Source organism: Podarcis vaucheri, assembly GCF_965113315.1.
Source record: "Podarcis vaucheri genome assembly, chromosome: 13".
NCBI lineage: Eukaryota > Metazoa > Chordata > Lepidosauria > Squamata > Lacertidae > Podarcis > Podarcis vaucheri.
In genome coordinates, this window is record NC_138751.1 from 52,493,068 (window position 1) to 52,565,156 (window position 72,089).

The following is a 72,089-nucleotide window of genomic DNA, read 5'->3' on the forward strand; positions in this document are numbered from 1 at the left end:
ACAGGGAGGGGGGAGGGAGGGAGGGAGAGAGAGAGAGAGAGAAGGCATAAGTATTGTAACTTCTGTGTGCACTGGATGCATTTGGAGTACGCAGGGTGGAATGTGGCGTGTCCCTCTACACTGAAATAATGATTCCATGATTTATTTATTTTTAACATATACTTTCTTCCTCAGGTGGAACTATGCAATTAAATTATGAAAACAATTCTCATCTAATTCAATCCCTTCCAGCTTATCCCACAGCTGACAAATTTACTGTTCTTTTTCATTGTTGTTAAAGATAATGGAAAATTTCAATTAAGTAATACCACAGCATTCCATTTAGGTTCTCTGGATTACGGTAAAGATTGTCACTGGCATAACATTGAAACCTCTCACACACACACATGAAACAGTACAGTCCAAAAGTGTCTACACCACCAGAATAAACTGGGGGTAAACTGGATTTTTGTAGGCTACCCTGAGGGTAAAAAAAGAAAGATGGACAAGCATGTTTTGCTCCAGTCAGGGGTGGGTTGTGATGATGGTCTTGCATAACTACAAACCTTTCAATTTTTTCCGATGCAACACCCTTAGGGAAGAAGTTATTCATGATGGTCAAGTGAAAGAAATTCCTCTCCCAAGGTCAAAACTAAATTTGAAAATAATTACACCAGAACCCAAGGGACTGAGAAGGCTGTATGAGTTTTGTGCATTCAAAGTCAGAGGAGGCTGCTTAGCAGAAGAGGCTGTGAAGTGAAGAACTCTAGGAGAGCAAACATGAGCTTCCTGCGCAATATATAGATTGGAATACTTATTTCTATATTCCTAGGGTGGAGGTCCATTAAAGAGATTCTCCCTTATTCAGGGACTGTCCCTTTCAAGGTAACACCGCCTATCAGGCAAAAAGTACTTCGCTCCAGATTTTGGTGAGTTTCGTTCAAGCCCTAGGTTTGTTCATTTGCATTTCTTAGTGCAGACAGTATTGATCTGATGTGTGGAGATCTTTCCTATTCTGATTAATACAGGAGGATTCTAGAAGCTACTAGAAGCTTCTAAGTGTGAGAGAGGCAAACAGAAGCTTCATGATTGTTTTGGTTATGCCTTCTGGGAAGCTGGTTTGAACTGGTTCTCTTATATCTCTTTTAATTAAGGTCATGCTGACTAGAAATATAGGCCAGAAGGAGCCTGGTTTCACTTTCTCTTTCTATCTCTTTTGCTTCTGGTGTGGTGTTTTGTACATAGTATGCTTAGTGTTAAGGTTTATTCTTATTGTGAGTTAAATTTATAAGTTTTTGTAAGTGATGCAACTGGATTTCTTATGGACTGTGCCAATCCTGAATGTATTTTGATTTGTGGCCATTATGCTCATTTTTGCCTTCAGCACAAGTAAAGCTCTGCTGAATGAAGAACAATTGCATCTAGTCTATTTCTGGAATCTCTGGAACATGTTTCAAGGTTTTCCTCCACACGTACGACAAGGTTCTTGTTCACAAATTACAGTGCAGGGTTAGAAAGGAGCACTGTGTCACAGACCCATGGAAAATGGTTGCATCTGATCTCTGACCCCATGGCTTGGGATGGAGAACATAAAGTGTGAGGACCAAACATGGCGACTCAGGCCTCTCTGAGCCAGTGTAGTGTAGTGGTTAAGAGCAGTAGTCTCGTAATCTGGGGAACCAGGTTCGCGTCTCCGCTCCTCCACATGCAGCTGCTGGGTGACCTTGGGCCAGTCACACTTCTCTGAAGTCTCTCAGCCCCACTCACCTCACAGAGTGTTTGTTGTGAGGGAGGAAGGGAAAGGAGAATGTTAGGCGCTTTGAGACTCCTTCGGGTAGTGATAAAGCGGGATATCAAATCCAAACTCCTCCTCCTCCTCTTTCTCTTCCTCTTCTTCTTCTTCTTCTTCTTCTTCTTCTCGTCTCTTGGAATTCATCCCAGGCGAACACCCATCTCCAGCCACGACGTCTTTCCACAGGCCACCCCCTTATCAGCGACGCTTCACACACTCCCTGTTTCTGCCTGGCTGGAATGCAACCATGAAGTCTGATAATGATTCTTCTTTGCTTTGATGAAGGACAGAGTGGGGTACATACACTGCCCTGCATCCCACCTCTGACTCCACCTCAGTTTAGTCATTTTTCCAGCGTACCTTGACCAGGGCAGCAGCTGCACCAATAGAGCTTTCCATGAGCATATCTGAGAGGTCACGTCAATGTATTATTTCACGGTGGTGGCATATCTGCTGTTGCATCATCCTAGTGAGGCTTCTTGCATGGACAGGCAGCGCCCCCCCAAAAAAACCCAGGCGACTCCCTACTGGAATAATGACTCATGACAACGTGTTCTGGGATTAAAATTGGCCACAACTTTATTAAAGATTCAGATGTAGGCAAACTTTGGCTTAGGCATTGGGCGTTTATCCCTCCCAGTCCCCCGCCGGGGATCTGGGGAACATCCAAAATGTGTAGGGATTGGGCCGACTCTGGAAAACGTATGTTTAAGCAGAGAGCCTGCCCCCCCATTTTGCCGCAACTCAGGGGAGACCACTGACAACCTCTCGGAGTATGGCCAATGACTCCCCTCAAAACAACCCCTTTAATGGGGAACCCTGGGACGACCACCGCAGGGGGGGCGTGGGTCACTGTTTCACACACACACACACACCCCCATAAAGGCCAGAAACTGCCAAAATTGTGACGTTTTGCTACAGGGAAGGCAAAACCTGCCAATGCAGGAAAATTCCTTCCCAGTCCTTCAACAGCAACCATCAATGACTGTAGCAGCGCCCGCATACCTGTAAAGAAGAGGTTAACCTGCAAAAGGAAGGCATAAACTGAGGGAGGGCAGGGTGGGACCTGACTGAGGACTCCCAGGTAAGTTCCATGCTCTATTGTGTGTGCAAGGCGGTCCTAACCCTACCTGGCCAACTCCCCTGGCAGCACGTCCCCATTTGGGATTGGTTGACTGTCTGAGGTTAGGCAGAAACCTCCAAGTATCCAGCGTGGGAGGGGGCAAAGCCAGGTTGTATTTTAGGGAACCACGTAGGATCGGGGAGCTGTGCATTTGATGTGGGGAGTGGTCATTGCCATATCCTATAGCTCTTCAGTCTAAGACTGCAACCCTAATGTCATGGTTTCGCTTTGACATTAATGATTTACATGCATTACAGGATTATTGATTCATGTTTATGTTAATTTTGGAACTGCTCTAAGGATATATGGGATGTAAAAAATTATGTAATTAACTAACAAAATCCACAGGGCTTGCTTTGCATTATTTTTCACAGGGTTTTATTATTATTATTATTCTGCACATACCCTGGAATGCAACTCACAAATATACCGTCATTTTCACGGTTCCTTGTTCTTTCTTTCTTTCCTTCAGTCATTCTTCCCAAGCAAAATTGCTTGGCTTAAAATGAGAAGTCTGCCTGGGCAATGTTACCAGCTGGGCCATTCACCGCAAGTATTATTAGATCCTTGGCTTTAAAAGGCTATTGCTTAACGTGGCGAAGTTTCACTTCTCCCTTCTTTTCAGCCCAGCTCCTCTGTCCATATATCAGAAAATAGGAAATTCAAGGGAGATTTCAGTTTTGTGGAAGGAAATTCAAAGTTCCAACTAATGGCTGATCACCATAGCAACAAGAGGAGGAGAGGGAGAGAGAGAGAGACCTTGCTTTCAATCAAGGCTCCTTGAACAATTTGAGGGAGACTTTATCAGCTGAGGCCGGAATAAAAGATCATCAAAACTGCTTATTTTTGGAGGAGTGTATGTGGATGTTTTCAAGCAAGTTCTTGCTTCCATTACTAAGTTCAATTCAAACCATGGCAGCTCGTGCGATTAAAATGTTCTTCAGCATTTCCTAATGTGGGACATAGAGAAACCCTCCACTTTTGCCAATCTGTCGGTGGTAATCTGTCGGCCACACACCCACTGTGGGTAAGGATGAAGCCAGCAGAGCCTGGGGCCAGAGGCAAAAGAGGCAAGGCCATACTGTGGGATGTGAAACTGCAGTCAAGTACAACATTCCTACAATGGACATGTTAGGGGATGTTTTGTACCACTCAGGAGAAGACTTCCTGTTTCCTCCTGAGCTGGGATAGACTTCCACTACATGTGACTCAGTGAAGATGTGGTCTGTTGTACTAACTTAGAGGGACACACGGCCTCCATGTTCTGATCAGTGTGTGCTCTCCATTTTGTATGCTGTGTGTTTGGAGAAGTGACTGCTTAGTCACAGTCATTACTCACTAGTTGAGAGTGGATGTTTCTAACCTTTTTCCTGTTGGAGGAAGCACCACCACAGCTACTAATTATTCCAACCTCTTCCTTCCTCATCCCCTCAAAGATGTTTTCATTGCATCTTTTATCATTCCACTTTCCTTCATCCACACCCGCAGATCATAAGCACCACCTGACTTATCCATCATTTGCCTCCCATCCATGGCTGCTCACCTCCTTCTTTCCATCTTCAGGTTGATCTGCATCTATGCAGCATATTGGGCAAAAGATTCCTGCATTTCAGATCCTTCTTGGGGTCCAACTCTACAATTCTATGACTCTAATGTCACCTAAATGTTGAGCATCACAGCTACATCAGCTAGACTCCTCCTTGGTGTGGAAGCACAAGCAGTTAGAACCCACCTCCCTTGCAACCCACCACCCAACAGCCAAGGTTCATAAACCCTCCTGAAGTTGTCCAGATCTAACTCACTGTGCACCATTGGAGCACTCCTGGCCCAGCTGTTTCACAGCAAACTGATGCTATGCACTTCTGCACGCTCTTCCGTATCACTTGTCCTGCCCCCTCCCCCCAGCTCCCCCCGCTGGCCTCCAACCAAAGTTAGATTAAAAGGCAGCATACAAATGGGTGCTATTGTGCAGCAGTGGAGCAAGCTGATCGGGTGCCTGAGGCAGCGCACGTGCCCTGCGCCCAGGGTGGGGGGAGCCGGGACAGGACGCTCGGCAGGGCCTCCAAGGAGTCTGCCTGCCTCCTCCCTCTCAGCTACCCTACAGCTGAGGGGGAGGCGGCGGGAGGACCATTTGGGCAGCACAGAGCCTGCGGGCTCCCAAGCCACCGTGTCACTTCCAGGAGAGACGCGTGTCTCGGGCATCCTGCACGCCCCACAGTGAGGAGGAGGAGGAGTTAGCAAGCAGAAAGGCAAGCACTTTTGAAGTCAGTGTTCACCTTGACAGCAGAATCACTTTCCTCTTGCAGTTCCCCTTGAGCTCCTCCTTGCCAGCCATCTGCAAAAATTCAGGGCCTTTCCATTGTTGGTTCATATGTTCCAACTCTTAGCCCAGTGAAGAAGAAGAAGAGGAGGAGGAGGAGGAGGAGGAGGAGGAGGAGGAGGAGGAGGAGTTTGGACTTGATACCCCGCTTTATCACTACCCTAAGGAGTCTCAAAGCTGCTAACAATCTCCTTTCCCTTCCTCCCCCACAACAAACCCTCTGTGAGGTGAGTGGGGCTGAGAGACTTCAGAGAAGTGTGACTAGCCTAAGGTCACCCAGTAGCTGCATGTGGAGGAGCAGGGAAGCCAACCCGGTTCCCCAGATTACAAGTCCACCGCTCTTAACCACTACACCACACTGGCTCAGTGAGTGCCGCTCAGCATTTTGTCACCCCCCCCTCAGTGGTAACACCCGGGGCGAACTGAACCCACCGCACCCCCCCTTCCTCCGCCCCTGCTATTGTGCTTGTACTTCTTCCTGCTGGTTGCAGAGAGAGTACCAAAGTGGAATTTACTTTGAAATAATGTGTTCAGAATATGAGTATAAGCTGCAGGTTTACAAAACATCTGCCAGAATGTTGTTCCAGAGTGAGTGGCACCAGGCGTCTTGGCTTTATTAAAAGGCAGTCCTTTTACCCAGAGAAATGTTTGCTGTCGCTGGGTGGGTAAAAATTGCTGTCGCTACGAGCATCTGGAACTTGTTCAATTGAATTTTTATCCCGACTGGGGCTTTTTGCAAGCTGCAGGCTCATGTTTTTATCTATTTCTGATTAAATATTGTCCACATAAATGCCATGCACATTTTTCATATTTAATTGTTATGGCTGAGAAAATTTAATCTGTACAGAAATCCAGCATCATGCCAGCATTTGCCATCAAGGAGAAATCTGAGCTGATTGTTGTTCTGTACTTACATACAATGGAGGAAGTGGTATTCCTGTCTTCTGAGTTGTTTGAAGATGAGGATATTATTATTTTTATTATTAATAACATGCCGTACTTCATCTGAAGATCACTTACCTAAAATTACAAAAAAAAACCACAAAGCCTAAATCATAACAACAACAAACGTCAACAACCCCTCTTCCCACCAACACATTCAAAAAGTTGTACATAGTTAAATCAGCCCAAGGCTTGGCTAGAGAGGAAGGTTTTTGCCTGGTGCCTAAAGGTATGTAGTCAGTGCCAGTTTAATGTATAACCTAAACAAGCTATAGCTTAGAGCCCCACTCTCTTGGGGGCCACAAAAAAAATTAAAGGTAAAAAAGATGTACATTTCCAAAATATAAGATAAAAAACAAATAAAATAAAACCTAAGTACAGCAACAGTGTTTTGTGTTGTGTAGACTTCTATGATGTAAATAATGGGCCCAGCCTGCTAGCCTGCTCCCTAAAATATCACTGGTTTGCTCATTTCTACTTCTTAATTGTATTTTAGTGCAACATTTACTTTGATAAAATACATATTTTGTTGTTCTAAAGCAAAAGGCTTTAGATACCTATTAGGTCCTTAAATTACCATATAGCACATATTCAGCACAAAAAACAGCGACAATTTGTTGTTGACAAAGGACAGCTAGACATATAAAGGGCCCCGTTACCTTCAGGAGCTGAGGGCCTCATCCAACCTAAATCCGGTCCTGTATGTAGTGAATGTGCCAGGCAAGCCTTCCTGGAGAAAGCATTCCACAAGCAGGGGGCCACCGCAGAAAAGGCCAGTTCTCGTGTAGCCACCCTCCATGCCTTTTGTGGGCACATGGAGAAGGGCCTCAGGTGATGATTGCAGGGTGTGGGTTACTTCATCCAATGAGAGGCGGTATTGCAGTCCTGAGCTGTTGAAGGCTTTATAGGTCAAAACCAGGACTTTGAATTGGGCCCGGCAGTCAATGCACTCAGGTTAGGATCAGTGTAATATGTTCAAGCCATCTTGCTCCGCTGAGTAACCTGGTTGCTGGATTCTGCACAGCTGAAGCTTCCAAACTGTCTTCAGAGGCAGCCCCACAACTGAGGACTTGTAGTCTTCCTGGCTGCATCTGTTTAGCTGCTGTTAGGTCAGTTGGTTCATTGGTTTGATCCACCAGGGCTCAGCTGACTTTCTCTTATTGAATGGCTTCTGCTTTTGACTTGATATGCAACCCTGAGCAGCTATCACCTCTCTATGTGTGCTTCTCTCTTCAGCCTTTGTTTTCACTGTCTATAAAGGCTGGGAGAATCTCTTGTTGGTATTCTAACTTTTACATCAGGCATCCGCAAATGTGACCCTCCAGATGTTTTGGAACTACAATTCCGATCATCCCTGACCACTGGTCCTGTTAGCTAGGGATGGTGGGAGTTGTAGTCCCAAACATCTGGAGGGCTGAGTTTGGGGGTGCCTGTTTTAGATCCTAGTTTGTATTCTAACTTTTAGATCCTAGGAATATGAGTCACACAAGCATTGTCAAAGCACTACCAGGAATGTTTGGCTCTAAAGCTGAGCTCTTCAGAAATCATTAGTGGCTGACATTACAATGGGTATTAATTAAAGGTTGTTGGTTATTCCAGAGAAAAGGACAACATTTCATCCATCGCAGAACAAGGCATCTCAAACATCCATCCTTCAGGCTTTCCTCTTGAATATTTTTTCACAGTGTGATGGGTTTGTCCAGCCATGAAGGATTCCTGGAAAAACAGTGCATGGCTATACAATAATGGCGAAGAACAATGAGTTCTGTCTGTGATTCCCTAATCATTATATGGTATGGCTCCTTTATGTCAAAACCAGCGGACTTCTTTCTTTTTAAACCATGGAATCTATTTTATGGTGTTTTTCTTTTTAAATGGGTTCTGAAACAGTCATATCAATCCTCAGAAATCTTAAGTCTGACATCCTGTTGCATTTATCAAAACACTGGCAATATTCAGTTGTATCCTTGCTGCACAGCAAGCTTGCCGAAGCCTACTAAAAAGTTGCTAGGACTCGCATGCTGCTTAGAAAGGAATGCCATTGTCCGCACAACAAAAAACATACGAGAAGAAAAATAGAATGCCTTTCCCTTTCATTCACAGAAGAAGAAGAAATACCAAGGAAATAATTGCTTCAATTTTTCTTTTTCAAATATAAAGGCAAAAGCAGCTGAATAAAGAGCTGGACTAAATGCTCTATTCCCAGTAGTGGCCAGATTTTCAAAACATGGAGATCGGGGAATATTTCTGCACCATAAGGGAGGCTGATGTGTGTGCTGAAAAATCTGCACTGGGTGTATCAGCTATTCTGTGCCCCACACAGTGGGGAGATTCCTGAGTAGCAGCATCTCTACATGAACAGTGGTATCATTGTGATGGTGAGAGCAAGGGTATACTGAGATCCCTGATGCAGTTTGTGCTAGAAGTAATCCGAACACATGAGTTCTTGAAAGTGCAGAAATATTAACTCAGCTATGCCACATAGTTAAACCACAGAGCCTAGGACTTGCCGATCAGAAGGTCGGCGGTTCGAATCCCCACAACGGGGTGAGCTCCCATTGCTCGGTCCCTGCTCCTGTCAACCTAGCAGTTCAAAAGGATGTCAAAGTGCAAGTAGATAAATAGGTACCGCTTTGGCGGGAAGGTAAATGGTGTTTCTGTGTGCTGCTCTGGTTCGCCAGAAGCGGCTTAGTCATGCTGGCCACATGACCTGGAAGCTGTACACCGGTTCCCTCGGCCAATAAAGCGACTTCTAGTGAGAAAACCATAAGACATAAAGCAAAGAAAATTTTGGAAATGTAGGCTAAAATGTGCCTTTCCAGTGAGTCCCAAAATGTCCCCTATTAGAAGCATAGAGATAGACCACATGTTTAGTAAGGCATAAAATGGTTTACTTACAGAACTCTCCAAAGGTCAGATTCATGTGCTTTTCCATACAGCAGTCTGAAAAGGTACGCAGGCAATTAAATTGTTGCTTGGTTACAAAAAGTAAAAGTCTCTACACAACTGGGAAAGGAAGGAAGGAAGGAAGGAAGGAAGGAAGGAAGGAAGGAAGGAAGGAAGGAAGGAAGGAAGGCTTGGAGACCCACTTCCTCTCAAGATGAGAAGTGATGACATAAGCTATGCCTGGCAGGACAGTCTACTCTATGGCTTAACCCCTTCGTGCTCTAATTAGAGTCAAACATGCTATGGTTTTATGAGGCTGGAACTCTTAAGTTGCAAGGCGCAGAGGAGGGCGTTTCAGTTTTTCTCAACCCCTGCAGAACAATATTTTTTTCCCTCTCAAAATCTTTGTTATGTTTATTTTTAAAAAAGAAATATACTACCTAAATTGTTTTATTTATTTCTTATTCATTAATGCATTTAAATCCCATCTTTCCTCCAAGGAGAGCAAATGGGTGGGGGTGACTTTTCCCTTTTTATCTTCATAAAACACTACTGAGAGACAGTGACTGGCTTTCACAGAGTGAGCCTCATCTCTCAGGTCCTAATATTTCATTTCCCCTTAGCTCAGTAATGACAGAAAAATTCCCACGTCATTTTCAAATGTGTATGAAGGCCCTCTGATATGTTCCTTACCATGTTTCACAAAATGCCTAAGAATGCGTAAGAACTACACAGCATTTCACCAGGCGCTGTGGATAATTGAGGGAAGGAAAAATATTGAATAAAAATATAAATAGATTTTTAAAAACATTTGTTCAGCTTCCACATGAAGAAGCTAATTCTGAAGTGAACAACAAAGCAGCCACAGTAGCAATGTCAAGTTATTCTTGTACAGTAATTCAGTGTTTTAGTAACAACTTCCAAGTGAAGAATACGACGTCAACTACATTTTATAATTGGGGAAATGACAAATTGGAAAAGATGAGAAACCAAAATCGACACCCTTGCCCATCCCTAAGTGGAAGACCACTAGTTGAAAAGATACACATTTTGTTACGGATGTTTGTATTCAAAATAAATAAATGATAGCGTTAGAAATAATGGATGATTATGGAAGCAATCTCACTAATTCACTCTGCATTTTATGTCAAATTGGGTGAAGCATGATAAGATTAGTACAAAGATGTAATCTTCACACAAAGAATGAGGACGGAACCACTTGATTGAGAGTGAACTCTGAATGGCATTAGGCATGAGAAAGGCTCACCAGAAATCTATTTATATGGAAAACACTTAGTGTTTAGTTGAGATTCTTGCATTGAAAAAAGCAAAGGCACTAGGAAAACAAGGCTGGGCCAGGGAAGGGAAGCAAAAAAGGAGAGGTGAACCTGGCCAGGACCTCCATAGATGGAGAAAGCTTTCACATATCTAATAATAATAATAATAATAATAATAATAATAATAATAATAATAATTTTATTTATACCCCACCCTTCCAGGTTCAGAAAACTGGGCTCAGGGCGGCTAACAACAAATTTAAAACAGTTAATTGATGCAACAAAAAAAGCATAAAATACAGTATAAAACATGAAAAACAATAAATTCAGAATTCAAAAATCAATTTAGGGGGGAAATCCATCCAATAAACATTAGATGATCACCAGGGCTACCTGGCTAAATTAGTCCTATTTGGGCCAGCAAGGAGACCATGGGAGAATTAGCTGTGGGATCCCAGAGCGGGTAATCTTCATAAAAAGGGGAGGGGGAGGGAAGGAAGGGAAATAAAAGATCAGGCTAAGTTCAAATTGAAAGCCAGGTGGAATAGCTCTGTCTTACAAGCCCTGCGGAAGGAAGTTAAATCCTGCAGGGTCCTGGTCTCATGGGCTGAAGCCACCAGCTAAATATAATAATAATAGCAACGACAACAACACCTTTATTGTCAATGTACAACCTGTGTACAATGAAATTAACCGAACCTCCCTCCCACACAAACACTCAGTCTCATTGCACTCTGTGTGCTTGTCGCACAACACACCAACCCCAAAAGTCAGTTGCACTATATTATTTTCTGTTCAGCAGCCTAACAACCCACAGATAGAAACTGTTTTTAGCCTATTGGTATGACTGATTATACTTCTATATCTCCTGCCTGAGGGTAAAAGATTAAAGAGGTGCTGGCCGGGGTGTGAATCATCCCTGATAATTTTTCTTGCTCTCCTAAGGCATTGATCCCTTGTGATGTCATCTAGTGGGTTTGGGACAGCCCATGATATCATGTGCTGTGTTCACCACCCTCTGTAAAGACTTTCTGTCCGTGGCTGTCAAGCAAATGTACCACACTGTGATACAATATGAGAGGACACTTTCTATTGTGGACTGGTAGAAGGAGGTCATCAATTGTTGTTTAACATTGTTCCTTCGCAAGACCCTGAGGAAATGGAGTCTCTGTTGGACCTTCCTAACAACCTGAGTTAGATTGTTTTTCCAAGTGAGGTCTTCACTAAGGTGAACTCCCAGGAATTTAAAGGAAGAAACTCTCTCCACACAACGCCCCCCCTCCCTATATACAACAGGGCTAGTTCCTCTCTCTTCCTCTGAAAGTCCAACACCATCTCCTTTGTCTTGCTAATATTTAGGTGCAAGTTATTCTCTAAGCACCATGTAGATACTTTTTGAACCTCTCCCCTGTACGCTGATTCATCTCCACCAGTAATTAGACCCAATATGGTAGTATCATCTGCAAACTTAATAATTACAGTAGGTGGATCAGATATTTGGCTGCAGGGCTCCAGCACACTTTGGATACCCTGAATTCCTTCAGTTTTTTCTTCAACAGTAGATCCTGCTGGTTTTTAGTTACAAAAATCAATACCCATAGACTAGCACATGGTTTTCAACCACAAGCAAGGAGAGGCAAACAGGAAGTCGTTCTATAGTCTGATGGGTATGAACAATCTTATGAATAAATAAAAATGGTTCACACAACCAAGTAACAATCCTAATGCTGGCTGTTAAAAAACAAATACATCATAAATGATCCCTCCCAAATTTATCTCTAGTAAGGTTGCCGCTAACTACTCTGCAGTGCTGTGGCATTTTTGCACAGTTAACAAATGATCCATAAGAATGCAATCTACATCTGGGCTGCTACCAGGAAATGGATCACAGTTAAGGGTCCCCCCACCACAAGCATAAAAATAGAAAACAATACATTTTTCTAAATTCTTCCTGTTGGAATGCTCATTACTTTATGCTCTGTAAAAATTACATCTTCCTCAGTTGCGGGAGATAAAGGCAAAAAAAAAACCCCATAATATTACCAAGTAGCCATGCAAAAAGTAGTTGTCATAGTCTGAAGGCTACACTAGTAAAACATACAAAATGCCATTCTTATTCATTGAGATTAATAAATGATGTGTTTTTAAAGGTCAGGCTTTCACTGTGGGGAAGCAAAGTGTGAGGTGAATATCAATAGTCTATGTGCAATAAGGGAAGCCCCTTACACTTATTGGTTGAGCTGCTCTGATGTCACAGAAGAGTGAAGAAGGTAAAAAGATCTCTGGCTGCCATTAATCATATAGGGAGGCCGTATAGACGAGGGTAGTGCTGTGGTCTAAACCACAGAGCCTAGGGCTTGCTGATCAGAAGGTTGGCAGTTCAAATCCCTGCGACAGGGTGAGCTCCCGTTGCTCAGTCCCTGCTCCTGCCAACCTAGCAGTTCGAAAGCACGTCAAAGTGTAAGTAGATAAATAGGTACCGCTCCAGCGGGAAGGTAAACGGCGTTCCCATGCGCTGCTCTGGTTCGCCAGAAGTGGCTTAGTCATGCTGGCCACATGACCCAAAAGCTGTATGTCAGCTCCCTCGGCCAGTAAAGTGAGATGAGCGCCACAACCCCAGAGTCGTCCGCTACTGGACCTGAAAGTCAGGGGTCCCTTTACCTTTAAGTATAGGCAGGAAAGAGGGTGGGAAAGAAGGGAAATGGGAAAATGCCTATGTATTAATAAAGGTTTTTTAAAAAGTAAAAAATGGCTAACAGGCCCTCCAAGTGTCCCTATTTTCCAGGGACAGTCCCAGATTTACAGAAACCATCCCGGTTTCTGATTTGATCCCAGAATGTCCTGCTTTTCCTTAAGATATCCCTGTTTTCAGCAGAGAAATGTTGGAGGGTGTGGAGTTTTATGTGCCCCCCAAGCCAAGGAGATAAGTAACTTTAGAAGATATCTAAAGGAAACCTTTTATAGGGAAGGGTTTTTTTAATGTTTTGTTATGTTTTTATATATGTTGGAAGATGCCTAGAGTTGCCAGGGCAGCCCAGTCAGATGGGCAGTGTATAAATATTATTGGGTCTATTACTCACAGTTGGTCTACTCTGAGTAGAACTTAGCTGGACACAACCGGAAATTTCTATTTCAAAGCTAATAGTCAACACAAACCTACATTATACAAGTGTGTGTGTGTGTGTGTGTTTTCAAAGGTATCCCTGGGAAAAGAGTCATTATTTCACTTAACAGTTCCAAATTAGCCCAATAGTTTTTTCCACCAATCCAAGAAGCTGGTCATGATCCCTGCTGAAAACGAAGCGACTGCATAAAAGGGCATTTAAATATTACGGAGTAGCAGACCACGGGCAAAATGCAAATTCAAACGAGGAGGTTTGTTTTATGCATAAGGTGTCTCAACTGGGCCAGGTGGCCCCACCCTGACAGATGCTTGAAGAAGTCATAAGGGCATAAACACAATTCCCTGGCAAACTGCTACTTCTGCAACCGTAGAATTATTTTCATTCGTCAGACTCTGTAGGCTGCTCTCCGCAGCCCGAGATAAAAAGTTTTGCTTCAGAAGCAGGAATGTTTAAAAAGACTGGTGCCATGGGGAGGGGGGTGAAATCAGGGAACTCCGCTTCTCCCATAACAGGTTGCAAGGGACTTTCAAAGCTGAGTGGTAGCTCCGTCCAAGAAAATCAAAGCAGACCAAAAGGGAACAGTGGCGTGCAAGTCCATGGATATGCTTGATAGTTTCCATGGCTGGAGCATCGCTCTGAGTGACAGATAATTCATCTTTTACCAGCTGCCATTGCCTAGAGACCAGCCTCGCAGTTGTTTTCGGCTAAATGTACATAAACTGAAGCGTTTTCAGGCAGGAAACCAGATGTGACAGGGACAACCCCAGACTGTGACAGGGACACCTGGGTTAATGATGACTGATGCCATAAACGCTTTTCATAAAGTCCACACTGGCCATGCTGGGTATTTTTCCTGTCATTTATGGAGTGTTGCCAAAGACTTCAGCTATAGGGGGCCTTAAGGTCAAGGAGAAAGGAATGGAGGTGTTAAATAGCAAATTAGACTGGGCTGGGAGGGGAGAGACAGAGAGAATATTACTGAAAGTTAGGTTACGTACATAGCACAAGGGAAATCCTTTCCATTTGTGGTCTGTTTATGGGCAGTCCTGAAACGTGGGTGATGCCATCATTCACCACCACTGGCCCCTAAGCACGCAGTGAGGTGTGTGGTGCAAGGGCAAAGTTTATTCCTGGACCATATAAGAATAAAAGAAAATTATTATAAATTAGTTTGGAGCTGGTATTTAACACCAGTCAGATTAAATCAAATAAACAAGGAATATTCGGTGTTATGTTGGAGGATGTCAGGGAACTGACATCAGAGGAAAGGGAGTTGGTAGGGCTCCCAGAGACTGGGAGAGAGTCAGCAGCCAAAGCAGGGACCAGCAGGGGGAGCGAGGGGTCTCTGGAGGAGGATCTCAGTAATGCTGAGAGAGACGCAGCAGCCAAGGCAGGAAACAGCAGGGGAGAGAAAGGGGTGAGAGACACGTCCAGCGAAAATAGCGGGGAGGTGTCAGAAGCAACTGTAGGGAGACCCATACTTCGCCGGAAGCTGCCACGTCGTGAGTCCAGGAGACGCGTTTCCGTTAAGGAGCTTCTTTGCTGGAAGCGCTTCCGCAGACAGCCACTGTCAGACTCTACTAGTGACTAGAGCAGACATGTCTGAGGAGCTCTGTCACACACAGAGGTTTGTGGGGCCGCACAAACTCTGAAGGGGCACAATTTTAAGCACAAGCAGCTAATCATCCCCTGACAGCAGTCTGACAGTCTTTGTACGCTGCCTGTGCAGGAGAAAGCATCATGAGCAACCCAGCCGGAACCGGAGAGGCAGGGGTTGGAGCTGGTCCAAGCTTGGAAGAAAGGTATCAAGCTCTGGAGGTCCAACTTGCGCTGCAGACGGCGAGGCTCGAGGAGAGAAGGGCTCAGGATGCAGACAAAAAGGGGAGAACCACTCAGTTCCCCAGAAAGGTACCAGGATTGGTGCAGAAGTTTGGGGGGGACCCCAAGGATTACCATGCCTTTAGGACAGAGATGCAATATGCCCTTAATGTGCAGTTTGATGAGTTCCCTGATGAGGAATCGCGAGTTGCTTTCGTAATTGGGCATCTTGAGAAGGGGGCGCGAGACTGGGTTCGACCCCTGATGGCAACGCACAACGATATCCTAAAGGACACTATGAAGTTCTTTCGTGCAATGGATATCATGTTTTCCAGCGATATTGAGGAAGGGGTGGTGCACAGACAGCTAATGGCTTGCAAGCAGGGAAGCAGATCTGTCCGTGAGTACTGGACTGAATTTACCATGCTGATTCACAGATTGGGGTGGGATTTATCGGCGGCACCCATTCAGATGCTATTTGAAGAAGGTCTTTCTTCGGCTGTGAAAGACGAGCTGTCCCGGAGCCCCAGGGCGGTGTCTATGGATCAGCTGACCAAATCTGTGCTGACCATTGGAGCGCGCCAGGAGGCAAGAGCCTTGGAGAGGCGGGAAGGGAGAGGGGAACGTTGGAAGGAGTTCCGCATTCCTTTTTTTTTTTATAAAATTTTTTATTGGTTTTACAAAGTTTTTAAATAACAAACAAACACTTAAAAAGACAAACATACACGTATAGTTTCATACCATATTTTCATAAACTTCTTTTCTTGGACTTCCCCTCCCCCCCCTTTCTGCATCCCAATGTCCATTATTTTTAGCAACTCCCAATTGTTACTTCCAACCTCTGTCATCTTAGTCTTCTCTATATTCTGACCTTATACACTGTATTCCTTTGTCTCTAAAAACCACAACACTTTAGCATTCATTGAGTTTATAATAGTCCTTAAGGTAACTTTTAAATTTTCTCCAATCTTCTTCCACCGTCTCCTTTCGTTGGTCACGGATTCTGCCTGTCATCTCAGCCGATGTCATATAGTCCATCACTTTCATCTGCCATTCTTCCAAAGTGGGTAGATCTTGTGTCTTCCAATACTTCGCGATAAGTATTCTTGCTGCTGTTGTGGCATACATAAAAAAAGTTCTATCCCCTTTAGACACCAATTGGCCGACAATGCCCAAGAGAAAGGCCTCTGGCTTTTTAGGAAAAGTACATTTAAGTACCTTTTTCATTTCATTATAGATCATTTCCCAGAAAGCCTTAATCTTCGGGCACGTCCACCAGAGGTGATAAAAGGTACCTTCAGTCTCTCTACATTTCCAACATTTATTATCGGGCAAATGGTAGATTTTTGCCAGTTTGACTGGGGTCATGTACCACCTATAAACCATTTTCATAATATTTTCCTTTAATGAGGAGTTCCGCATTCCAGACATTCCTGAGCCAGCTTTCCCGCCGGCAGAGCCGATGGAAATCGGAACAGCCCGCGCGCGCGCAGTTTCAAAGCCCAGTGAGGGGGCTAAGAAGGAGGGAAAGGGAGCCCGGAAATGCTATCTCTGCCAACAGCCAGGCCACTTTGCCAGAGTCTGCCCCCAGAGGAAGGAATGGCAAGGGATGGTGGGAGCTGTTGAGGGGGGAGAGCAGGGAGAAACGGAGCAGGTAAAAGCCAACGCCTGGTTGCCACCGTCAGGGCACTGCAGCCAGGCCAAAGAGCAGTGAAAGTGCCCGTGCCAGAAGCTCCTCGACCTGCTCTAGTGATTGAAGTGTCGCTAGAGCTGCAAAATGGACACCCCCTAAAAATAAAGGCGCTGTTGGACTCAGGCAGCTCCTGCAATTTTATGAGCAAGGAGTTTGCTGCTGAACACCAGATACAGACGATCCCTTTAAGCAACCCACTGCAGGTGACCACGATCGATGGCAGGGAACTGTTGGGAGGAGGAGTCAGCTTGCAGACCGTCCCAATGATAATGAGGGTGGCAAGGCACACAGAACTGATAGCGTTTAATGTGGCCACCTTGGGAGGCGCTCCCATTATTTTGGGAATGAGCTGGCTAGCCCTACATGATCCGCTGGTGGGCTGGCATCAAAGAGTGGTTTCCTTCGGTTCAGCACATTGCTTAGAACACTGCAGGGGGGAAAAGGGGTCAGCAGGGGCCCAAGCCACCCTGGCAGGGACTGAAGTAATGGAGAAGGGGAAGGTGCCACCACAGTATGCTGATCTCAGCGACGTGTTCAGCGAGAAGGAAGCTGACCAACTACCCCCGCATAGGCCCTTTGATTGCCAGATCAATTTACTCCCTGGAGCACAGCTTCCTGTAGGCAAGTTGTATGCCATGTCAGACAGGGAAATGCAGGAGTTGCGAGAGTTCATTGACAAGAACCTGAAGAGAGGCTTCATCAGAGAGTCCAAGGCAGCGGGGGGTAGCCCAGTGTTTTTTGTGGATAAAAAGCACACGGACAAGCCGAGACTTGTATGTGATTTCAGGCGGTTAAATGCAGTGACAGAGCCGGCGGCTTTTCCTATGCCCAGGATTGATGATATTTTGACCAGGGTGCGGAAAGGAAAGATTTTTACAAAGCTGGACCTAAGGGGGGCGTACAACCTGATACGTATAAGGAAAGGGGATGAATGGAAAACCACCATGTTCACCCCTTTGGGGGCATTTGAATACCTCGTTATGCCTTTTGGATTACAAACAGGCTCCGCGTGTTTTCAAGCCTTCATGAACCACGTACTGGGGCCTTTGCTCTACAAGAATTGCGTGGCCTTCCTAGATGATGTGTTGGTGTATTCGGAGAATGAGGAGCAACATGTGAGAGACGTCAGAGAAGTGTTGAGCAGGCTGCAAGCCAACAGGCTGTGGGTGAAACTGGAGAAGTGTCAGTTTCATACCAAGGAGGTGGAATTCCTGGGGTACCGCTTGTCAGACAAGGGGTTGGCCATGGACCCCGGCAAGGTTCAAGCAGTGCTGGAATGGAAAACACCCAAAACCAAGAAGGATGTGCAGAGGTTCCTAGGGTTTGGAAACTTTTATCGTAAGTTCATCCGAAACTTCGCCCACCTGACGGCGCCCATCACGGACTGTCTCAGCAGTAAAAAGAAGTTTGTTTGGACGGCGGAGGCGGAGCGAGCGTTTGAGGAACTGAAAAGGGCCTTCGCCTCTGATGAACAACTTCTGCATGTGGATTTACAAAAAAAGCTGAGGGTCGAAACAGACGCTTCTGACAGAGCCATAGGGGCGGTGCTTCTTCTGCAGCCGGGGAAGGAGGAGTCAGAGTGGCGACCGTGTGCCTTCTTTTCGCGAAAGCTGAACAAATCCGAGAGGAACTACACGGTGTACGACCGGGAACTTCTTGCGATTCATGAGGCTTTCCGGAGATGGAGGCACCTGCTAATTGGTGCACAACATAAGGTGCAAGTGTGCACGGACCATAAGAATCTAGAGTATTGGAGAACTGCGCGAGTGCTCAACCAACGGCAGTTGAGATGGGCCCAGGAGTTCTCCAAATTTAACTTTGAGATTTGTTACGTGCCAGGCCCAGAGAACGTTAGGGCGGACGCTCTCTCACGCAAACCTGAATATTTGGAGGGGGAGGGTGCACCCGAAGAGACCCATGTCATTCCAGAGGACCGCTGGGTGTGTGGGGCGGCATTGGTGGGGCAAAGGGAACTGGTAGAGGGAACGGTGCAGGATGAATACGCCCAGGACAAACTCAGGGGTCTCAGGAGGGAGGGAGACAAACCCGGGGGTTTTGAGGAGAGAAACGGGGCGTTGTACTACAAGGGAGCGTTATATATACCTGAAGGGGAATTGAGGGAAAAGGTACTCAAGCAACTGCACGATAGCCCCACAGCAGGGCATTTTGGGCAACACAAAACCATGTGGCTGGTTACCAGGGAATTCTGGTGGCCCAAGGTCAGGGAAGATGTGCGGGAGTATGTGAGAGGGTGTGACCAATGCCAACGAGCCAAGGGGGAGAGGCGGGCACCGGCAGGTTTATTAGAACCACTACCCACGCCGGAAAGGCCATGGGAGGCAGTGGCAATAGATTTCATGACTGATCTGCCAAGGTCCAGAGGGAAAACAGCCATCATGGTTGTGGTAGACCTGTTAACCAAGATGGCCCACTTTATAGCCTGCTCACATGCGGTCACAGCGGAAGAAACCGCTAAATTGTTTGTGGAAAATGTGTTTAGGCTGCATGGCGCCCCCTTGAGGGTGGTTTCTGACCGAGGGAAACAATTTACTTCCAGGTTCTGGAGGAAGCTCATGAGCTTATTGCATGTAGAGGTGAATTTCTCGACTGCCCGTCATCCAGAAACCAACGGGCAGGCGGAAAGAGCTAATGGTGTCCTCCAGCAATATTTGAGGTGTTATGTGAATGACAGAGAGAATGATTGGGTGGAGAAGCTGGCGTTGGCAGAATTTGCCTACAACAATGCAGAGAACGTGTCCACGGGGATGAGCCCCTTTTTGGCTAATCACGGGTGTCATCCCCGAGCCTTCCCAGGGGGGGAAGGGGAGAACTGGAGCGTTCCAGCTGCAGAACAGTTCGTTGAAGAAATGGAAGCGATCCATCGCCAGCTCCAACTTAACTTAAACAGGGCTAAGGAGGAATATAAGAGGCAGGCAGACAAAACCAGAAGGGAAGGGGAAAGCATTAGGGTGGGGGACCAGGTGTGGCTGTCCACCCAAGGGTTACCATTCAAAGGGGGTTGTAAGAAGTTAAGACCCAAAAGGCTGGGCCCATTTGAAGTCACGCAGCAGGTCAACCCAGTGGCTTTCAGACTCCGGTTACCGAACCACATGAAGCTGCACCCAGTGTTCCACAGGTCGTTGCTGTCACCGTATAAAGGGGACAGAGAAGGGAGGGTCAATAGGGGACCAGCTATGGAGGAAAAAGAACACAGCTACCATGTAGCGGAGATTCTCGATTCCAGGTGGAAGGGAGATCAAGTAGAGTATTTGGTAATGTGGGAAGGGGAGCCGGAGTCGGAAAACACCTGGGTCATGGCAGAGGATGTAGATGACGAGGTTTTGATAGAAACTTTTCATCAGAGATTCCCTCGTAAACCTCAGCCAGTGGCGAGGTTCCGGAGGGAATACTTCGCCACCACCGATGAAGAAGAAGAGTTGGAGGGGTTCTCTGATTCCGAGGCGGAGGAGGATTCAGCGAGCCGGAACGAAGACCGATGGAGGGAAATGTTCGAGACGTCTGAAGATGAAGAGGATTCTTTTCGGGGTTTTAGCTCCTCACCGCCCAGAGGAGAGAGTAGGGGCGGGGGGGAAGGGGGCCCTGGAGGGGAGGTGGATGTCAGGGAACTGACATCAGAGGAAAGGGAGTTGGTAGGGCTCCCAGAGACTGGGAGAGAGTCAGCAGCCAAAGCAGGGACCAGCAGGGGGAGCGAGGGGTCTCTGGAGGAGGATCTCAGTAATGCTGAGAGAGACGCAGCAGCCAAGGCAGGAAACAGCAGGGGAGAGAAAGGGGTGAGAGACACGTCCAGCGAAAATAGCGGGGAGGTGTCAGAAGCAACTGTAGGGAGACCCATACTTCGCCGGAAGCTGCCACGTCGTGAGTCCAGGAGACGCGTTTCCGTTAAGGAGCTTCTTTGCTGGAAACGCTTCCGCAGGCAGCCACTGTCAGACTCTACTAGTGACTAGAGCAGACATGTCTGAGGAGCTCTGTCACACACAGAGGTTTGTGGAGCCGCACAAACTCTGAGGGGGCACAATTTTAAGCACAAGCAGCTAATCATCCCCTGACAGAGGGGATGCCAGGAATCAGGGAATTGTGTTCACGTGCGGTGGGGGGTGTAAATATGTACAATTTGTTTTGGCAAAGGGTGTTTAAGGAGATAACAGAAATCACTGGGTTAAAGCTAACCGAAAGCCCAGAGGTAGCATTATTATCAATTTACGTTGAGGTGGAAGGTTCGCTCACAAATTTATTGACAGCTGCACGAATTATTATAGCTAGGAAGTGGAAGGGGCAAGCAGAATATAAAATGGAAGAATGGCATAAAGAGGTGTGAGGTTTTAATGATAAATTAACATGTGCCATTAAGGTAAAATGGGGAATCTGCAGGAAAAATGATTTTTGAGGAGATACAGAGGGTGTCTGTAGAATTTGTACTGTTAAAACGGAAAGGGGTCAAACCATCGCAAGAGGTGCTGAAATTTTGGGAGGTTGGATAGTTACAATGCAATGGTCTCAGTGGTGGCGTGCACATTTTTACAGTCCTACCTCAGGTTACAGACACACAATTTCGGGTTGTACACCGTGCCAAACCTGGAAGTAACGGGATGGGTTACTTCTGGGTTTTGGCACTTGCACATGCACAGAAGCAGTAAATTGCGCTTTGCACATGTGCAGAAGCGCTGAATCATGACCCGCGCATGTGCAGACGCGGCGCTGCGGGTTGCGGACGATGCAGGTTGTGAACATGCTTCCCGCACAGATCATGTTCACAACCCGAGCGTCCACTGTATTCTTTTTTATTTATGATTATTACTTTGTCCAAAAAAACCAACTTTGGAGATCTGCGTTCTCCAGAGCACTGTGTGAGCTTTGTATTCAACTCAAACCTTGTTGTCCAGCCTTAACGTCACCTTGACTTGTATCCCACCTGAAGCAAGTTCTACCTGGCCTTGTATACATTTTAAAATCTCTCTCTCTCTCTCTCTCTCCCTTGGGTGTGCTTTGCCCTGTCTCGCCGCATGACAGCTGCATGTGCATGTTGTCCTATTATGTTAAGGCTGCACATGGAGGGCCTGGTAGCTGGTTGAAGTACAGTGGTACCTCTGGATACGAACGCTTCTGTCTGTGCACAGGTTATGAGCTACGCTAACCCGGAAGTAGTTGCTCCTGGATGCGAACTTTGCCCTGGGTTGCGAGCGGAAATTGAACGCACAGCAGGAGGCACGCTTTCGCTAATGGCGCCTCATGTTAAGAACAGTTTCAGGATAAGAACAGACCTCTAGAACAAATTAAGTTCATAACCAGAGGTACCACTGTAGAGGGATGAGGGAGAAATTTGATTCCGTTTCCATTTAAAAGGGAACTTACACAGTTTGCACTTTTCAAAACGAGATGTAAACCAGCCTTCAGAATTTGTCCAATGTTCACAAAATGAATGCCTGCACTAAGGTTTGCATTTGATATGGGGAAATTGCAAAATGTTAGGAGAAATTGCATGGAGAAATTGCATAGTAGCAGAAATCCACAGGAAAATGCTGGTTAATTTTGAACGTCACTGATGTGAAAACGAAATGGACTTAAGACTGGGAAATGAAAAATGGAGAGAAACAGAAATTGACAAATCTTCGCATCCCTGTTGATGGGGAGTCAGCCCTGACCAGGTAAGTTCCTTTTACAAATTCAGTGTCTCATGGTGTAAATATACCAGGGCAGGAGCTAGGCCCACTCTGCCCCTTTTTTGAGGTATTTCACATGTCTTGCCAATCATCAGACAGTGCCCACTGATGATGACAGGCCATGCAATATGTTCCCAGATGCTTCTCCAACCCTGCAGGGATAACCCACTAAAACAATTCACTTATGTTATTTTAAAGGTTGCGATTGCAGAGGAACATTGGGAAGACAAGATCTGAAAGGGGAAAGAAATTAGCAAACAACCTTCAAATTAGCTGCAGAGAAGTGCACAAAACGAATTACCCTCAGTTTGCAGCCCTTCATGAATAATTCAAATCCCCCCATGTCAGTCGATCTAATTAGTAATCATCTAAACTATTCTTAAATTATCTGGTTTTAAGTTACTTGCATAGCAACTATCTTCTGTTCTGATATAATTATTAATCCATTTGCGAGGCAGCACCTTCAATTTGCTCGCTGCAAAAAGCGCACCATCCATTTAGATTATGAACAGTCCTCCTAACAAGTGACCTTTCAAGTGCTCAGGGCCACAGTGTATCTCCCAGATGAATAGGTATTCCTTAAGCCCTAGCAGTACATATCAGGCATCCTGCTGGTTTAACTGGCAAGAAATGCGGAAATCCCTACACAAAGAGAAACAAAACCTAATCACACAGGATGTAACGAGTTACAACTGCACACCTTCCAACATTTCACAGGTGAAACTAGGAACACCAAAATAAAATAAAATAGGAATGAAACTGCAACATGCATTTTCTCAAACCAGGACCACTGCCTAAGGCCCTCCCAACATAGAGACACACAGACACACACAAACACTCTTACACATTGCAGAAGGATCTGTTCTATATCCTTTGTGGTGTATTCATTTATTCTCTGCTAACCTGCTACTGATTTAAAAACAAAAACACCATGACCCAGTTTAGACAGAACATGAAACCCTGTTTCCTTGCTATATGAACAAATTGCATGGAGCCTTAGGCTTGCATACTCACTTTCCCCCTCGCCTTCTCTTTCTCAGGTACAAGGAGATTAGAAGCATCCACTTCCACTTTTAAACAAACCAGTTTCCTGTTATATCCAAACTTAATAAATGACAATGAGCAAGGAGCAAAGTGTTGTTTGTTATTGCATCTATACGTGGTCTACTTGCTTTAAGAGATTTCTTATAAAAATATAGCTGCTTGACATTCTGCCCCAGTTCAAAATTTACCTCTGCCTCCACAATGTGTGAAACATCAGGCTGTGTACACTATGGAGCCTAAGTCTTAAATCTTAGAAGAAATTAAAGATGTTCATGGAAGAGAACATGGAGTCCCTGGATCCACCAGACTTGCACAAAACTCTGGGTTGCTGTTTTCTACATGTGTGCTTCATGCCTGCCCCCCAGCAGCCATATAAAAAACAAAACAAAAACAACCCACCCACACAAATGTGCTTTAGCAAGTCCACAGCTGGGTAACATGCAACTTTATGAGGGATTTTATTTTTCCATGGATATGAAGACTCCAAATCAAGGGAGGGGGGGAGTGTGGGCTGCCACTTGGATGAAGACAGTGTTGTGTGGATAATGAGAAAAGCATGCACTCCAGGGATGCATCAAATCCATTTTCAACTGTCTTAATGTTTCCACAGCTTGTGTAGAAAAATGCTGTTGGGGGTTGTGTGCATCACTGCCTGGAACCCACAGAAATCTTTAACGAAGGGTGCTGTAGAGCTGAAATCGGAATTGAATGAAATGTTCCATTGTGAGCTATTGTCAGGGACCGTGCCGAGGAGCGCTGCTGTGAGGAAGAATGGTGGGAGCCACCCCCCTCTCGACGATCACGATCCTGAATCTTCCCAGGATCAGGAGGACAGCATAGATTTGGAGCAGTGGTTTGCAGAGGGGCATAGTTCAGAAGGCAGAAGCTGGGAAATACTGGATGGGGAACAGCTAGCAGAAGAAACATTAGGAGAGCGTTAACAGATTCACAGTCTCTGGACAGCATTCACACACCCCTATCCCCAAAGACACGGAGAGCTCAGAGAGTGTTAGGACAGAAAGCACAGAGGGCAGAAGCTCAGATTACAGATGTAGGAGTGACATAGATTAATAGGTACAGAGACGGGGAGTAAGCTTTAATTGGGAGCACCACCATTTCTAGGGAGACGTGTTCTTTGTTCTCTCACTGTGATTATTAAAGAATCTAACTGGTAAGACGTTCCTTTCATTTGATCTTGTTTACTGCCATGGGGGAGGAAGCCGATTCCCCAAAGCTTGACAGCTATAAAACAGTTTTTTAAAAAATCATTTGCAGAGCATACTTTTATGTCTATGTAGATGCAGCCCAAGTATTTCGGTAGCTACCCATAGCTTAGAATGTGACTCCACTGTCAATGGCCACAAATTAACAATGTGGGAAGCAATTTCAGGCAGAGGATGAAATAAAAGGTAAAGGTAAAGCACCCCTGTACGGTTAAGTCCAGTCAAAGGTGACTATGGGGTTGCGGCGCTCATCTCACTTTCATGCCGAGGGAGCCAGTGTTTGTCCGCAGGCAGCTTTCCAGGTCCTGTGGCCAGCAGGACTAAACCGCTTCTGGTGTGAACATTGTGATGGAAACCAGAGCACACAGAAACACCATTTACCTTCCCACCCCAGCAGTACCTATTTATCTACTTGCACTGGTATGCTTTTGAACTGCTAGGTTGGCAGGAGCTGGGACAGAGCAACGGGAGCTCATCCCGTTGGACAGATTCGAACTGCCGACCTTCTGATCGGCAAGCCAAAGAGGTTCAGTGGTTTCAACCACAGTGCCACCCACGTCCAAGAGGATGAAATATGAGGGATGCAAAATGATTTCTAAAAATGTGTAATTCAAATAACTTTAATGTTTCTTTCCTGGGCATGATGGCTAACTTCTCTATCCAGAAGTAAGGGGCCACTGAAGCTTCCACCTGCTGTGCCCCCAGGGGGGAGGACAAGAAACAGGGGAAAATATTAATATTTGAGATGGATGAGTAATTTGATTTTGTTTGCATTTTAATGGGGAACTAACTAATTTGCAGCTCTCAAACGAAAATCCAGACTGAAACACAGCTACCCTTCAAAATTCTCACTTCTCCAAATTTTGTCATGCAGTTCTCTAACAAAACAGTACAGACAAAAATACAAATATTAGGGGAAATGTGTATTAAAAACACAGTTATTAGTGAAAATAACATACAAAAATGCATTATATTAAATTACTTGCAACAACAACAACAAAAACCGTGTACAAAATCTAGGAGAAATCTGCATTAAAATGCTGGCAAATTTCTATGAGGATTTTTAAAGCACACACAGAAAGTGCTGCTGAAATGTGGAATTTAACAGAATTTAAGATTGGAAAAAATAATGAGCTAAAAGAACTGAAAGTGACAGAAATTTGTTTATCTCTAATGCCTCCCCTGCCTTCAAATCAAAAGGAGAATAAGAGGAACAGCAGGCTAGTGTCTCTTTCATCAGAAAGCCTATTGGGAAGAAAATGTCAGTTTTGGTTCTCTCTGTTTTCCACCTTTAAGTGCATATTGACTCAATTTTTTTTCTTCATTCCTAAGCATTGCCCCTCCCCAAACCAGCAAGCAACTGGAAAAGTGGGGAATGGATTGCACCTAAATCCAGTTTTCTGAGTTGGAAGCTATCTCCCTCTTGTCAGCTGGAGAAGAGCACTCAGATATAGAGCTGTAGACCAATGCCCAGTTGCCATCAAGAATGAAGGGTGGGGAAAACACTATAACCAAGCTCTCCTGGATGCAGTTTTAGATGTTTACCAGGATTAGGCCACTGCAAGATGGTAAGTTAACCAAGTGCATCGTAGAGCAAATGCTGTATTTTAGAGTTAACAATGGCAGGAGAAGGACGCAGAACAGTGATTAATTAAAAATGTGTGAGTGTTTCCTCATTAGCTCAATATGTTTTGCCAGAGTTGGCCAGTTGGAAAAGTTCTGCATGATAAACTACCGGATACACAACTCACGCGCAAATAAAATGGATGCAGCCAAACAGAAGCAGCGGCTATTGTAAACAGATTTATGGGGTCTTAGCCAAATGGGTAGCATGGCACAGCCAAGAATATTAAAGGGAAAATCTGTTGAGCAGACAGCTCACAACCAGCGTTTCCCATAGGGTGGTCATGTTAATCGATTAATGGGTCAGATTAATCAATACAGATGGCTGGGCTGGATTAAATGGCAGGACCTGATTAATGGAGCGCCGCTCCATGGTCGGTTCCTTCTAGCGGAGTATGGGAGGGATGCCAAAGTTCTTGTGGTGAACATAGAACACGCCAGACTCTACAGATCTGGAGTTATGCATACAGGCTTCCAGGGTGAAGATCACGACTTTGAGGCGGGCCAGCACCCCAGCCTACAAATTAAGCAGGTGAATGAGCAGAAGGCAGCTGGGTTGGAGGGAGGATTCAAAGAGTAGCAGGTGGAGGAGGAGAAACACAGAGAGGAGGTCCATTTCCTGGCTCAAGCCACCCAACACTCCAGGGTCCAGCCTGAAGGCATGGTTGAGTCGAAGAATTAGGCTGCCCTGACATCCCCGAGCAAAAACGTGCCTCAGGAGTGATGTCAGAGAAGACACCTTCAGAGAGATTTCTTTTTAGAGCTTCCGTTAATTGCAAATTCCCCCAGGGGCCCTCCCCCGCACCCCCAACTGGATCAATTAAGTGACAACTGCGCTGATGAAATTCCACTCCTCGTTTCTAGTGATTTCTCAACCAGTTTGGGATTTGCCTTACGAGCTGGAGATGTTTTAATGAGATATTTTTTCCCCCAGACAATCATACTTGAAGCCAATCTGTTAAACCAGCAGCTAAATGGCCTTTGGGTTTAGGAGTGAAGGGGGAAGGTGCAGGGTTCAATAGTAGGTTGCAGATTCAATCCCTGGCGTCTCCTCCTCTGGTGGGGGGCATGTTGTGCTTCTTCAGGGGTAGTTTGTCTACCTTTGGCCCCCACGCTGCACTCAGCTCTCACCTCTAGAAGCTGTCAGCATGCAACAGCGGCCACATCCCGGATAACAGCTTCAACTGGCCAGCTAAACCAGGTGAAGGTAGCTGATAGGTCTTAAACCCTCGGTGAGTTAGGGACTCCCCCTGCATGCAAAGACAGGCTCCGATGGATTGAGCGGATGAGACCAATAGTGGGTCCAATGATCAAGAAGGCAGATTCTGCACCTGCTTGTAGAGAAGAAGAAGAGGAGGAGGAGGAGGAGTTTGGATTTGATATCACTACCCAAAGGAGTCTCAAAGCGGCTAACATTCTCCTTTCCCTTCCTTCCCCACAACAAACACTCTATGAGGTGAGTGAGGCTGAGAGACTCCACCCAGCAGCTGCATGTGGAGAAGTGGAGACGCGAACCCGGTTCACCAGATTATGAGTCTACCACTCTTAACCACTACACCCCACTGGCTCTGAGGGAAGTGAAGGACAGATGGGGCTCATCAATGTGGGAAGTGAGTCCACCGAAGAGGAGGAAAACTCTGCTACCTTGCAGGATATCTTGGGGAGAAGAAAAGAGTAAACCCTATGCAAATCTGGAGTGGAGTCCCTAAAATGGACGATGGCGCCTTGTACGTTTCTTTCCAGCAACTCCTGCAGCCAAGCTGGTGCCAAACATTTTCCTCTGCTTTCCTTTGGACCACATCAGCAAGGCCAAGAGGGGGTCTTGTCATCTGGGCAGCCCAGGACCTTCAGACACACTGCCTGGGCTTGTGCCCCGGGGAAGTCCCTTCAGTGCTGCTAATGACAGAGGGATGCCTGCAACAATGACCCCTGCACAGATAGTCCTGATCTGGGTGGTCCAGTGGTCTGATTTGGTAGAAGGCCCCTTCCTCAGATCCTGGAGAATTGCTTTCAGCCTGAGACCTCCTTTGCAGGCCGCTTTCAACTGCAGTTGAAGGATGAATGTACAGTGTTGCACTGCATGCTGCTAAAGCCACTTCCACCCTTTGAAGGAGGTGGAGTTGTGGGCTTCACGGCCCCACCACATGCGCGGTGGCTGGCACCCAATCACATGTGATTGGGGGGATTCCCAGCCACGTCACCCCCTGGCCACCCCAATCGGCTGGCTTTGGGGGCATGGCCTGCCCTATTTAAGGCAGGACAGCCGGGGATCTCCCTCTTTCCCCACCTGCCAGCTGTTCCTGCTTTTCCCACCCTCCCGCCCTATAAGGTTTTCGTTCCTTGACCTTGCTATGGCCTTGGTTGGTCGCCGTTGAGGGGCCTGGTAGGATTTTTTCCACTTGGCAAATTGGCACCAGCCACTTGGTTTTCTCCTACCTCGTAGCAAATCGTCATACCTTTCTTGGTATTGGCAGTTAGGCATTGGTATTGTTCTGTAGATGGAAGAGGAGAGGTAGCGCCATCACCTGCCCTGCATACTAAAGGGTAGTCCAATGATTTTGGGGGGTGTGGCCCTGTCCAAAGCCTAGGGAGGTGAGGTCCTAAGGTACGCCCCCTATCAGTGACCCCGAAAGAGTTCCTGGTTGATGTGCATCAGCAGGACTCCCCCTGTTGTTGTTGTTGTTGTTTAGTCGTTTAGTCGTGTCCAACTCTTCGTGACCCCATGGACCAGAGCACGCCAGGCACTTCTGTCCTCCACTGCCTCCCGCAGTTTGATCAAACTCATGCTAGTAGCTTCAAGAACACCATCCAACCATCTCATTCTCTGTCGTCCCCTTCTCCTTGTGCCCTCCATCTTTCCCAACATCAGGGTCTTTTCCAGGGAGTCTTCTCTTCTCATGAGGTGGCCAAAGTATTGGAGCCTCAGCTTCACGATCTGTCCTTCCAGTGAGCGCTCAGGGCTGATTTCCTTCAGAATGGAGAGGTTTGATCTTCTTGCAGTCCATGGGACTCTCAAGAGTCTCCTCCAGCACCATAATTCAAAAGCATCAATTCTTCGGCGATCAGCCTTCTTTATGGTCCAGCTCTCACTTCCATACATCACTACTGGGAAAACCATGGCTTTTACTATACGGACCTTTGTTGGCAAGGTGATGTCTCTGCTTTTTAAGATGTTGTCTAGGTTTGCCATCGCCTTTCTCCCAAGGAGCAGGCGTCTTTTAATTTCGTGACTGCTGTCACCATCTGCACTGATCATGGAGCCCAAGAAAGTAAAATCTTTCACTGCCTCCATTTCTTCCCCATCTATTTGCCAGGTGTCTTTATCCATGGAGTTTTCTTGGCAGGGATACCTGGACTTCAAGGGGACGGGCTAAAGTCAAATATAGTCAGTTAGGACCAATGCCTAAGCCAATACCACTCTTCACCTGTAACCAATAAAGTTGTGGCCTTATTTAGCCCATTAACCTTAATAATTGTGTCATGTGTCATTATTTCCACGGGGGGGGGGGCGGGAACTCGCCACGCAAAACGGTGAGCAGGAACGGCCTGCCCCATTTCACTGCCTGGGGCTACCATGAGCAGCCCTGCACCTGTGCTGCCCCCACACTTGCCGCCCCAAACCAAAGCCTTGCTAACCAGGCTTGCACAGCTGCAGTTTTAGGTTCCAGCGAGATATCGCGAGAGTCCCGTGAGATCGTGCGGGGCTCCCATGGGATCTCACCAGAACCTGGAAGCCACCACAGCCACTTCTCATTTCTCCGGTGGCTGGTGGGCCCCCTGATTCTGCTACCTGAGGTGGCTACCTCCGTCTGCCTCAGTGCTGGACTGGATCTGGTATTAGTTTATTAAGATACCACAAGACTTCTTTTTGTGGTACCTTATTTCTCGTGTTCCTTTTTCATGGGGAACTGCACTAGGGGCCCCAACCACCTTGCCTGCCCATCTCCTGAACACAACCCTGCCACCCCCGTCCTCATCATCGCTGTCCCTTTCCTGGACTAACAGTGTTTACTATAACGACAGTGGCACAGGAGGTGATCTGGAAATCCTGCAGGGCCTTTTCAACACTGGCCCCGGCCTGGTGGAACGCTCTGCCTCATGAGACCAGGGCCCTGCAGGATCTGATTTCTTTCTGCAGGGCCTGTAAGACAGAGTTGTTCCACCTGGCCTTTGGCTTGGAGCCAATTTGATTCCCTCCCCCTCTTTCTTTTTTCTTTTCCTTTCTCCTCCTGCGATGAGGCTACATTTTAATATTTTAATGTTTCAATATTTTAATGTTGTATTTTAATTTTGTTTTTAAGTTGTATTCATTCAACTTGTTTTTATTATTGCTTGTTAGCCGCCCTGAGCCCAGCCTTGGCTGGGGAGGGCGGGGTATAAATAAAAATTATTATTATTACTATTACTACGGCTATTTCCCCCTGTGCTTCCTGGTGCTTGGAAAGTGATAGGGGCCATGGGAGATATAGTTGCCCAAGGCACCTGATTATGACACAGGTGCCATAGGAACTTGGCAGAAGCTGATAGTCAACAGCAGAGCCTGCAAAGTGCATTCAACGGCGAGCAAATAAAAAAATTTAATATCATGCTTGGGCTGCCCCTGGTATTTAATATATTTTGACACTGAAGCTGATTTCCCACCAGTTTTACTGTTAGTATCATTGCAAGAATGCATAATTGGCAATTATATAATCACTTAACGTTATCAATCACACCCGCATCTTTCAGCCAAAAAATCGGTCCCAAAACAGACTGTGATTAAAATCCAAAACAAGAAACAAAATCAAAATACAGCACTGCTCCAAGGGAGGCGATTCTCAACTGGAGCCGTAACTGGGCATGTTGTTGACGCTGCCTCTCTTTCTCTGATGGCTTTATTTCCTGAGCACCTAGGCAGGATTGCAGCCTTACCTGTTTAAACATATGACTGATCGGGTCCTCCCTTAAAGAGGGCACGCATTGCGCTGAGACCTGGACAACCGACACCCTGTGTTGTGGGTGGTCAGCCACAACACCTGATTGGCAGGTCCCTCAAAGCTGCGTGCAATCTGGCCAATGGGGTGCAGTCCAAACGGTTCAAGGGACCTATTTATGCCCATGGACGTGACCCAGAGCTTCCTCTTTCGAAACGTGCATTCGGAACACCCGCCCACATCTCCCTACTCTTAAGGCTTTGCGCTTGACCTCATTTTGCCGTCGTGTGTCATCTGTCGTTGGGACAGGGGCATGGCAGGAATTTCCCCCACTTGGCTGATTGGCTGGTGCCATTTGGGTTTCGCCTGCCACGTAGCAAATCATCACAACTTGTAAGGTTGTGGATAGGCTCTGGTTCAGGTGATAGGGATGGGAGAACGCTCTCGCCATCCCTATGTGAAGGGTATTCCGTTAAAGGAATCCAGGGACTCGATGGTTTGGTCAACCCCTGAGAGGGGGTTGTGCCCGTGCCTGAGTCCAGGGGGACATTTGGGTGGTGGAGTTAGCCCGTTCCCGGCTTTCTGTTTATCCAGGTGTTCACCCTTGGCTGACCTATGCTGGAACCCTGGGTCAGCGCTACCTGCATGGCAGGGAGCTAGTCAAACCAGAGCCTATGCAACCGGTCACTTTCTGTAATCAATAAAGCTGTGGCCTAAATTCTGCCAAAAACCAAAACCAAAATTTGACTCAAGTGTGAATTTATTTAGGGGGGAGGTTTCTGGGTCTGAACACGCAATGTTATCTGGTAAGGATTTCCTTGGTCTCTCTATTTCCACATTATATAATATGACAGTCGGGGTGGCAGGAGGTGCTGAATTGGCCTTGCAGTTCTAAGCAATGATGTTGGTGCTTAATGACAGACAGAAGCAAATACGTGAAGGGTTGCCCCCTGATGACCTTGGCTCTGTCGGCTTGTATGCAGAATATAGTTGTGAATGGCTAAGGTTTGTTGCGATTGGCTGGGCTTTATCACATAGAGAGGCTGTGATCAGAAGCTGAGTGAGACTCATAGGAAGAACAGAGAGGACTGTGAGTTTATTCTATTGGCAAATGTTTATTTTGGCAAAGCAAATGTAATCAGTTGTAGCAGGCTCGGGAAACAAACAAGACTGGCTGCATTTTTGGAGCCGTGTCGTGTCATGAATTCGGAATTCAACCCTCCCCTGCTTTTTAAGAGCAGATGAGAGGATTTGTGGAAATAACTCGGTATATAAAGTATGCAAAAATATAAAGCCCCATTTTTCTCCTGGTGTAATATATGCAGTGAAGAATCCCCAGCGTACTCGTATTTAGCCTCAAATAAGCCAAGGTTAATAGCTATAATGGGAAATAATCATCGACAGTGAGGCAGTAATTAGGGACCCTGGAAACAATGTGAGCAAAGGGAATTCCAGTGGGGATACACAATTTCTTCCTTAAGGAAGAGATGTGCTGTGTTCTTGAGGCTTGAGGGAAGCGATGTTCTTTGCAGGTCCATTTTAGCCCTCTTCAGGAGTTACTCAAGTGAAAGAGACAGGGGTGGTGAAAAGAGCAGTGGGGCCCATGTGTTTAGTGTGGGATGGCCTTCATTGGTACAGTCAAATGCAACATTCCTTATTTCCCTAGAGCGGGCACAGGCAAGGGGACATCCAGTCAGTGTAACTTCCTGTTCCACTGGTCTGGAGCTTCCTCCCCCTGCATGTGACCCGGGAGATGGGCAAAAGAGCCGAGTCACGTGGCCATTTTCTCAGTCTTGATTTCTTACTCTCCTGCCGCCATTTTGTTCTGTTAATGTAATCTTGCTGTCTGCTGGCCCTCAGCCAGCAGCACATGAGCTCAGCCTCCATATGAGATGAACTCACTGTTTATTGTGTAACTGTTAAGTAAAGCCTGCCTTTCAGGGGGCAAATCGTGAACTGAAATGTGAGTACAATGGAACCTCTACTTATCTACGGCTCTACTTACGTACGATTCCAGTTACGACATTCAGTAGGTGCTTCAACTTATGAACTTTCCTCTAGATAGGAACAGAGGCCTTTCTTGGAGCCCAGAGCTTGCCCAACGGGCTGCAGAGCAGCGCTGGGGCCTCTGCTGCCGGAGAGAGGGCCCCCATCCCACCCCTGAAGCTGTGGAAGAGGTGCCACCTGCAAGAGGCACAGCCGAGGAACTAACCTGAGGAAGCCCAGAGAAGAACCTGGCCTGGCAAGAAAAAAAAGTGACCCTGGCCAAAGTGAATCAGCTCTTTACTGACCCTTGCTCCACCCCCAGCTTGTAGCCAGGTAAGCCCACCCACCCTCAGCACACGGAAGAAAAATAAATAAATGTTAATTTTTTTCATCTACAATGTTCTCTTATTTATTTTATAGTACAGTACATTGATTATTGCCTTCATTTTATGGATCTATGGGCTCATTAGATGGTAAAATCCGTGTTAAATTGCTGTTTTAGGGGGTGTTTTTCATTGTCTAGAATGGATCAATTCACTTTTCCACTACTTTCTATGGGAAAGTGCGCCTCTACTTATGTACATTTCTAGTTATGACCGGACCTCTGGAACAGACTAAGTAGAGGTTCCACTGTAAGCTTTCTGTTACTTTACTCAGAAAGACTCTCGTGTCTTTATTCTTTTAAGAGGGATCAAAAGGGGACACCAGGAAATAATCTTAACTAAGAGATTCAAACGAATCTGCAAACTAGCTTCCAGCTATATTGAGGGGAATCTACTCTGCTACGTCACTTCACTAGTGTGAGTGGAGGAAGGATAATACTTATCCAATATATCCTTTCCTATTATCATTTACACTCCCACATTTAGCTCCACCCCCAAAGTCGCTAAACTCCGCCCAGTTTCTTATGTTCCTCCACGTGTGGATCAGCCCAGGTGATGAATTGGGGGAGGGGTCCTCCATGTGCAGAGCATGCTCCCCAGCTCAGAGGTTACGCCCTAGTGTGGTGATGGCAGGGGTGGGAATGAGCCTTGTGTGTTTGTGGAGGCACTAACTGTGAGCAACTGTAAGATGTATTATCCCTGTGAGCAATGCCTGAAGGGGGCTTTTGACTTAGCCCTATGGAAGAATTCACTGGGAACATGCGTCTTCTTTGCTGTGACTTATTAGTGGCCACTTTCGCTGATGCTTGTCGTCTATGAGCAGAGAATCTTTCTTGCCTACAGAAGCAGTCAGTCATGTGAGGCCCTACCTGTAGCTCCCAAAAAGAGTGGTGTCTTATGTGGAAGGAGATTAGATTTAAATGCGCTGAAATGTGTATAGTTATAGGTAAAGGGTCCCCTGGCCATTAGGTCCAGTCGCAGACAACTCTGGGGTTGCGGCACACATCTCACTTGCCGAGGGAGCAGGTGTACAGCTTCTGGGTCATGTGGCCAGCATGACTAAGCCGCTTCTGGCGAACCAGAGCAGCGCACGGAAATGCCGTTTACCTTCCCGCTGGAGCGGTACCTATTTATCTACTTGCACTTTGACATGCTTTCAAACTGCTAGGTTGGCAGGAGCAGGGACCGAGCAACGGGAGCTCACCTCATCGCGGGGGTTTAAACCGCCGACCTTCTGATCGGCAAGCCCAAGGCTCTGTGGTTTAGACCACAGCGTCCCTGTGTATACCTTATGTCTTTCCCCCCCATGAATTAACAGTACACAGATCCATTAAGATATATAATATATTTTCAAAACCCGCCACTTAACGCAGATTTATTATTCAAATACTTTTGTTCCCCTTCACTCCGTCTTAGGACACTCCCCACCCAGCTCCTTTTTATTATTTTTTATTTTTCTCCCCCGCTCAGCAATTTATTGTTTCAGAACAATTACCAATGAGACCTTCCTGAACACACAGGCTGCTGGAGCTTGAAATTACATCTCTTCTAGCACTGAGGTGGAAGTTACAGAAATCTCTACACCAACACAGCTTGTTGCTCTGGAGTGATAGCTCCCCTGGGGCTCCTTTAAAGGGCCAAGTTTATTTTTCTTTCCTTCTTTGCACCAGGAATCTGCAGACAATCTGTGTCGGAGCCAGCTTGTATATTCTCTGCCTCACACCTTAGCCAAGGAATGTACAGTTAGTTCGGCTGCAAAGACTCTTGGATGAAGCTGGACGTCTCCAGTCTCAGCCACAGAATCTGCCTTGGTCCCCAGATGGGTGACTTTCCTCAGAAGAGGAATTCAGGGGTGCAATCACACTGATGCTCCTGAATCTCTCAGTGGCTTCTGGTACAGTGGATAATAATAATAATAATAATAATAATAATAATAATAATAATAATAATTTATTTATACTCCACCCATCTGGCTGGGCTTCCAAAAGAATATTAAAATACTGTGATACATCAAACATTAAAAGCTTCCCTAAACAGGGCTGCCTTCTATGTCTTCTAAAAGTCTGGTAGTTGTTGTTCTCTTTGACATCTGCTGGAAGGGCGTTCCACAGGGAGGGCGCCACTACCGAGAAGGCCCTCTGCCTGGTTCCCTGTAACTTGGCTTCTCGCAGTGAGGCAACCGCCAGAAGGCCCTCGGTGCTGGACCTCAGTGTCCGGGTAGAACGATGGAGGTGGAGACGCTCCTTCATGTATACTGGACCGAGGCCATTTAGGGCTTTAAAGGTCAGCACCAATACTTTGAATTGTGCTCGGAAACGTTTGCCGCCATCCATCCTCCAACCGCCTCCAGACACTCACACAGGACCGTCACCGCCTTCACTGGTTCTGATTTGAAAGAGAGGTAGAGCTGGGTATCATCCGCATACTGATGAACACCCAGCCCAAACCCCCTGATGATCTCTCCCAGCGGCTGCATGTAGATGTTGAAAAGCATGGGAGAGAGGACAGAACCCTGAGGCACCCCACAAGTGAGAGCCCAGGGGTCTGAACACACATCCCCCACCACCATAGGATCCTCCTGGATTGTCACTGGGAACTGGGAACACTGCTTTATGGCAGTTTGTCCTAGACAGGGCTGCTTTCAGGTGTCTTCTAAAGGCTGTGTAGTTACTTATCTCCTTGGCTTGGGTCACATAACTCCACAACCTCCAACATTTCTCTGATGAAAATAGGGACATCTTAAGGAAAAGAGGGACATTCTGGGATCAAATCAGAAACCAGGACGGCTTCTGTAAACCTGGGACTGTCCCTGGAAAACAGGGATACCTGGAGGGTCTGCAGGACACAGCTTGGTCTCCATTACAACTTAATATCTGTATGAAGCCAATGGAAGTTGCCATTAGTAGCATAGCTGTCAACTTGTCCCTTTTATTGCGAGGAATCCTATTAGAAATAAGGGAATTTCCCTTTAAAAAAGGGAAACGTTGACGGCTATGATTAGTTCTGGGGAAAGTTTGCTTCTCTGCCCCCCCCCCCATGTTTTACCAGTACAGTGGTACCTCGGGTTACAGACACTTCAGGTTACATACGCTTCAGGTTACATACTCCGCTAACCCAGAAATATTACCTCAGGTTAAGAACTTTGCTTCAGGATGAGAACAGAAATCGTGCTCCAGTGGCAGCGGGGGGCCCCATTAGCTAAAGTGCTGCTTCAGGTTAAGAACAGTTTCAGGTTAAGTAAGGACTTCCGGAACGAATTAAGTACTTAACCAGAGATTCCACTGTATATAAAAATTGTTATAAGATCTATGCAATTACATAAACATATCCTTTTAAAAATTACAATCACAGAAGTAGGGTTTGCCGTGTGTGTGTGTGTGTGTGTGTGTGTGTGTGTAAGGCCAAGATAAAGAGGTGTGTCTGCTTAATATAACACAATGTATTAAAATCAAAAACCATTATCTTCACTCAGAACATAAATATATCAATACTCATATTATCAATATTTGCACCAGCATGGCAAGAGTGTTGGGTGTGCTATCATTGTGTGCATGCATATGGGATGGGGGTGGAGATGCAATGAACTGAAGAAACAGAAAGTGCTGTCAGGACGAATTCATGAGCAGGACATTAGGATATAGTTCCGTTCCATCTTAAAAGGGTACAGGCATGACTGTTGTGCGTCACATGCCTGTTTACTTCCAGCACTTGCTGGGAACTTCCGTTTTGTATATTGCTTTTGAATTGCGGTTTTGCTGGAGACGAAGGGAAGCAGACATATTTTCCTTTGTTCCTGAACTATGCTGAATAAAATGCTGTAGGTAATGCTTACACATGGCTCTGTCCACCTCTTCCGTTGTGAGAAGATTGATTCACTCTGCTGATAGAGCGTGCCGAGTCTCTAACCATATCTGAGGCTTGTGTCGCTGTTTGATGCTGTTCGAAGAGAGACTGGTGATCGCCCGGCAGCCAGCCGGTGGCTGGAGCCAGCTGGGGGGCTGCCTGATGCCCCCGTCTCCCCAGCAGTATCCCAACAAACCAGACGTTCCAAAAAGACTGGAAGAAATTTGTAACTTACCTTGAGAAACACTGTTTACGTATAAGAACACTGGCAGGTTTGAGATAAACCTTACAACGTATAATTGAAGGGGCATTCTATATGAGATTATAGAAAGAACTATGTATAGATATGAATAGTATGCTGATATAAATCAATGTGTAAATATTATAGTGGAAAACAAGAAAACCAGAAGAAGGGTAGAGGGAAGTGGTAATCCTGAGAGTTTCAGGTTACTAATATTGTAAGAATGTATAAATATATAATATGAAAATCAATAAAAACAATTGCAAAGAAAGAAAGAAACAGAAAGTGAAAGTGAAAACAAGCTGCCCCTGCTCTAATTCCAAAACTAATTTTAGAAATTATCCTAGTTAAGGTGGAGTTCAGGAGGAATGGAACACAAGGCGGAGCCAAAATAAAGGAATCAGCAGAAGGCAATCCACTGATCTCCATATAAATATTATAAATGATTTTTTTAAAAAGCCAACAAATGGCCATAAGGTTCTTTTAGGAACACAAACAAAAAAAAATATGATCATTACTCAGGGCTCCCGTAACTTGTTAGAGCACTGGACAGCTGGCCTAACAGAATCTGAAAATTATGCATTTAGTGCAATCCATCTTTCCCACATCCATTTTGCAGCCATGATACCAGAAATTTATTGTTGCTTTTGCTTCCTCACGTTTTGTCTAATTAATCTTTATGCATGGCTGACACTTCTGGAGACAGGACATTTGCTGCATAACCTCCCCCCACAATCTTCTTCTTTTTTTAAAGACAGCCGACTTTATAAATAAAATACAGCACAATCTATTAACAGTACTACCCATAATTCAGGCACAACACATTATCATTTTAAGACTCTTTTTTTTTCTCTTTCTGTTGGCAGTAAGTCAATAGAATCTGAGTCAAAGCGGCCTTGCTCAACGCTTATTGATCTGTCTGCTTGCTCACTGATTACAATAAAATGCTCATTGTCAGGACTGGTTCTAATGCTATAATATTATCCTACAGGAAATAGGACATACAACTTCAAAGTGCCAACCAACCACCAGGACTGCTGATACCGAGAACCTATAAAACATCCATAGACGATGATAACTTACATTTTGGGTTTACATCATCCTGACACCATGACCTGCTTGAGTGGTTTGCATGTGTATCAGGGATAGATCTTTATGGCCTCTTTCGAAATAAATAACGGCCATCCCTAGGCCAATGGGTGTCTTAAATGTCATTAGGTTCTATTAGGGGTGTGCTTAGTCCCCAAGATTCACCTTGTATCTGTGATGTAGAAAGCCAAGCATAAGAACATGAGAAGAGCCTTTGCTGGATCAAGCCAGCATCCTGTTGCGTGTTTAGACCTTTAAACCTCCTCCTTAAATAAATTCAGACAAGAAAGACTCAAATTTTTGTTTGGTTTTTGGCAGAATTTAGGCCACAACTTTATTGATTACAGAAAAGTGAGTGGTTGCATAGGCTCTGGTTTGACTAGCTCCCTGCACCCTTGCAGGTAGGTCAGCCAAGGGTGAACACCTGAGGAAGGTGAAAAGCCTGGGAGCAGACTCTGTTCACTCCCCAGATGCTCCCCTGGACTCAGGCACAGGCACAACCCCCTCTCGGGGGTTGACCAAACCAAGTTGAGTCCCTGGATTCCTTTAATGGAATACCCTTCACATAGGGATGGCGAGAGCGTTCTCCCATCCCTATCACCTGAACCAGAGCCTATCCGCAACCTCACAAGTTGTGATTATTTGCTACACGGCAGGAGAAACCCAAATGGCACCAGCCAATCAGCCAAGTGGAGAAATTCCTGCCGTGCCCCTGTCCCAACGACAGACGACACATGATGGCATAGCAAGCTCAAGCGCACAGCCCTAAATATAGGGAGACGTGGGCGGGTGTTCCGATGCACGCACCAAAAAAGGAAGCTCTGGGTCACGTGCATGGGTATATATAGATCCCTTGATCCATTTAGCCTGCGTCCCATTGGCCTGATTGAACCCTGCATCAAGGGATCTACCAATCGGGTGTTGTGGCTATCCAAACGTACCCACCCACAACACAGGGTTAGGTTGCCAGGTCTCACCGCAAAACATGCCCTCTTTAAGGGAGGACCCGATTTCTCACAGCGGCCAACAAGACGCCAATAGGAAGCCCCAAAATGGAGCTCAGTGCAACAGCATTTTCCCTTTCTGTGGTTTCCAGCTGCTGGTATTCAGAAACCGACAACCTACAACAAAGAGGAAGAGGCAGACGGGCCTCTGTGAGGAGCGGTGCAACTCAACCACAGCGACCAAGAACTGTGGAAGAAACTCTTACTCATTCAACAGCAAATAACTGCATTTGTATTTGGTTCGCCTTGACACGTTGCTGTGACCAGACCAGTGGCGGAGCTGCATGCTCTGGTACCGGGAGCAGAAAGCAGGTGGGGACGTGGCTGGTGCACATCCCAGGGAGTGTGGCATGCATCCTGGAGGCATGGCACGCCGTCCTCAGGGGCGTGGGCTGCATCCCGGAGGCGTGGCACACTGCCTGCGGGGGCATGGCAACCGGCGCAGTTGGGTGCGTGGCGTGCATCCGGGGGTGGCCACAATGGTACCCCCCTCCCCGATGATGCCAGAGGTGGTGCGCTCCCCCTGCCCCCCCATTCCTCCACCAGTGGACCAGTCTCCAGAGTCATGGCCATTCTGCCCTTCTTTGCCCTGCTTCTAGAAAACAGTTCATTGCAGTAGCAGAAGGCCGTCCTTAAGATAGCAGGGACACAAGCCAGTTACAGCTTTACATTTCAGTTGCTCTTAGAAATGTATCAGGTGCCCAGGCCATTGCTCTGAGACTGAGGAGGTACAGTGGTACCTCGGGTTAAGAACGTAATTCGTTCCGGAGGTCCGTTCTTAACCTGAAACTGTTCTTAACCTGAGGTACCCCTTTAGCTAATGGGGCCTCCCGCTGCCGCCACGCAATTTCTGTTCTTATCCTGAAGCAAAGTTCTTAACCCAAGGTACTATTTCTGGGTTAGTGGAGTCTGTAACCTGAAGCATCTGTAACCTGAAGTGTCTGTAACCCAAAGTAACACTGTATGTTCCTTTCACCAGGTCCCAGTCAGTAATGAGCTACCCGCTGTATTTTGAAGCAACTGAGGGTATTGCTTGCTCACACTAGGAACCAGGGGTCCAAGCAGTTTCCTAATTGTCCCATCCTTTGGGAGGGGTTTGCGTTTGGCCTGCCGCTCTCCCTTGGAAAAAACCTGCAGTGGCATAGCTTGGGTTGCCAGTGACTAGGGCATAGCTGTCAACTTTTCCCTTTTTTTAAGGGAACTTCCATTATTCCGAATAGGATTCCTCACAAGAAAAGGGAAAGGTTGACGGCTATGGACTAGGGCTGTGTGGAAAAGTGGGGTGGGAGGGAATAAAACAGATGTGATACGTCTGTGCATTCAATGGCCTAACGGCATCAGCGTCGCCCAGGAGATTGCAGTTACAGACACAAGTAAAGAAGAAACATTCAGTTATCTGGTGAGGTCACTTCCTGGTTTGCATGAGAAGCCGTTTTCAATGGAGCCCAGTGACAGGAGCTCACAGCATCTTTCTAATTGCAAAGTCTTTGATCAGATCCTCAAAACTAATCTTACGTTACACATCTGCTTCTATACTTAGTAGAGATAAGGCATTCAGCTTGCCTTGTTGCATAGTTGTTCAGCTGGGATTTTTAATATACTTCAGCTGAGAAAATGAATGCTCACTTGAACAATTTGTTATGATTGATGCTAAAAATGTGGCAATGGGCAATTTCTGTGGTGCCCCTGCTTCTCCCCCCCCCCCCCGAATGCCCTAAGGCTGTGCATATTTGCCTTAATGCTTACTCCATCGCTGGCACTGAGCACTATGGAATATTAACACTTTCTTGAACACATTGGCTTGGAAGTACATAATTCCTCTTTATTTCCATGAAACTTAAGTAAACTTGCTTGAAAACTGTGACTGGTGTGTATTGTGCCCCACTGGAACATAAGGCTCTTGTGAATGCAATGCTCCAACAATTTACTCCAAAGGTCAAAGGAAATAATTGCCTCTCTGATTCTTAACCCAAAGGTAAAGAAGGCTGATCGCCGAAGAATTGATGCTTTTGAATTATGGTGCTGGAGGAGACTCTTGAGAGTCCCATGGACTGCAAGAAGACCAAACCTATCCATTTTGAAGGAAATCAGCCCTGAGTGCTCACTGGAAGGACAGTTCCTGAAACTGAGACTCCAGTACTTTGGCCACCTCATGAGAAGAGAAGACTCCCTGGAAAAGACCCTGATGTTGGGAAAGATGGAGGGCACAAGGAGAAGGGGACAACAGAGGACGAGATGGTTGGACAGTGTTCTTGAAGCTAGTAACTTGAGTTTGACCAAACTGCAGGAGGCAGTGGAAGACAGGAGTGCCTGGCGTGCTCTGCTCCATGGGGTCACTAAGAGTTGGACACGACTAAACAACAACAACAACAACAAGCTCCACCCATCTCAAAAAAGTTTCCATGCCTTGGAAATATCAAAGAAAGGAGTTCTGGAAATTCCCAAAAATGTTAGCTGGAGTCCCGAGCAACCAAGAATAAGGATAAGTTAACTTGCAAAATCAGCAGAAAACAGAGATTCCCTCTGTACTGTTTTGACATCTTGCTTTGTTGGCTCAGGCACTAATCACAAATGGCCAATTAAAAGCCAAGTGCGCAGATGAAAAAATAACAAGCTCCTTTGCTTCTTAATGATGCCCCCTATCCCACCATCCAATCCCTGAGAACAGGAGCAAGGTTACTGTTAAGGGTCATTTGGTTCTCTAAATTCTGACTTTCATGGCACAGCGGGGACTGTTTGGAGAAGGAAATCAATTGACAAATTATTAGCTTCTAAATGCTGGAGGAGCAAAAAAAAGGGGGGGAGGGAGACAGACCAGGCTGAAAGAGCAGTACTGTATCTCGTCTCATTTCCTAACCTCATGCCCAAACGGTTCCTTTGCTCATTTCAATCAGACTCAAGCAAAGATTGACAGGTTGAAGCCCATGAGAACGTTCAACAGAAGACGGGGGCGGGGGGCAGGGAGGTGGCGACAAACCCTAAAAACTGAAGATGGAAGTTCGATGCATATTTAAACCCTCTCTGGGTGGTCTAATCCTTCACATGATGAGGGAAAGCAGGGACAACTGCAGTAGCTCCATGCACAACCTTCAGCCAAGCTGGGGCCAAATCAATTGCTCTGATTTTCTTTGGACCACATCAGTGTGGCCGAGAGGAGGAACGTGTCATCTGGTCCACCCAGGACCTCCAGACACACTACCCAGACTTGCACCCCAGGAAAGTCACTTCCGTGCTGCTAACGCAGAGGTTTGACTTCACCCCCCGGAGGTACACTCCATTGTCTCTTGAGATGGACAGATGCCAGCAACAAAGGACCTCAGAAAAAAATGGAGGTGGAATCTCCAACCAAAATAGTTTTTTAAAAAATTATTATATTTACACTGCAATCCATATCCCAACCTGGCAGCAGTGAGGCTTAACATAGCTTGGGGGCCACCACTGTATGCAGTTCTGAAGCTCACAACAGCCAGGGCAGAAGCTGGGTGGGGGCAGAGAAATCGCTACACCAGCCTGGAAATAGTGCAGGTGACTGGGAGCGGCCGCTGAGACCATATAACACCGGTCCTGAAAGACCTACATTGGCTCCCAATACGTTTCTGAGCACAATTCAAAGTGCTGGAGCTGACCTTTAAAGCCCTGAACAGCCTCGGTCCAGTATACCTGAAGGAGCGTCTCCACCCCCATTATTCAGCCCAGACACTGAGGTCCAGCTCTGAGGGCCTTCTGGAGGTTCCCTCACTGTGAGAAGTGAGGTTACAGGGAACCAGGCAGAGGGCCTTCTCGGTAGTGGCGCCCGCCCTGTGGAACACCTTCCTATCAGATGTCAAGGAAATAAACAACTATCTGACCTTTAGAAGATCTCTGAAGGCAGCCCTGTATTGGGAATTTAAAATGTTTGATGTTTTATCATGTTTTTAATGTTCTGTTGGGAGCCGCCCAAAGTGGCTGGGGAAACCCAGCCAGATGGGCAGGGTATAAATAATAAATTTATTATTATTATTATTATTATTATTATTATTATTATTATTATTAGGCCTGGATGAGGATCGATGGCATCAAGTGAAAGCATGGGGCTGGGATTCAGCACATCTCAGCCTGTTCATCCTCTCCCCTCCCTGCAATAGCACACTTTGGGACTTCCCATGCAATGCATTTCTGCCTGCAGATTGGGCAGGTGAGACAGGAAGCGCCATGCTGGTGGGTTGATGCTGGTGTCACAAGGCAGACATAGCCTTCAACAGCTAGGTGATCCAAATTGGGACTCTCTTTTTTTATTGTCCTGAGCTTTCGCGGGAGCTAGCTGATTCGCGCCAGAGCACTGGGCCAAAAAACGGGGCATTCTGGGATCCAATCAGAAGCCAAGATGTAATTCCGGGATGTCCCGCTTAAATTGGGATGGTTGAGTGGTACTGGTGCAGCTGGAGACTGGTGCAGGCCAGCAGAACTGGGCAGAGAGATACCCAACCCTATCCAATACACACCCTGACCTGCAGTCTAATTTATCTCTTATACGAAAGCTCTTTTTAAAAAATAAAGCAGAATAATGCACATGAACAATTTCACTCCTGCAAGAAGGTTGGGGGGGGGGAACCACACCTAAAAATAGTTGCAATTAAAATTTAAAAGCAACAGTCTGCTGGGTTATTTTAAAATGCACAATGGCACAATTTAAGCCCCCTCCCAAGTCAATTTCTTTTAAACAAAGCAGCAAACTGGGATTTATATTTTCCCTGCAATATTCCAGATACGGCAAGAATAAAGGATTCTGACAGGCAGCGTTCCATTGCATAAAGCATATCAGAGAGCACAGAATCTCAGCATCCAGTGTGGAATTTGGTCGAGGCAGATTCCCTAAACATCCCTAATTTGGACTTTTGTGGGTTTCCATTAAATAGCGCTGCCCACCCTAAGCTAATATTAAGGTCGCCGCAGATGGCAAATTTCCCATCTTTACACTTTCAGTGATTCTTATCGCTCCAAGGCAGGAGAGTTTTGTTAATAACTGTAAATCGTTTTAAGAGCGGCTCGAGAAGAGTTTGTGCTGTGATTGACAAGGTAATAAATGTGTTAATGAAGGAAAACTGGCAAGGCCAGAGAATTTACTCACAGGAAAAACAATCCTACTCTCCCATTTTGTAGATTTCTTCCAAAGTGCTTGAGAACGTTTTCTCATAGAAAGGACCTCTATCATGTAAGAAATGTTCCTTTTATGATGTTTCCAGATAGGAATTTGGTTATGTATAAATGGAAAGTGATTTGGGTGCACACTCCGAAGTTTGTTTGACAACTAATAGTGTGAGCCAGGAACTGAAAAACTGCCTTGCTGGATCCTGGCCCCTGATTCATCTAGACCAGCAGTAGACAGTCAATTGCCACAGGATGCTCACAAACAGGACCTGTTTATTCAGCATTCCTCCTGATTTCCTTGCACAAAACTTATGCAGAGGTTAGACTACAGCCAGTCTTTATTGAGCATTGCTACTGATGGTGACGAGGGACACGGGTGGCGCTGTGGGTTAAACCACAGAGCCTAGGATTTGCCAATCAGAAGGTCAGCGGTTCAAATCCCCGCGACAGGGTGAGCTCCCGTTGCTCGGTTCCTGCTCCTGCCAACCTAGCAGTTCGAAAGCACATCAAAGTGCAAGTAGATAAATAGGTACTGCTCTGGCGGGAAGGTAAATGGTGTTTCCGTGCGCTGCTCTGGTTCGCCAGAAGCGGCTTAGTCATACTGGCCACATGACCTGGAAGCTGTCTGTGGACAAACGCCGGCTCCCTTGGCCTATAGAGCGAGATGAGCATGCAACCCCAGAGTCGGTCACAACTGGACCTAATGGTCAGGGGTCCCTTTACCTTTACTTTACTTACTGATGGTGACAGCAGTCACGTAATTAAAAGACACCTGCTTCTTGGGAGAAAAGCAATGACAAATGTAGACAGCATCTTAAAAAGCAGAGACATCACCTTGCCAACAAAGGACCGTATAGTTAAAGCTATGGTTTTTCCAGTCGTGATGTATGGAAATTGAGAGCTGGACCATAAAGAAGGCTGATCACCAAATAATTGATGCTTTTGAATTATGGTGCTTCAGGAGACTCTTGAGAGTCCCATGGACTGCAAGAAGACCAAACCTATCCATTCTGAAGGAAATTAGCCCTGAGTGCTCACTGGAAGGACAGATCCTGTAGCTGAGGCTCCAATACTTTGGCCACCTCATGAGAAGAGAAGACTCCCTGGAAAAGACCCTGATGTTGGGAAAGATTGAGGGCACAAGGAGAAGGGTACGACAGAGGACAAGATGGTTGGACCGTGTTCTCGAAGCTACCAGCATGAGTTTGACCAAACTGCGGGAGGCAGTGGAAGACAGGAGTGCCTAGCGTGCTCTGGTCCATGGGGTCACAAAGAGTCGGACACCACTAAACAACAACCACTGATTTGTTTGCAGGGAGGTTATACAGCAATGAGCGTCCATCCAGTATTCATTCTTATTTTCTTCTGCTGTGATTGTACGTCTTCCCATTAACCATTTGCTCATCCTGAACTTTTCAGTGTGTTTCCCCATCACTTTCCTAACTGCAAAAATTCTAGTTTTTTCTTTTTTTAAAGGTGGTTTGTTAACATAAGCAAGCTGCTATATCTGAGTTCCAATCGCACAGCCGTTACTTCCATCTGCAATGCAAGGGGAAAGAATACAGACCTGCCTTAATAAGGATTCCCTTAAGGGGTTGCTAAGATAGCGAGATAATAGCAACAAAGGAGTGCTGTGTAAATGCTAAGTATGATTATTCATCATTACTATTTGTGCTGAGCTCAGTTTGTGTTTCCAGCTCTTGTCCCAAAGGAAGCACGTGAATTTACAGCTTTAGTCCTTGAGGGCTTCCCTTCACTCACCCATGACTGCAGTTAACACCACCACAAAAAAATAAAAATTGAAGAGTGCTGTAAATAAGATAATGAGTTATTCTTCCATTTGAAAAGGATAGCTAGAGTCCTAGTCATCTCCTGGATGGATGGCCAGCAAAGGAATTATGTATGGGGACATTGCATCTTACATGAGGATTAGGTCGCTCATATATGTGAAAATTGCATATAGTCCAGGTGCCAAAATCCCAAAGGAGCAGAATAGACTATTTATGTATGCGACCACAGCTGCACAGATGTTACTGGCCCAGAAATGGAAAGAATACAGAGAAGAATGGCAGATGAAGTTAATGGACTATGCTGAAATGGGAAATCAGGAAGACCAAACTTTTAACAAGGAATGGGGAAAATTTATAACTTAAAGACCATTGTAAGCAGTTAAAATTGTTAGTAGGATTAGAAAACCACTTGTAGTTTAAGGTTGAATTCTGGACATAATGGAAGAGGTAAAAGTTTAGGATTATCGTAAAAGATGTGGGAGGAAAGGATTAATAATAGGACCTACGAAGGGAGGCTGGAATTCCAGCAGATTCCTTGGAATCTTGTTTTTATTATTTATGTGTGACTTTTTTTGTAAAATTTTAATTTGAAAAACCAAATAAATAAATTTTATTTTTAAAAAAATTGCATATATAGCCAATAACCCTTGGAGACACTTTGGAGTTGGCAGCCCACCTTCTGTAAAGTGGCCAGTGAGGCACTGGCAGAGGAAGAGGAGTGTGGGGGAGCACACCGCCCCCGGCAGCACGATCCTGGCGGGGTGCTATCATGGCTACCCCCTGCCTGCGCTGGGTGCCACGCCCCACGGGTGCCACACCACACCCCCAGGACACACTCCATGCCCAGGACGCATGCCACGCCCCTATGGGCGGTGCGTCACGCCACTACAGTGAGGAGAAAGTCCCACTTGGTGTGCCCCGTGAGTGGGGGGTCTTTGGTTCTCGTGAGATTCACAGGAAATCCCTATGGCTCCCAGAGCCACTGCATTGCTGGCTCAAGGCTTGCCTGGGACCTCTGCGCCTTCCCCTCAGCAACCCGCCTTCAACCGCATGCAGTTGAAATCACGCAAGCCAAATGAGCATAAGATAAAATCACAGAATTGTTGGAAGGGACCACGAGGGTCATCTAAGCCCAACATGGGGCTCAAACCCACAACCCTGAGATTAAGAGTTTCATGCTCTACCAACTGAGCCACCCTCCAATACTGGTTTTTAGCGAAGTACATTTTAGCTTGGGAAAAGAGGAGAGTACTAGAAGGAGCCATGCTTTGATGTAACACCTCAGGGTTTACAAGAAATATCCATGTTGGCTCACAATAAAACTTTCATTTTCATTACAAAATTCAGCTTTAATTTAGAAGGGGTCCCCCCCCTTCAAAATTATGGTTTAAGATTGAAGGATGACATCAAGCTGCAAGAGTTTAGAAACTGAATTTCATAGTGGGAGGGGTATGGCACTTAAAAATCAAATGTCTTCCACTTTACATAGTGAGGAGATGCAAAGCTTCTAAGTCCACGTCAAATCTCTCCCTCATCCTTAGCTGGGAAAGAGAGGAGGAGAGAAATCTCCCATCCAGAAGGTAAAGGACCCCTGGACGATTAAGTCCAGTCAAAGGCGACTATGGCGTTGCAGCGCTCATCTCGCTATCAGGCCAAGGGAGCCGGCCTTTGTCCACAGACACCTTTCCAGGTAATGTGGCCAGCATGACTAAACTGCTTATGGCACAATGGGACAACTTGATGGAAACCAGAGTGCACGGAAATGCCATTTACCTTCCTGTCGCAGTGGTACCTATTTATCTACTTGCACTGGTGTGCTTTTGAACTGCTAGGTTGGCAGGAGCTGGGACAGAGCAATGGGAGCTCACTCCATCGCAGGAATTCAAACCACTGACCTTTTGATCGGCAAGCCCAAGAGGCTCAGTGGTTTAGACCACAGCACCACCTGCTCCCTGAAGACAAGTCCAGAAGACAAGGTGCAAAAATAGCCAAGGTGAGCGACTTACAAGCCATGCCAGTCTTTGGACATGGGGTTGGCCCGGTTGGTGAATGTCATGAGTTTTCCAAACTGCAGGAGTTTGTTCTCAAATGTGCCAGTTACAAGAAGTGCCGCAGCACTTGCAGGCAACCAACGTAGCGCAAAACAAAGAAATTTATCTTTCTGGCTTATTTCTTCTTTCCTCAGCTTCTCTGTTGATGGGATGCAAAACCCCAGCTTTGTGTAACCCCATTATTATTATTATTAATGGAGGCGGGTGGTTTAGAGGTCAGGGCAAGCAGCTTCTCGCTGCCTCGTTTCATTATTTGTAAGCAGTCCTGGCTTGAGAAATAAGGCGAGATAAGGCCCAATTGAATTCCAGCTTATGCCAGGTCTTATCATCCGCTCGGCAACCTTCTCTTGTATCAGCGCCTCCCAGCTCACTGCTAAGAAGCAGGGAGGAGGGGGGAGATATTTGCTTTTCATCGGGCTGAAGAGCTTCACTCTGCACCTGTCTCTCACACTGAAGGAAGGCGAAGCCAGGGCCTGATGTTCCCCACTCAAGCCTTATCCCACTTCCACAAGGCCTCACAGTTCCCGCTAATAACAGCGCAAGTGCTTGGTGTCACGTTGACAGGCTGCCTGCTGGAAACTGTGGTCCATCAATGTGACAGCGAGCAGCATTTCAGTGCCTCCAACATGTGTAGAGGTCTAAAAGCAAGCCGTGCATCTGTGCCACATGGCCCTAAGGGTACCTGGGGAAGGAGAAAGCACAACATGCTCCATGGCAGGGCAGAGAAGGACCCAGGCATCTTCAGGAGGGGGTGCAAGGAGACCCCTGTCTGAAAGTCTGGAGGGCTGCTGCCAAACAGTGTAGCCAACACTGAACTAGAGGAACCAATGGTCTAGTTTGTGTTCCTGTGAAGTATGCAGAAGCATACTTATTAGGAATTTTGAGTAAGGATATCCCCAAAGATAAAATTAACATATTCCTATATGCAACAACAGCAGCGAGAATGCTGGTGGCCCGTTACTGGAAAGGAAATAACATCCCAACAAAAAGGGAATGTCTAAGTAAACTATGTGAATATTTGGAGTTAGCAAACTTGATGGATATAATAAGGCATAAATCTAAAACTATGGTACAGAAACAGTGGGAATGCTTAAGTGAATAAGGGATCAAACACAAAAGTTTGGTTGTGCTTAGACTAACCTTGTGAAGAATACAGAGAATACAAAGATTAGATGGACTATGAAAGAAATTAAGGGAAGGAAGTGACTGAAGAACAGATGTAAAGGTGAATTAGATAACCAAGAGATGTGTGGTGAATGCGGTGGAAGTCTTTTGTAATATTTTAACTAGGATTTAAATATTGTAATGTTTGAAGTATGAATTTGGAATAATTGATTCTGAAAAGTATTTTTTCTCTTCATTCTTTTTCTTGTTGCTTTCTTTTATCTTTCGTCTTTCTTCTTTTCTAGTCTGCATTTGGGGAAATTGTGTAGATAAAATGTTTTTATGTATGGTTACGTATTGTTTCTATTTCTTTTTTCTATTCATTTTTCGTAACATTTAATAAAATAATTTTAAAAATTTTAAAAAGAAGTGATCCTAAAACTGATCACTAAACTGATCCTCAACTTCCACTGCCTCACAGGGTATCTACAGGAGAAAAAAAGGCTAAGGCACAAATCCAGAATGGAGTCCCTAAAGCAGTTGGGTGGTGCCTTGTATATCTCCTTCTGGCAACTCCTGCAGCCAAGCTGGTGGCAAACATATTGCTCTGCTTTCCTTTGGACCACATCAGCCAGACTTGCACCCCAGGGAGGTCACTTTGGTGCTGCTAATGGTTTGCCTTCACCCACAAAGGCTCACTCCATTGTCCCTTGAAATAAACGGATGGATGAATGAATGAATCTTTATTTGCGTCAGCCATCGGCCATAGCAATAAAACAACAATATGATATACAAAGAGTAGAAATAAAAAGTCAATTATATAGAATACATTTTAGGGTTTTGAATCAGTAGTCAAATAGTGGAGCTTATTCTGATTGTCCCAGCTAAAAAACTTGCAACCTTTGCTGTCACCTGCTCATCTTGATCTGCCAAGAGAAGGGACACTGTACCCGGAATGGACAATAAAAGAGGAGTGATAATCTCATTCCTCAAGTCTTTATAAAAAGTGCAAGACGGATGCCAACAAATCCACATTTTACCTTTGCATGTGCATGTTTGTATGCATCACTAGAGAACTGCACTGCAAAATTCGGAGCAGCGCGAATCTCAAAGGACCGCTGCGTTTCAGTTTGCGCACCAATTCAGGAAGGTGATAATTAAGTATATTTGCTTTTAAAGGCAAACAGAACTGAATCCCCATCCCCAATCCCTACCTCTAGGCTGGGGGAGGCTGTACTAGAAAGTGGCAGAATAGTTAGCGATGAACTTGGTATGTTTGGCTAAGTGCACCTCATGCATTTATAGAGTGCCAGCAAATGTAATTGGCATGATGAAACAAGAGAGAGATATGCCCCCCTCCCTCAAGGACCTATACTCCACAGCAGCCTTCTCCAATCGGGTGTCCTTCAGATATTTTGGACCACAGCACCCATCAACCCTAGACAGTGTCTGGAGCTGATGGGAGCTGTGGTCCAAAATATCTGGAAATCACCAGGCTGAATTGAAGTTTGACTGTGAAGAGTCAAGCAGAGGATGCTGAAGGATGAGATAGACATGAATCAATTTTAGCACATGCCATAGTGCAGACTTCACATGTGCAAAATAGCCAGTCTCTCCAAAGTGTCCTGATGGGGCATGTTTGCAATGTGTTCAATTTCCATGCGCTGCATTCAGAGTAAAGTACAGTGGTACCTCGGGTTACATACGCTTCAGGCTACGGACTCCACTAACCCATAAATAGTACCTCAGGTTAAGAACTTTGCTTCAGGATGAGAACAGAAATTGTGCTCCAGAGGCATGGCGGCAGCAGGAGGCCCCATTAGCTAAAGTGGTGCTTCAGGTTAAGAACAGTTTCAGGTTAAGAACAGTTTCAGGTTAAGAACAGTTTCAGGTTAATAACAGACCTCCAGAACGAATTAAGTACTTTACTCGAGGTACCACTGTACTGCAGGCTTTCGAGTTTCAAATGCCTTGTGACCATTCCATTTCAAGTAGCAACAAACAACCTCTCCAAAGTGCTCCGATCCTGCTGACTGGGAACAGTTGTGGACCACCGGTATAAAATTTACGGTATGTAATGCCTTAAGAGAGAATATTATGAAAATGATTTACAGGTGGTACATGACCCCAGTCAAGCTAGCAAAAATCTACCATTTGCCTGATAATAAATGTTGGAAATGTAAAGAAACTGAAGGTACTTTTTTTCACCTTTGGTGGACGTGCCCGAAGATTAAGGCCTTCTGGGAAATGATATATAATGAAATGAAAAAGGTACTTAAATGTACTTTCCCTAAGAAACCAGAGGCCTTTCTCTTGGGCATTGTTGGCCAATTGGTGCCAAAGAAAGACAGGACTTTTTTATGTATGCTACTACAGCAGCAAGAATTCTCATCGCAAAGTATTGGAAGACACAGGATCTACCCACTCTGGAAGAATGGCAGATGAAGGTGATGGACTATATGGGACTGGCCGAAATGACTGGCAGAATCCAAGACCAGGGGAAAGAGACAGCGGATGAAGATTGGAAGAAATTCAAAATTTACCTTAAGAAATATTGTAAAATTAATGAGTGCTAAAATGTTGAGGTTATAGAAAAAAGGGGACTACAGCTGTAAAAGATTAAGTAAAATAAAAGAACAAGGGAAAGTTAGATAAAATCAAGGGGGAGGATTTGCTGAAACAAATTTGGGAATTGGGATGCTGAAAGGGGAGGTACGGGGAAGTCGGTGAAATAAGGTTTAAGAAAAAAGGATTCGAAATTATACATGTTTGTTTATGTGTTTGTATGTTTGTATTGTGTATTGTTTGTGTTTATACAAATTGTGAAAAACCAATAAAAAATTTTTTTAAAAAAACCCAAAGTGCTCCGATCCTCCTCAACATATATTCTTATTGCTGTGGCGAAACATAACGACAATGGGGCCCTTTGGCTACATCGCTTTCTTCTTTTCTTCCTTCCAAGATTACCACATAGAAAGGAAAGAGAGAGAGAGAAGCCCCCAGGCTGTCTAAAGCCCCCTTATTTTTCTTTGTCACATCATTAAAGGTTCAACGAATCTCCAATTAAATCTCCCCGCCTGTGTCGCCAGTTTGATTGATAGGTGTCCTTGAATCAACCTCAGTAGGACATGGGGTTGAAACTAACCCCTCCTCTTTCTTCACACACACACACACACACACACACAAACACTTACGTCTCCCCTTCCTTCAGCAGCCATCAATTATCCGGCGCTTGTCATCATTACCCTCCCATGTCAGTTCATGGACTACAGAAGCTTCCAGTGAACAGGAACAATAGGAAACATTAATTACAAAAGGAGAGGAAATGTTCATAATCCAGGAAGCACAGGATCAAGGGCACAAAGCCGGTTAATAGTGATGGAATGAACACCAAAAATTGGGCTCAGATAGAAGAAGAAGAGTTTGGATTTGATATCCCGCTTTATCACTACCCTAAGGAGTCTCAATTGGGATGCGGATGGCACTGTGGGTTAAACCACAGAGCCTAAGACTTGCCGATCAGAAGGTCGGCGGTTCAAATCTCCATGACGGGGTGAGCACCTGTTGCTCGGTCCCTGCTCCTGTCAACCTAGCAGTTTGAAAGCACATCAGAGTGCAAGTAGATAAATAGGTACCGCTCCAGCGGGAAGGTAAACGGCGTTTCCATGCGCTGCTCTGGTTTCGCCAGAAGCGGCTTAGTCACGCTGGCTACACGACCCGGAAGCTGTACGCCGGCTCCCTTGGCCAATAAAGCGAGATGAGCGCCGCAACCCCAGAGTCGGCCACGACTGGACCTAATGGTCAGGGGTCCCTTTACTTTTTAAGGTGTGTCAAAGCAGCTAACAATCTCCTTTCCCTCCCTCCCCCACAACAAACACTCTGTGAGGCGAGTGAGGCTGAGAGACTTCAGAGAAGTTCACCCAGCAGCTGCATGTGGAGGAGCGGGGAATCGAACCCGGTTCACCAGATTACGAGACCACTGCTCTTAACCACTACACCACAATGGCTCACTGGAGTTTTGAAACCAGCCCCCTGGATCCGTTTCTGATCAGATCCCAGGCACTTGCAGAGTTCAAAACCAATGCAAAACTGATCTCTTCCAGGTCCACAGGGAGTCCCAATACCTCTTCCTGCAGCTCCTCTTTCTCAATCCTGCTGGGGCAAGGGATTTCTTGGCCCTGCTGCGACAGTCTCATCTCCCAAGCAAAGGACACATGCTGCATGCAACTGCTGTCGCTTTTGGACACACCGGGAACCTTAATTTCCATGGTTCCTGTGAAAGGTAGACACTGCCCCACCCTCGCTCACTGGGTGCCTCTGCAAACCCCCAGACAGAGAGCGAGGTCCGGGGCCTCAAGGAGACAAGCCTATTGGATGCAATCCACTGGTACAGTCAAATGCAACATTCCTTATTTCCACAAAAGAGTTGTTTTTTTCTCTTGTCTTGTTTGCTGATCCTTTGCTGCCATGCTGCTCTCCTGCAGCCAATTTGTTGTATTAATGTAATTTTGGCTGTCTGCTGGCCCTCAGCCAGCAGCACATGAGTTTAGTCAGTGGAATTTGCTGCCAAGGAGTGTGGTGGCGTCTCCTTCTTTGGAGGTCTTTAAGCAGAGGCTTGACAACCATATGTCAGGAGTGCTCTGATGGTGTTTCCTGCTTGGCAGGGGGTTGGACTCGATGGCCCTTGTGGTCTCTTCCAACTCTATGATTCTATGATTCTAGTCTCCATATGAGAAAAGTTCAGATTTTGTTCATGTAACTATCAAGTAAAGCCTGCCTTTCAGGGATCATATCGTGAACTGAAATGTGAGTAAACTTTTTGTTACTTTACTCAGAAAGACTCTCCTGTCTTTATTCTTTTAAGAGGGATCAAAAGGGGACACCAGGAATAAACTTAACTAAGAGATTCAAACGAGTCTGCAAGCTAGCTTCCAGCTATATTGAGGGGATTCTGCTCTGCTACATCACTTCACTAGCGTGAGTGGAGGAAGGATAACACTTATTCAATATATCTTTTCCTACTATCCTTAACATTCCCACAAAGCCCCAAACGTTTCCCACCACTAAGAGTTAGAGCAAGTTAGAGCATGGGGAGGGGAGCACAGACTGTGCAAATGTCTCTAGAGCTCATCACATTCCCAGTGATATCATCCCAAGCAGAACATTGGAGGCCTGGAATAGATCAGATTGATAAATGAATTTTGGATATCCCCCAGACATCCGACAACTTAATCCATTCAAAATGGATTAACGTGTAACACAAGACCTGTGTTTATTTTGCCGTATAGCTAAGCATTCAAGTGGGGGGGGGAGGATCTTAAACCCTGCTTCTGTCTTCATCTGCAATAACCAGGGTCAGAGGGCTGACTTTGGGAGCCAGTGTGGTGTAGTGGTTAAGAGCGGTGGACTCGTAATCTGGTGAACCGGGTTCGTGTCTCTGCTCCTCCACATGCAGCTGCTGGGTGACCTTGGGCTAGTCACATTTCTCTGAAGGCTCTCAGCCTCACTCACCTCACAGAGTGTTTGTTGTGGGGGAGGAAGGGAAAGGAGAATGTTAGCCACTTTGAGACTCCTTCGGGTAGTGATAAAGTGGGATATCAAATCCAAACTCTTCTTTGCTAGGGCTATAGATTCAGGGACATGGCAGCAGAAAACTGGTTGAGCCCATTATGTTTTGGTTTTGGGATGTGCTTAACTCATCAATAAACACGAAGACTGCACCTGACGATACAGACTTTTTCTTCTTCTTTAACAGGGAAAGCACTTCAGCCATTGGAACTGTGCACATTTTGTGGTGCGGCAATTTTGGTCTCGCTTTCCGTCAAACAGCAGTCGTAAATCATTTGGCTGTTTCCACTCCACGCCCCCTTAAGTTATAGCCCTGAACTTTTAAAGGCCACTGCTAAGTAGAAAGAGATAACATTATGACCCCCTTGACAAACTCGCCTATAAATCAGATGCTCAAACAATCCTCTGGCCGTCCCCAAGACTTCATTTTGGTGCTACCACACAATAGACAGGGGGTAGATCTACACACAGGCTGAAAAAACAGTATAAATAAGTCACAAGTTAAATCATTATAACAAAAAAACGCTATGGAAAATCATTTAGAATTTTTCTTTGCTCTCCAGCGCCATCTAGTGTTGGATGTTTATAACACATTCAAAATGCTGGCTTTTTTTTACTAATGTAGCTGAGTCCAGGACGTGGGTGGCGCTGTGGGCTAAAGCCTCAGCGCCTAGGGCTTGCTGATCGAAAGGTCGGCGGTTCGAATCCCCGCGGCGGGGTGCGCTCCCGCTGCTCGGTCCCAGCGCCTGCCAACCTAGCAGTTCGAAAGCACCCCCGGGGGCAAGTAGATAAATAGGTACCGCTTACCAGCGGGAAGGTAAACGGCGTTCCGTGTGCGGCTCTGGCTCGCCAGAGCAGCGTTGTCACGCTGGCCACGTGACCCGGAAGTGTCTCCGGACAGCGCTGGCCCCCGGCCAATAGATGTGAGATGGGCGCACAAACCCCAGAGTCTGGCAAGACTGGCCCGTTCGGGCAGGGGTACCTTTACCTTTACCTTTACCTTTAGCTGAGTCCAGACAGTTCCAATGTGCAGGTGTTGCCACATTAAACTATTCACTACTTACAAATGAAGAATGGGTATTAGTATGTGGCACCTGTATTTGGTTAAGCCAAATTGAGACAATGGGGTTGTTGGGAGCCTCAGTTGGGGTGTCAAAGAGGGAGGCATTTTGTCTTGCAGAACAGGATCAAGACTTTGTGGCAGGAAGGACAGGTCACTCTTGCCAGCGGCCTGAATTGATAAATTGCAGAGAGTTTTTCCTGGCTCCTTCTTCCATCACAGGCATGATCCTGGTAACGGCAAAACAAAAGAACAAATCAAGCGCCTTGGGACCAACCGACTCTCTATTTCTCTATCCAAGTAATTGCAATTGCTGCCGACTGATCTTCGTTACGGTAGATAAGGATGGAAAGAGGCGCTGCCCTACTTGCATGCTTTAAAACATGGCAAAAATAAAAGTGGGTCCCATGTTGCAGCTGATCTAGTTAAAATGGATTTATCCGTAAGATGTCTGCAGCTTATCCAAAATTAGTTTATAAATCTGATCCATCCAAAATGCATTTGCATCGCTCTTTACTGCATCATCTTTCACAGTGTAAAGATGGGGTCGTAACATCTTACATTTTGCATGCAGCCGTTGCTTAAAATCATGGTTGTGCAACCAATATTCTTGCAATGCTGGGATTAACCCTTTTTGTGGATTATTTCTGTTAAATTGTGGGTGAACATATCAGACGACACAGCAATTCTTCAGACAGCTCTTGTTTATTCACAGGCCTGAAATGAAGGGTTCAGCCAGCCTGCTTATATAGAGCTCATCTACAAAGCAACAGTAACAACTTTCTGTAACTATCCAATCACTGAATGTCACTTTCAATTCCTTATTTGCATACGTGGACCTGAGTGAAAACTATCTACAGTATCCCCCTGCTGGCCCAGGGTGAGAACTTCAGTACATAACAGTTTCTTCTTGTGTTTTTTAGACTGAACCTGCACGACAGTAACGGTTGACCTTGAAAAGCCGTGCTATGGACTTGTGTTGTCTGTTTGGGCAAGTTATATACCACGTAACTACAATCGAAGTGGTGTGCAAGGAATACAACAGAGCAAAAATAAAAATTGATTAGAAAAATCACAATTCGCTTTAAATGCTGGCGCTAATTTCTGATCCACCTTCATGTGCCAAAATGCCTTGGGCTGGCCCTGATGACTAGATATGTAGCAGAGCAGCTCCAGTTGCCATAAAAGGGTAGCCACTGATTGATAAAAAGTTCCCTATGAGATGCTCCCTTGGGTGCCCGCAGGAGAAACTTGCACCTACCAAATGCGCCATCCTGTGCGATTCAGAGATGGGGAACCTGTGGTCCTTCAGGTACCACTGGCCACGATGGTCAGGGCTGATGAGAGTTCGAATCCAACAACATCTGGAGGGCTTTCAGATGCCCCACCCCTGGAGTAACTAATAAGAGCACCTCAACCTTGCAACTCTAGTCTATATGCATGCATACACAGATCTCTTAGACTGAAAATATTTGAAGTTCCCATTACCCTTAAGGAATCTTCCCTCCTGCTGGCCTCAGTAAGAGCCCCATGCTGTCATCTGCCACATGCAGACACCTCGCCCTTCCTTGCTGTGCTAGGAAGGCTCCCTTCATTTTTCATGGGGCTTCGTACATTTCATCACAGCCACTTACGTGATCATCCCACATCCTTCTCCTTAATTAGAGCGGTTCTGGTCTGCCTTCCCTTCCTGCTGCTTTCGACGAGCTCCTCCTGCAAATTAATCAAGAAGTATCTACAAAGATAGGAAACAATTACAATGCGATTCCTCGCCAGAGTGATTAAATCAACGTTAAATTTGCAATTCCTCGTGCAGTGTGGCTGCTATTAAACCTCAAACTTCACTTTAAATGTGAGGCATGTCGGATAAGCCTCCTTGCATAAATTAAGGCGCGCATGCCGATTTTCAGATAAAAGGAGCGTGACCCAGGGAAGCCGTGGGTGCCCAGGGGGGCATTTAAGGGGGAACTTTTCATCGATCAGATGCTACACCAGATAGGGAGGGACAGATATGCACCAGCATAAAATCCAGGAAGACTTTGGCAAGTAAGCAATTGCTTCTGATAAAAAGGAAGACGCTTTGGGACTCTGATCATCTGAATATCATCAGCATAAAGTCAAACATCAGTCTACACAAGAAAGCAGCCTTGGGGACTATATTATTTATCTGTTGGAGGAGGGGTTTGAACGAATGCTGATACTTGTGTTACCCATGATAGCTCAGCTGGTGAGAGCATAGTGCTGATAATGCCAAGGTTGCAGGTCCGATCCCCATATGAGAAAGCTGTGTCTTCCCGCATTGCAGGGAGGTTGGACTAGATGATCCTGAAGGTCCCTTCCAATTCTTCAGTTCTATAATTCTGTGACTCCTAACGGAGGCCAGTTGGGTATCTGTACCTAGAGCAAGGTCCGTATAGTTAAAGCTATGGTTTTCCCAGTAGTGATGTATAGAAGTGAGAGCTGGACCATAAAGAAGGCTGATCGCCGAAGAATGGATGCTTTTGAATTATGGTGCTGGAGGAGACTTGAGAGTCCCATGGACTGCAAGAAGATCAAACCTATCCATTCTGAAGGAAATCAGCCCTGAGTGCTCACTGGAAGGACAGATCCTGAAGCTGAGGCTCCAATACTTTGGCCACCTCATGAGAAGAGAAGACTCCCTGGAAAGGACCATGATGTTGGGAAATATTGAGGGCACAAGGAGAAGGGGACGACAGAGGACGAGATGGTGGGACAGTGTTCTTGAAGCTACCAACATGAGTTTGACCAAACTGTGGGAGGCAGTGGAAGACAGGAGTGCCTGGCGTTCTCTGGTCCATGGGGTCACGAAGAATCGGACACGACTAAACAACAACAACTTAGAGCAACTGTGCAGAAGGTACAGCCTTTTTCACCCTCACCTGAGGAGTTGTGTCTGCAAAAAACAACAACCCAACCCTTAGTAGATTCCTCTCCATCCAGGCAAGAGTACTTTGCTCCCAGAATCACAGTTTCCATGGCAGAAACACAATCTATCAAGAATTAGGTCAACAGCTGGGTCTTCTTCAGCTTTCTCTCTTATCCCATACTTCAGGCAAGCTGATTTTTTTATTTCTGTTTTTGAAAAGCTTGATGCACATTCTCCCAGTTTTATGTTCAGGCTTTGCTTACTTTTTTTAAAGTACACATTTTGTAAACAATTTGCAGATGGCACCAAATTGGGAGGGGTAGCTAATTCCGCAGGAGACAGACTTGGAATTCAATACGACCTGAACAGATTGGAGAACTGGGCCCAAAAACGAATTTCAATAGGAACAAATAGAAAGTTCTGCACGTAGGCAAGAAGAACCAGCTACACAAATATAAGGGGGGGGGGGCTTGGAGGATTTTCAGCAGAAGCTGGATGGCCATGTATCATGGATGCTTTAGTTGAGATTCCTGCATTGCAGGGGTTGGTCTAGATCACCCTTGGGCTCCTTTCCAACTCCAAAATTTCATGTTTCTGTGATTTATACAAAGTGTGTTCTCCTTCATGGAGAGCACAGGTTGCGGTGGGGTTAACAAGACACCTCGCTGTTGCCAGGCGCAGTGGCGTAGCATGGGCTGTCAGCACCCGGGGCAAGGCAAGTAATTTGCGCCTCCTAACCCGTGGATTTGCGCCCCCTTACTCGTGGATTTGTGCCCCCTAACCCTAACCCCCAGATGTTGCGCCCGGTGCGGCCAGCCCCCCCCTGCACCCCCCACGCTACGCCACTGGCCAGGCGGGTTAGTTTGGATGTCCACTATTGTGATTGTTGTTGGGGAGAGTCTGATGTTGCCAATTATTGATTGACAGCCTTGGGTTATATATTCTCTGCGTGCAGCGTTGAGCTCCCTCTTTTCGATGCGCGCATCGGATCACCCACCCACCCTCCCTAATTTTAGGGCATTTGTCGCATTTGTTTGTGCCTGTCATGGGCTCATCAGCTTTTGGGGCAGGGGCCTGGCAGGAATTTTGTCCATTTGGTTGATTGGCTGGTGCCATTTGGTTTTTGCCTAATGAGTAGCAAATCATCACAACTTGTAAGGTTGCGGTTAGGCATTGGTTTTAGAAAATTGGTTGGTGGAGGGGTATGGATTGGCTGTGCCTGCCCCTCCAATGCTGTTGCTGCAAGGGTATTCTGTTAAAGGAATCCAGGGGCTCACCATGCTTTTGCCCGCACCCCTGTATAGGGGGATAGGGTCACGCAAGAGCCCCTGGGAGCATTTGGGGAGAGGTGAGGGTCTGGCACCCAGCTCCATTTTCTCCCCAAAAATGTTTTCCTTTACTGACTTCGCAGGTTTGCGAATGTCAGTTCTGTCCCTGGGTGGGGACAGATAGTAGCAACCAATGCCTAAGCAACCACTCACATTTTATATTTTAATAAAGTCGTGGCCAAAATTATGCCAAAAACCTTAAACAAAAATTCCTGTGTGAAGTGTGAATTCATTTGGGGGTGGCTTGGGGACCTCAACACGCAAGTTGCAAAACTGTACCAGTGACTGGATGATAGCAGCAGTGGCTGGTGCCCATAAGGACTACTGTCACAGAAGGCAGGCAGACCTGTGACCTTTGACTTCTACAAGCTACTGACACTAAGGAGGAGGATGCTGGCAGGAGCCAAAATAGCCAATGGTTGCTCTTTCATACCATAGCCTAAACAGAAATCCACCCAGCAAATATGATTGATCAGTATTGGCTCCTGTTGCTTTCAGCCCACAAATGATATGTAATTGATTACATGTCAATTTGCACTGCATTTTCTTTGCATTGAAAGGAATGGGGTAGAATTACATAATCACAACACAATTAAGATAATTTATGTGATTAATTACATAAGTTTAGTTTTTCAAGTGAAAGTGCCATATAAGCAACTAATCCTTATAAGTTCCGATTTGTCTGTTTTATGAACATAGCTCTCTTTCTTCCCAGTATCACCTTTTATTGAGAAACATGAATGGAGGTGCCACCTTTAGTTCCTACGAATGGCTCAGCTTCCTGATCCGCTTGTTAGATCACAGTTTTCACAGTCTGAAAGTTGCCACTGCCTTAATCTCTCCGGCAGAAATGAGTCCTAATTATAGGAAATACAATCTCTCCCTCTGAGAATTCACAAGGAATTCCAAAAGTGGAATCAATACTTCTCTTGCCACAGAACTTCAGAGGCAGCAGGGAGAATTGATATGCAAGTACTTGCTTTTAAAACACTGGGTAAGGTATCCACCAGAACAGATGGCTTTGCATCTGCAATGCTTAATGTGTCACCAGATCCAGTCTCCTGCCTGAATAAGAGGTTTTATCCTTAATATGAATGCTTTTTCCAAAGAGGCACTTTGGAAATCCCGTTTTGCCCTTGAAAGTGCATGCTTTTACATAAAGAAGTCTTAGGAAATTATCATCGATACATCCCTCCAAGCAGGTTTTGTCGTATTAATTTACAGCTTGCTCACCAGGATTACAACAGAACCTTTCATACTATGTTCATATGAACCGTAAAGCTCCTTGAAAGCTTATTGGAGGCAAGACCTTAATTGTGGGCAATTTAAGGTAAGAGCTGTTTCACAGTGGAATGGGCCTGCTATTGAACCCAACGGGTTTATGACTATATACGAATTTTGCTTTGGGCACAATCCCCAGAACATCAACCCTAAGGAAGTTGAAGGCTTCCTGTACTCTATTACTAGACTGGCCCATGCACTTAGCAAGAATTGCTAACAACTCTGTGTTACAAAGATGTCTGCAAATGTGGCATGGAGGATGGCAACATCGATCCTGCCATGTGGGAATCCCACGCAGACGACTGCAGTGCCTGGAGAAAGGCAGTCAGGTCGTGCATCCATAGCAGTGACCAAAGGAGGAATGATCGCTGGGAGGAGCGCAGAAAGAAGAACCCCTATGGTGAATCTGCAGCAGTGCAACCCGAGGCCTTCATCTGCCCCAGCTGCAACAAAACATGTCCCTCCCATATCAGTCTCTACAGCCACAGCAGGCGCTGTAAGTCTCCAACAGTTTGACTTCACCCCAAAGGCGCACTCCTCCATTGTCTCCCAAAACAGATGGATGCCAGCAACTGAGGAGTATTAATAATAATAATTTTTTATTTGTATCCCGCCCTTCCCGGCTCAGAGCGGCTAACATCATAAAAACAACACAATATGCATAAAAACAGACATTGGGGGTCCCTTCCAATACGCAGCTCTCTGAGTCTAAGTTTACCTGGAAGAAAGCTAATCAGTCTTCATTGACCCTCTTTTGAAATATCCAGGAGTGTAGACATTTAGAGTATGTTGGGTATGTTCTAAATCACATTCTCAGTTCAACTTCCTGGGGACTGCGATCTACTCACACGATTAAAATCTGGCAGTAATCTACCTGGGGGGGGGGGTCAGGTCAATGTTGTTGAACTTTTTTTAGGGAAGAACCTCCCTTTTTTTAGGGGTTTAGGTAAAAGTTGTTGAGCTGTTAGGGAGGAATTGTTCGTGAATTTAGGGGCTTAGGTCTGATGAATAAATAAGACGCTCACAAAGAGGTTGCTAATGAGACAAGCAGTCTCGCTGCAATAACTCCATCTTCCGCTCTAGCAATCTAGAGGGTGGGGCAAGGGGGCAGGGCAGGATGGAGGAGCCAGCAATCTATTGAGATCTACCAAAACCTCCCTGGGATCGGCCAGTCGATCCTGATCGACCTGTTGGACATCCCAATGGGACAGCCCCTCTCATGAACTCAGAAAATGTTCGTCATGTCTGGAATGTCCAGTATACATCCCAGAATCCTCTGAAAGTTGCACAAGAACCAGGCAGACAAATACGCACTGTCATAATCTCAGGGAAGAATTTCATATTTTAAAAGACTGGATTACATTGTGTAAACATTATCTAGTGAATGCATCACAGTTGTGCTCTTGCTTCTTGTATTCACATGCCAATTTTGTGTTCAACTGCAGGAGGCTCCCTACTGAATACAGCAGTTCTGATGGAGTGTGAGAAGAATGGCAGGATGTGGAGCTAGCACTCTCTGTTGCCACAAACCCACCAATGTCCTTTCTTTCCCATAAAATCTGTACCCTGCAGCTGCCCCTCCATGGCCTTTTCCACCACCTTCCTCTGTTGTAAACAAAAATCTCTGTTCTTTTTCCCTTATGGGGTACCCAAGAGCCCATATAGAGTCCTTATGTAGGTTCCCTATTGGTAGGAGAAAATAACAGAGGCCAGCCAGAGAATATTGAGAAGCAAAGCAGCTAGTAAGCCTGATCTTTATTGATCTGTTGCAACAGGGTCCTCACTCACTGCACGCAGGAGGAAGGAGGAACCCAGAACAACGGCGCGCAAGGCCTTATATAGACATTTTAAATACCCTATCCTGGAGCTCAAGACCACCTCTCCATACATCATACATACATCACAGAAGGGGTGTAACCCAAGACCACCACCCCAGATACATCATACCTACATCACAAAAAGGGCTGTTTACAGCAGAAATCTGAGTGGTTTGTTTACCTCCTGTCTGCCAGGTTACCTGTTTAATGGTCACTTGATTGGATTGCCTGGGGAGCCTGGCCAGTCTTTTGTAATGATAAATACTTAGTTCCTGAGCCAGGTCACAGGACCACACCCTATTCATATCTTAAATGTGCCCTTAAGAAAGGATTTGTGAAGGAAAATACAATGGGGAGGCTTTTCCATTTTCCTTTGACCTTGCAGAGAAAACATTTGCTCAGTTTGGGAATCAATATGGTTTCAAGTCGGTCTTCCTGTGCTGATCTATGTACGTGCTTGGTTGGTACACTTATGAACATTTAACATATATCTAAGACCTCAAAATTTCTATCACACACCCCAAAGCAGGTTATGAAGAGACCTTATATCATTTGAGTTTCTGAGTTACAGCAACTCCCTGAAATGCAGAATATGAGGCCTGGGCTCATATGAAAGAAACTGTTGCAAATAAGTTCCATTTTCACTAATTTCCTTGACCAGTGGAAAATACAAGAGCTGCTATCAAGAGAATCTTCTTTCCCTCTTCGACAAGTGCTTATATCATTGCAATTAACAGATGGAAATGCTCCATTTGACCAATGGCTCATTAACAAGCATTAATTTCAGGCAGCTGTTTAGAATGGCGGAAGCTACTACACAATTAATGGAGAGTCAAATTATTCAGATACACCAGCACAACAGGGTGGTAACTAAAAATACAATTCCCATTGTTAAAATCACTTATAGCTCAGTCTCTGCTGCATTCAAAGGGATTTACTCCCGGGTGGCGCTGTGGTCTAAACCACTGAGCCTCTTGGACTTGCCAATCAGAAGTTCAGCGGTTCAAATCCCCATGATGGAGTGAGCTCCCGCTGCCAACCTTAGCAGTTCGAAAGCACGCCAGTGCAAGTAAATAAAAAGGTACTGCTGCAGCGGGAAGGTAAACAGCGTTTCCATGTACTCTGGTTTTCATCACAGTGTTCCATTGCGCCAAAAGTGGTATAGCCATGCTGGCCACATGACCCGGAAAGCTGTCTGTGGACAAATGCCGGCTCCCTCGGCCTGAAAGCAAGATGAGCGCCACAACCCCATAGTTGCCTTTGACTGGACTTAACCATCCAGGGGTCCTTTACCTTTTCTTTTCTTTCTTTTTTTACCTTGCATGGGGCTGAGGCTCCTGTGAAGGCAGATTTGGAAGAATGCCTAATGTTAAAACCCAGAATAGACTTGCAATACCAGCTGCTCATCTAATCTTCTGTGTTTGAGTCTCTTTCTCAACAACAGCAACAACTGCAACAACTTTATTATTTATATGCCAGCCACCTAATTGTGTTGCCCTAGCCACTTTGGGCTACTTACAACAAAATATTAAAACACACACACACAAAAAAAAATCTTTAGAAACCTCCCTGTACAGGGCTGCTTTCAGATGTCCAAGAAATATACAAATGCAAAATACAAATTAACACATAACACTTAAGGACACTTAAAACAATCCAAATTTTAAAAAGGTAAAGGTACCCCCGACCGTTAGGTCCAGTCGCGGATGACTCTGGTGTTGCGCACTCATCTCGCTCTATAGGCTGAGGGAGCCGGCTTTTGTCCACAGACAGCTTCCAGGTCATGTGGCCAGCATGACTAAGCCGCTTCTAGTGAACCAGAGCAGCACAAAGAAATGCCATTTATCTTCCCGCCAGAGTGGTACCTATTTATATACTTGCACTTTGACGTGCTTTCAAACTGCTAGGTTGGCAGGAGCTGGGACCGAGCAAAGGGAGCTCACCCCGTTACGGGGATTCAAACTGCTGACCTTCCGATCGGCAAGCCCTAAGCTCTGTGGTTTAGTCCACAGCACCATCTGCATCCCTTTTAATCCAAATAAAACAACACCCATTAAAACCCCATCCCTATTAGAACCATGTATTGCAATGAAGACATCAGACAAAATACTAATTTTGAAACATGAACATATATGTGACTTTTAAGTACATATCTGAGAGAAAATTGTGTTCGTCAAAATGGATCACATGAGACATAGACTTCCTAGCATGTTTGGTGGATTTCCACTGTACCATATATGTTTCAGTCTGATATTCAAATAACAATAAATAGAATGATTGTTTTTTTTCACCAGTCTTTCACCAGCCAATTTCAACATTCTTATTCAGGCAAGGTTCAGAAAGTTTGTTTGAGTTTTAATTCATTTTAGCCTACTCTATTGTGGTTTTAGCTTTCTGTGTGTTTCAAATTATGCTTGTAAAAAAAATTGTGATAGTTTTATGGTTTCATCGTTTTCCTGTTCTTTTGCAAACCTCTTTGAGGTTCTCTACAATCAAGCAGTATGCAAAATGTATTAAATAAATAAATGATTAATAGGTAATGTAAAATACTGGAGGGTAGATAACATCCCGAACACAGAACTGGTGGGAAATGCCTGCAGAATTAATTGGTTACATTTGGGATACAGAACAAAAAAAGACAAAATTTACTTTGTTTTCTTTTAAAGAAATTGGCAACCTTTTATTAAGGCTTGCAAAAATAAACATTCCCCTTTTACAAACGATATTGGTATGTTTGATGGATTATAATTCTAATTTTATTTTGGTCTCGTTTGCTCTTCAATTTGCATATATATATGTAAAGAGTGTATAAATGTATCACTATATATTTTATAAAGAGAGAAATAAGAGAGAATGGAAACTCCAGGCAACCTTAAATTATTAGTTATTTTTGAAGTTTCTCCTGCTCCTGATTCTCTGTACAAATAAATTAAAGTTTGCTCACAAAATAATTATTCTACCGTATTGGCTCGAATATAAGCCACACCGTTAAAATTCAGCGGTGGGGGGGAGAGAGAGAGAAAGATAATCCACAGGCACTCACACCTGTTCCATTTTACTATATGTCTGTTTCAGCAGAGATATCGTAAAAGTCCATTTTTGTCAGGTCACAAATTTAAGCCACACTTTAACTTTCAGGGTCAGAATTGGGGGGAGTGGGGCTTATATTCAGGCCAATAAGGTATTTAAATCCCTTTTATCCTGCTCTTCAGCCAAAAAAACAAAAAGGTTCCAAAAGTGGCTTACAAACATCAGAAATAAGGCACCACTGCTCCTGGGCTATATCTAATGGACAGAGAGGTTTAGAAGAGAGGTTCTTTTATTCTTTGCTCTCCTATAGGAGAGTTAGCACAATGGTGATTACTCCAAGCACATTAAAACTTGGTTAGATTTTACATCTGCCCTCATCCACCTTTAAACAAACGTGCCCTATGGAAATTCCTAGGCTAGAATAAATCACAGAGAGCAAAATGCTGAGAACTTGTTGCCGTGTTGTTTTGCATGCCATGAGAGCAAATAGCCCTAAACAGTACCCCACTTGCATTGTTGACAGGGAGCAAGATGGGGTGTTGTACCATGCGCTGGCAGCTCATGCCCACCTGCCTCTCACATACAATAAGTCCTAGAAAGAGTTTCCTACACAAACATATACATCCTCTCTCTTTCTCTTTCTCTTGCAGCTTCTGTCACAGAGCTGATTGATTATTCAGAAAGCATTGCTTGTTCTGTTCTGAAGCTGATTCTAATTGGCTCAAGCCAGGACCTGCTGTATAAAACCACAAAACCGTGGACCCAGTAGGAGAGGGTGTGTGGAAGACATGGGGTACAGGATTCCCAAAGAAGGAAGCTAAAGACATGAGAATGGCCCATTCTATTCCTTTATCAAAGGAAGGTGTAGACTTACAGCAAAGCAATCCCACAGTTCCCCTTTGCCCACTCACAGCTCCCATGGATCGGACACCACAGCAAAGAGATGACTTATCTGTACCCAAGCAAAATACAATTTTGAATACTCATTTAAACATCTTTAAAATATCAATGACTTCCCTTCTTCTCCTTCCATGGTTCATTTTGCATATCATAAATCCCTGCATATTTTACATAAAGTAAACCATTCAGTGTTCCATTATTACATCCATCAAAATTTATTTACACTGTTGAATTTATCTCAATGTTGCCCACTGTTGAATGGTTTCTTTAAATGTAAAGGTTCATCATTGTTCCACTCGATGTGTGTGTCTTTAAGGGGCCAGAGCAAGGGCCAGAGCAAACTAACGAGACCCAGCTTTACAGCTGTGAAACATAGCAGGTGCTGCTGAGTTGTATTTGATTAAGGTGTGTCAGCAATTGGGTGTAGTATATAAGGAGCAGCACCTAGCTCTCCCATTACCCTGGGGGATGGGTTGGTGGTTGGGTCATGTTGGTTTGTTGATGTATTTAGTGTAAATGGAGTTTTTGTTTTTCTTATTAAAACCTTTAAGTTATTTTTGAGTCCTTTCTTTTTAATGCATGATCTCCCCAGCAAGCTCTCTGCAGCGTTACTATACTGCAAAAAAAACAACATCTTTGGTTATGGGCCCAGCTGCTGAGTGGATGACTGCATATTTTTGGACTCTGAGAAAGGTTTGAAAACTCCTTCTCCTGTTAGCGTAGTTTTTGTGGGTCTGGAAGAGTTCCAGAATGGTTGACTGGGTTCCTGAAGCTGAGAAGGCTCTGGTCTTCCCACAGCTGACAGATGAGAACTATAGTTTATGGTCTTTTCGGGTGGAGGCACTTTTGACCTCTAGAGAAGTATGGACCTATGTAACTGATGACCCTCCTGACCCTGTAACTAATGCTTGGTCGAAAGGAGATGCAAAAGCCAGGGCGATAATTAATTTGGCAGTGAGCGACCACCAGGTAGTCTATATAAGAAATAAGAAAACTGCCAAAGAAATGTGGGACAGTCTTGCAGCAGTGCATGTTAGAAAAGAGTCAGCATCTGCATTGACATTTTTCAAGCAGTTGTACCAGACGAAGTTGCAGCCTGGTGGTGATTTGGCAGCACACTTGAGACGTCTGGAGGCAATACGCGGCGAATTAATTCGAAGGGACATGGAGGTACCTGATATTCAGTATGTTTTTATCATCCTGTGTTCCCTCAATGAGGACTTTGATGGTATAGCTAGCCAGATATCTGCCGTTCCACCAGCACAATTAACTGTGGAAGGGGTAACGGCAAGATTAATGGGCGAGTTGGATAGAAGGGAGGCTTGTGCCATAAGCACTCCTGTTTCCAGAAAGAATGAGGAACACCATATGCAAACCTGTGGTGATACAACTGCATTTAAAGCTGCAAAGCGTTGTTGGTTCTGCAATAAGCAAGGACATTTTGCAAGGGACTGCAGAGCCAAAAGAAAGCAAAGTACTCCCAAGTCAGTTTCTGTTCGTCAATCACGGTCGTCAGCCCAGCAGCCGGCATCGTATAGTAAAGACAGAAACGAGCCGCGAGCTTTTCATGCTCAGACTAAAGATTGTAAAAGAGTTAAAGATGCCAAGTGGAAGTCTTTTGTTATTGACTCAGGAGCATCGCAGCACGTCTGCAATGATCGAAGCTTGTTTATTTCTTTCGAAGAGGAAATTGGTAATGTACATTTAGCCAATTCACAAGTCCTGCAGTCGCTTGGCAGGGGTACTGTTAAACTTGACTCTTTAAACATTACAATAGCGAACTGCATTTACTGCCCCTCAATGGACAATTTATTATCAGTAAGGTGTTTTGCTCGTCAAGGCATAACTGTGCGTTTCTTAAAGTCAATGTGTGAGTTTTTCGATGGGAACAAACGTCTATTATATGCCCGGGAATCTGATGGTTTATATAGACTGTATTTTCGCACCTACTCCCAATCGCCTATAAATTGCAGAGCAGCACAGTCAAGCCAGGGGTTGAGGAATGTAAGGCCACATTCTGGGTGTATCCACGTGGCGCACAGAATTCTGGGACAAAGAATATTGTCGATGGCCTCAACTTAAAACCATGTAAATTCTTTATGCAATGTCTATCCTGTTGGAAGAATAAGATTAAGGTTGCACGCAAGGGCAGGTGCTCAGATAGAAAAGTAACTGAGGCATTTGAGCGTGTACATTGTGATTTAGTTGGGCCACTCCCACCATCATTAGGAGGTTCAAAGTACTGGCTTACCCTGATAGACCAGTATAGTAGATATTGTTGGACTTATGCAATAGCTGAGAAGTCCCAAGCATTTGAGAAGTACAAAGTTTTTTGCAACTGGGTAAAAACACACTTTAACAAACCTATTAAGAACCTGTTTTCTGACCGGGGCGGGGAATTTGTTTCTGAGGATTTTGAGAAGTTCCTGGAAGCGCAGGGGACTACTCATGAGTTATCTTGCCCCCGAAGTCCCTGGCAAAATGGGCTTGTTGAAGTTGTGCAGCGTGACTTGCAGGCAGGGGTTAAAACTTATCTACATGATGCTAATCTGCCCAAAGATTTCTGGGCTGAAGCGCTTAATGCCTTTTGTTATGTTAGAAATCGCAGTTATCATTCTGCTTTAGATGTCACCCCCTATGAGAAGTTGTTTAAAAAACGCCCTAATCTGAAATACCTACGTATTTGGGGTTCAGATGTAATTATGCATTATCCCGCTAAGCAGAAATTGGGTGAACGTAGTGTTCAGGGAAAATTAATGGGCTACCAGCAGGGGGCGTACAGAATTTACATACCAGCAACTGGCAAATTTCATATTACCAGAAGCATGATACAAACTGTAAATTGGAATGGAGTTGCTGTTTTCCAAGATACTGATGGTATAAATGATACTGAGGAAGAAGAGGTAGAAGAAGCAGCAGCAGGAGGAAATGGTGATTCTGAATTAATAGAAAAAGACAAAAAGCCTGTTGAATCTGATAATTTGTTTGATTTAAAGTCACAGGCACCTGAGGGGAGGTTAGATTCTCTTGAGTTTTCTGACCGTGAGCTTAGCCTACAGGCACCTTTTCAGTCTGACAATGATGATTTACAACCTGAAACTAGTAGTTCACTTAGTCCCATTAAGTCTGAGGAGTCTGACTCTCCTTCCGGACTGAGACGTTCAGATAGAAAGAGGCAGAAGCCACAACGTTTTGCAGATGAACATTTTAATACTGTGTATGCCAATAAGGCGGTTTTTGAGCCAAAAAGGTACAATGATGTTCAGAATTTACCTAAGCACCAAGCTGTGAATTGGTATAAAGCTATGAACTCTGAGATAGCTTCTTTAAAAGAGCATAACACTTGGTCTCTTGTACAACAAACCCCAGATATGAGACTTATTGATTCAAAATGGGTTTATAGAGTTAAAATGAATGACAAAAATGAAGTTGTAAGGTACAAGGCAAGACTAGTTGCTAGGGGCTTTCAACAAATTCCAGGCGAAGATTATGATTTGTGTTATTCACCAAGTGTAAAATATGAAAGTTAAGCTTTTGTTAAAAGATGCTTCACAGTGTGGAAAAGCCCACTATGCAATGTTTCTCTGTTCTTAAGAGTGGTAATTTACCTTAAACATACCAAACATCATAGGTTGCAGTTTACATCACACATGAAAGACATGTACAAAGTATGCTTTATGTTTTTGTTCCACAATGATGAACCGCAGGGGAAATGTTGAATGGTTTCTTTAAATGTAAAGGTTCATCATTGTTCCACTCGATGTGTGTGTCTTTAAGGGGCCAGAGCAAGGGCCAGAGCAAGATAACGAGACCCAGCTTTACAGCTGTGAAACATAGCAGGTGCTGCTGAGTTGTATTTGATTAAGGTGTGTCAGCAATTGGGTGTAGTATATAAGGAGCAGCACCTAGCTCTCCCATTACCCTGGGGGATGGGTTGGTGGTTGGGTCATGTTGGTTTGTTGATGTATTTAGTGTAAATGGAGTTTTTGTTTTTCTTATTAAAACCTTTAAGTTATTTTTGAGTCCTTTCTTTTTAATGCATGATCTCCCCAGCAAGCTCTCTGCAGCGTTAAAGGTAAAGGTAAAGGTACCCCTGCCCGAACGGGCCAGTCTTGACAGACTCTGGGGTTTGTGCGCCCATCTCACATCTATTGGCCGGGGGCC